The following is a 72,089-nucleotide window of genomic DNA, read 5'->3' on the forward strand; positions in this document are numbered from 1 at the left end:
CTGCAATGAAACAAATATATTTATATTTATTCTGATATTTAATAATAATAATAATAATAATAATAATAAATTAATTAATTTAGTTTTTCTGAACTTTTTTTTTTTTGCTAGTAAAATATAACTCATATTCCACTATAAGCCGTAGTTTGCTTTTTTGTCAAATAATTTTGTCAGTTAAATTTCTTAACCCTTTATTTATTTATTTATTGCAATTTGGATTTTTTTTTTCTTTTAATATAGCCACAACTTATGAGTAAAAGTCATGTTTAATATTCTCAGTACAGGCTTTCTAGTAGAACAAGGATTTATTTTTTTATTTTTTTCATTATTACATTCATTGTCAAATAAACTTAATCTAACTTTATAATTCTAATAAACTGAGTTAGACTACTATGTCTAATTCTGAAATACATATGATTATCGTTTTTGATTACGTGCGTGTGTGTGTGTGTGTGTGCGCGCGCGTGTGTCTATGACGTCCCCACAACGCTCTCTCGTAACCCCGCCCAGCGGAGAGTGACGCTGAAACTAGAATGTCGCCAGTACACCTCAGTTCTAGACATGGCAGCGTTGAGACAGGAGCATCGGTATGGACTCTCCTGCGGAAAGATTAACAAAAGCATTCCCAATAAAACCATCTTTCACGTCAAGCTAACCGACACGGCCATCCGGACGCTGGAAGCTTATAAGAATCTCAAGGTAACGCATTTAGTTTTATTACGTGTTTATTTGCTGCACTGACCTCAGTGGGACAGAAAGAAAAGTTCAGAACTCAGAACTTCAAAACATTTCCTCCCGTTAGTTGTCTGTAAAGTGTTGATTTTTTTTAACCAGAGTCCGTCGCTTTAAGTGCCATATGCTGTTTTACCACGGACAGATAGTAACAGGAGGAAATGGGACACATCCAGTTGTTACTGTTCCGATAAAGTTCGTTTTATTTAGTTTTGTTTATTTATTTTGTAAGCTGTTACAATTATTATTATTATTTTCTCTCGCTAAGTCAGTTGGAATTGACTTTACGACTTCTGTTTTCCACTTAAGGTTCAAAGTCGCCTGCTTAATTCCTTCTGACAAATGATACGAAATGTTACATGACACTGTCTTAATGCTAAACACCGCATTACTTGTTAGAATTGTGATTATTTTAATCCGAAGATGAGAATTGTTTCTTTTACTCATAACATTGACGGGGATCTTACGGTCTGAGAGGGGCTCAAGGCTCAAGCTCGATCTTATGAACTATAAACCTTGAGTACCATTTAGTAATTTAAATAGCTTTTGAGATTGCTGCCTTTTCATTTCCCTATCAAATATTTAATTTGACTCATATTCGAGATTAACCTTTCATTTTACTGCGAAGGTTTAGTGAACTATCCACAAAAATAAAATAAAAGCGCATATAACCTCGTATTGTCTCTATAGGTGGAATTTAAGTTTATAATTGCTTCTTGAATGATTAACTTAAATAGGCATATGGAAATGGCTCGACATAGTCAATTAAATCTAAATGTTGTTTTTAAATCATGTTGTTACAACCCTCTATGATATTGTTTCTTCCGCAGAACACAAAAGGAAGATGTTCTGTAGAATGACAGCCTCGGTCCTCATTCACTTTCATTGTATGAAAAAAAACCCTTCCAATGTAAGTGAATGTGGACTTGAGGCTGTCAGTCACCTACATTTCCTTCTGTACAGTAATAGAAAGAAAGTCAGCCGGGTTTTTAAACGGCATGCGGATGAGCTAACAGGATTTATTTTATGTGAACTATCCCTTTAAATGTAATTTTTGCCTCACGTAAAGATAATTCCTCGTAAACCGTCAAGTTAAACGCAGTTTAGTAATCAATACACTATTGTAACCGTCGGCTCGACAGCACAGATTCCAGTAATATCAATACCTCAGCGTTAAAACGTGTAGGCTACGCCAGCTGGACGGGTCACTTGGCCAGTCAGCCTTATCTCAAGTCAAGCGCTTCTCGTAGATGATTGGACGATAAAGGTGTATTTTTGTTGGCGTGCTCTATCCGTATTGTTGTTAGTCCTTTAAACGCTTGGACGCCGTCCCGATGTCATCGCTCATTGGTCAGTCAGGCGGTGTAGAATGTCGTTTGACCCAATCAGAATACGAGAAGACTTCCTCGCGCTTGCAACAGGAGCTCGATAATGAATGTTCTATTGTCATCAAATGTGACCTAGTAGAAGGAGTGAAAAGTAGAAGTAAATATGTTAGTCAGTCTTTTGTTAAATTTTTATAACTGCCCCATTTTGATACGCCAGAACATTTTTAATGACTTTCAATCACAATAATGCTGCTGGCATTCTGTCAGTGTAAGGAATTTGGGGCACTTGTGGTATAAATGCACTAAAATTAAAAATGAAGTGACATAAAAAATGCCCTCTGCTATGATTTAATCTGTTTCTCATTTGCGTTATACTTCATAATATTCAGTTCCAAGCCTAGTTATTCACATTATTGCATAAAATGTAAATTGAAGTTTGTTTTTGATAGGTAAGAAGTAATCAGCTATCAGCATTGGCAGTTGACAGGTCCCATTGCTTTGTGGTCAGTCTGACATATAATGACCCGGGTTTTGTTTTGCGTATTAGTATATTTATTAATTACAAATGAGGTCAACAGAAAGAAAACAACAATAACATATGATTTATCATATTAATACCAAAGACACGGTCAAATCAGGTCATTAGATACTTCACTGTCCTCCTCTGAACTGTGCTTATTATGTTCTTAGAAGCTTTCACTGCACCAGAATAAAAAAAAACAAAACAAAAACAAAGTTCAAGTTAGCTACAGCAGCACCACCACCACCCCCTTCAGTAATGTTTAGCCACTAATCCGACCACATGACAGCAGACGCAGAACCAATAAGCCTGTATTTTTTAATAAGCAACTTGAGCTGCACTGTATGTGTGGAGTGACATGACGGCCTCTCCCTGTAACATCCATAATAGATAAACATGCTTGTTGACTAAAGCTCCAGCTGTACCTTGAAGATAATAAGTGCTATCTTTTGACCTTGCTTAATGGTTTTGAGCTATGCTGGGGAAGCCTCCGTTTTTTTGCTATCCTTTTTTCTCAGCAATTTACATTAGTGATGCGAATAAGTCTTGTTTTGTATATATGCGTTAATGCCCCTGGACATTGGACCCAGCTAATTGTTTAAAGCTAAGCAGGAGATGGTTATATAAAAGGCCTATTTGTACTCACTTTGTGTGGTGGACAAACACCACAGGGTAGATAATGTCCAGGTTTGCTTGATTTTGTCTGATGCACCTTCAGAAAAAAAAAAAATGAAATGCTTTTGTAACTTACCTTTAGTCCTAATTAGTGCTAAGTACTCACTCAGTTCATAATTTGGTGGCTAAAAGCTTTTCCCATGATGTTTGCCCTGTCCCACCCCCACTTCTTCTACAAGTCTTCACACACTCAACACCCTCACACTCATCCACGCCTCACACAATAACATTTGATTGACTCATGTAAGGTCTTTCAAGTTGAGATTTATTAATCGGACGCATTCCAGTGCAGATTAGCAAAGCCAGGCCTTGATCTCTAGGCTCGCACAAGCAGAACCATGACACTGCCGAGAGGCCAGTGACAGCCAGCCTTTCATTCTCTCAGAAACCACCCCCCTCACTCACAGTCTGCATGAATTAATACAGGAGAGAACTGTGCCTCTGTCAAAGGGGGCAAGCAAGTAAGAGGAGACTGTAATTACTGTGAAGGGAGGCTAATAGGTAGGCATGATATTTGACTGAAGTTAGTACCTAAACAGGGGTTGTGGAAATGCTGGCATTGTGGGTAAACAATTAAGAAAATGAAAACCCTCATGTCGTTCCAAACCTGTATGACTTACTTTTGTGGAGCAAGAAAATTGGAAAAAATGTTTTTGGCCTTACAATGAAAGTTAATTGTGTTGATTTGGGCTCCATTGACTTTTACTTCTATCACTGTAAAAAAATAAGTGTAATTTTAACTGTAAAATTTTGTTAAAATGCTAAGGGAAAAACTGTTAATAGGTAAACAGTAAATTCCATACTATATAAAGGGAAAAACGGTAAAAGATCTATGTTGACATTGCAGTTTTACAGTAAAATGCTGTTAATTGTAAAGTTTTTAGAAGTAAAAAATAACTAATCAATGTATAATTTACAGTCAAAAACTGTAAACCGATATTCCCAGAATTCCCTTTTTTATTTAAATAATTATGCTTTTTTAATAGTTTTTAGTTCTGTTCATTTGGACTTTGTTACATCTTCTGTTTAATGAAAGTTTTTTGCATTATTTAAGTATCATGTGTACCATGATGGTGTTTTGTGTTTGCATTAATGACTCTGTTAATCTTCTTTATATTAGTATATACTTCTGCTTGTGGTGAAGCTACTTGTGATGAGCTTTGATTCTTCATGTGGCTTTCTCTTTTACCAGCTGCATTATTATGGTGATTGTCAGCATGTTAAAGGTACAAAACAGATTTTAATAGCAATGTGCGTTGTTGAATTTACTTTACATTCAAATTCAAATCTTGTTTGTAAAATTTACAGTTTTTGGCTGTAAATGTGTCTACAGTTTTTCTGTATTTTTTTTACAAAATTATTGTCAACCACAGCTGCCAAAATTTAGTAAAAACGATGGATTTTTTACACGTTTCTTCAGAATGTGTAATTTTTTGTTTCATAGAAGAAAGTCACACAGGTGGAGTAAATTATTTTTCAGTTTTGCCTTTTGCTTCAATGTAAGGCTGGTACAAAACATTTGCATTGTTTTTGTTAACCCTCATAAGGCATTCAAAATCCATCTTGCATTTGCATGAACTTGGTGAAATGTGAGCTTATAAAACATTCATAACTTAAACCATATTGTATTGGATCAGTAACTTCCCATTAATTAGTGAATGCACAAAAATGTCGTATTACTGAATATTATGCTATTAATAGTATTACCATGTTATTACTGCATTACGGCCTTTTTATTCATTAAAAAAATATAGATTTTAGGAAAATTTTGCATCCTATATGAATTGATAGTCCTGGTGCACTTGATTCTCATACCAAAAAATAAAATAAAATAATAATAAATAAATAAAAATGAAAAATAATGTATGTTTTTCGAGTCATAAATGACCTAAATGCGTTATGAGGGTTCCAGCCTAGAAATTCAGCTGGAGATCATTCATTTCTAAGATTTCATCTTTGGTTTCTAATCCTTTATATAATAATAGTACCGAAGATGCTAACCAACCTCTACTACCTTTTTTTTTCTTCTGTCCCCAGGGGTCCTTACCAAATCAGCCGGCAATTTGCTTCAAGGGGAACCAGGGGGTAAGATGAATGTGTTTTTCCTCACCCCTCCTGACGCCTAAAAATTGCAATGCTTTAATTAGACCTGATTGTCGAGCAGTGCAGCAAAAAACTCATGGCACCCCTCAGCCGCCTGCATACTCCCTCAATATTTCATGAGCTTCTTAACCATCGCCTGAAATGGAGAAGGAACTTCAGTCTGAAGTGACGCCACCCTTAGGGCCTGCCCAAATAGATTGGGAGCATTTATATAATTATAGCAGCACGTATGTTCATAAGCACAATTATGGGTCGTAAATTAGGAAAGTGTCATTGTTTGGATGCGATTCCTGGGTTTCGTAACAGTTGCAGGCCAGCAGTTAGGTTTTTATGAGAGTATTGTTGTTTACAGCTAGTAAAATTGGCAGTGGCGTGCGGTCACACTGTACAACCTAGGTGGATTTTTGGTAGGGGGTGCATTCCTGTTCAATGGCTGTAAAGAAAGATGCCTGTGTCTAACTGGATTAGCACATTCAGCCGTAGCACACCTCCCCATCAGTGCCTGCTTGCCACAATCAGCCCCGTCTAAAACATATCCAGAAGCGGGACAGGAAAGGGACTCGCTCCGGACACAAACGGTGGACTGTGCTCGCGTTCGGAAGCCCGGGAGAGGCCACTCAACACCCCTGAGCTGCTCACCAGGTTACTGGGTCAGACTGACGACTGGAAAGGCTTTTTCAAGATCTCTGGGAAGAGGTGGGGGTGTTGGTTAACCCAAGGGAACCTCTTGTATCTCTATGCCTGTTGTCTCAGTGCAGACATGAAAGATCTGCTACAAGGAGGGGGATAACCATGGCCACCATGTCTCCCAAAGCATCGTTCAACCCCCATAAATTCCACAATTATAGTATGCAAAATGCTGTAACATGTAGTGAAGGAATATCTGATCTAATGAAGTTTCTTTCCCCTTTAAAATTGGAGTAGGGTAGTTGTGTCAAGGGTGTAAAACTGGAATCTGTTCTAATTGTCAAATTAGATTTAGTGATCTTTAGCCCATTACATATTCAAATTGTCTGCACTGAATTTAAGCGTTCATCCCCTCCTCCTCAGATAATGGGCTGCTGGGCATTAATGAGATGTTTCAGCCGAGTGTGTGTGTGCGTGTGCGCACGGTGTTTGCATGTGTGTCAGGGTGACAAATTAAGCTATTACAGCTGGCAGTAGGGAGTGATGTTAAGTCCACGCTACTGAAACCACGTTATCAGTCATTCTATTAGCCATAACCTCAGGATGCTTTCTCTTCACTCAGGTTTGATATAATATGGGGTATCATAGTTTTACAACAGATGGATATCTTTGAACAGCAATTGGGAGATACACGTTCCCATTTCTGCTCCTACTTAGCCAGGCAATTTTCTTCCACCTGGAGGAGGGCTGCCCCATACCAGGGAATTCCCATAAACCTTGTCCTGGCTTGTCTCCAGATCTTTAAGGTGCAACGTGGAAAAGTCAGGAAGTGCCCTGCTGAGGATGTCAGCTGCCATTTTCCCCTAACATGAAGACCTAGAACATCCAAGAACTGAAGAAAAATACTGTCATCATTTACTTCTCATGTCGCTCCAACCTCTGTATCACTTTCTTTCTGCTGTGGAATATAAAAGAATTTGAATTATTTTGAAAAATGTTGGTAACCATACTGTTTTGGGTTTCATTGACTTCTCTAGACCTGAAATTGTTTGGCATTCCTCAAAATATCTTTTGTGCTCCACAGAAGAAAGAAATGTGTACAGATTTTGAATGACACAAGGGTGAGTAAAATGCTGTCAGAATTTTCAATTTTTGGTAGACTGTCCAACTGACATTCACTTGATAATGCACGCTCATGTGGCAGTTAACAAATAATTTAGCCATCATTGGGTTTTTACAGATGGGGAGCTTCAGTTTGCTCTGTTCTCTCCATCTGTTGAGGAGGATGATGCAACTGGCGAGAAATAACACAAGAAAAGATGTTTAGAGTAGTAAAATTCCTTTCATATTGAAGGAATTGATCCCCATTTCTGGAGGATTTATGGAATCTGAATGCCTTTGATGGCATCACTAGGGATGTTCGGGTTCAGTTCGGATTCTCAAAGACTGGGATCTCACATCATGCAGTCTCATTTTCTTTTGATAATTGGATTGTTGCTGCACAAAGTTATCCAGAGGCTACAAATATAGATGTCTGTCTCAATAAACAGAAACAGTTCTCACAGAGTAAAATATGAAGGAATAACGGCAGTGTCCTGCAGTTTGACAAGCTATATCATATTTTTTTCTGTGGTTGTATTATACATATATTTTTATGATCTTATATTAATCAAAAAAACTAAAACATGGGCATTAGTGAGAGAACATATTAAATTATGAGAGCATATTGTTATGCAGAATGGTGCACTGCATGTTGCATTGCACAATTTTCATAATTCTTTTATGGGTCTGTGACAAATTAGTATGTCTGAGAATGATGGATGTCTGTGATGAAAAAGAGGAAGCTTTCGGAAATCTAGTTAAAAACACATTTGCCAAGTTCTTAAATGTGGTTTTTGTATTCATGTTGGTATGATATATTTTTTTGGAAATGTTTTGTGCTATGTTTCAAAACGAAACTTCTACATGGTTCTGCAAAATAATATTGTAAAATAATAAAAAAAGACGATAACGATGCCATTTTCAAAAACCTGCACTTTGAAACCCGTTTTCAAAAATATGTTTTTAGACCCCAAAATACCGTTGTTGTGTAAACGAACAGTCAAAACGCATAAAAAGTTTGCCATTTTTGACTGAAAACGTTGTCATGCAAACGGCCCCTTAGTTTGTAATGGGAGGTGGGGGTAAAACGTTTCCCTCTGAGATGTTCTCATAGTAAATGTGTGTGAAGGTTTAGCTTCCCCCACCCGTCTGTCCGTCTCTTCATCGCTGTGATTGTCTCAACCTGATCCTCTCTTTTCTCTCACTGGGATTCATCAGTTCTCTATCTCACACCTACGATGAGTGTGTGTACGTGAGAGTGTGATGGTGTCTCAGAGAGTGTGTATTTGAGTACATTAGTATGTATTCACAAGGTCCTCAATGGTATAACTCACTGGATACAAGGACAAGGGAGCACCCCATGCTAAAATTTGGCTTGGGACCAATGAATTTTTTTCTGTGTGGTCATTTCTGTTTGTGTGTTTTTTATGTGCTTGTCTAAGGCAGGGCCTCTGCGTGTGTGTGTGTGCGCACGTTCGAGCTTGGCTTTTTTTCCTTCATGAAAGCTAATTAGAATGACAATAAGAGGAATGAGCGTAGAACGCAGAGAGTCTCTTGCAGCAGAGGCGATGTGGGGGGAGCTGTCCCACGTGTGAATGAAAGGGCACACGCCGATTCTTTCATCCAGATGTGACGTGCTCGCCAGCGTGCACAGAGACCCGTGGGGGGCCCAGTGTTTTGACTGGCATAGCTGTTTGCTGTTTTCTGCACGCTCTTTCCAGGCCATCTTTGACAAGGTCCTTCCAAAAGCAGGGAGGATCTTCTTTTTAATGTCTTTTTTCTTTTTCTTTTTTTTTCTCTTAGCCAGGGCCCAAAACTTGCTCTGTGCCAAATGTAAAATGTAGCTTTGGCAAGTGCATAAAAGGAGTTTGTTGCCAGTTGGCTGGTTACTTACTGCAATATATATCTTGCAACCCAGGCTCATTTGACTTATGTGCCTCTAAATATATTTCTGCAACACCGTAATTACGTACCTTACTAAATGTTTCGTGGCAGTTTCAAAGTAAAGCATCCAGTGATTGCCGCTAAAATCAGTGTTCAATGCATGACCCTGGCACATGTTTGTTACGTTGATATAGGTACATTTTGCTGTGTTTGTGTTATGTTGCTTCAGGTATGTATTGTTCTTAATTCCAATATCTGAGGAGTGTCTCTAAAATTTAATGCTCTATCTATCGTGTTTGAAATATCCTCTATACCAAATCCAACCCTAAATCTACCCGATAGTGTTGCAAAAGTGCAACACTATCGGATATATATAAAAACACAGTTGATGCAGTTGTGCTATTTTAACTTCCTTATACAGATTTGAGCAGTTTTGTTGAACCGTAGATTTACGAGGTTCGTACCAGAGCTCTTCACCACTCAAGTGCAGTGCTGTATGGTGTAAGGCATTATACTTTACATAATAATAATAATAATAATAATAATTATATATACAGTACAGACCAAAAGTTTGGACACACCTTCTCATTCAAAGAGTTTTCTTTATTTTCATGACTATGAAAATTGTGGAGTCACACTGAAGGCATCAAAACTATGAATTAACACATGTAGAATTATATACATAACAAAAAAGTGTGAAACAACTGAAAATGTCATATTGTAGGTTCTTCAAAGTAGCCACCTTTTGCTTTGATTACTGCTTTGCACACTCTTGGCTAGTGTTGTCACGGTACCAAAATTTCAGTATTCGGTACCGATACCAGTGAAAATCCACGGTTCTCGGTACCAATTTCGGTACCAAAGCAAAACACAAAAATATGCTAATTAAAAAAAAATAACTTTTTAGCACTAAAAATAAAACCAATGCCATTCTTTATACTTATTTACAATTGTGTTTAAAGTTTTTCTACAAGTTATATAATTATGAAAGCAGTAAACAAGTTTCACCCAAATTTAATTTGTCTTTTAATTTATGAATTTTATTTTTGGTAAATAAAGGAGATTTGCTATTAAAATTAAAACATGGAAGAAATATTGTGATTTATTTATTGTGATTAGTTTACATATAGCGTGTCCATTCAGCATGGTAAGACTCTCGCTCTCTCTCTCTTTGCATGTGTGAGAAACAGCGCTATCAGTAAAGCGACGGTGAGTCATGCGCCTTCACAAAGAGTTTACAGAGCATCAAATACAGGTGCGCTGTGCGTCCATTGAGATGAACTGAAAAGTTCAGATCGCTTGATGGAGAGAGAACTCTGAAGCTCAGATGCTGAAATTAATGCAAGCGTCATGCGCTTCAGTCTATGTAGTAAACAAACCCGCACGTCTCTGCCATTCATTAATTCACACAGAGACGCGCAGAACACGTATTCATATTTCAAACAACTTTTGCGGCTTAACATTTACAGATACTGGTCCATATGGAGATTTGATTTGATTAATTTATGCTAAATATGACAGATTCCATGACTGTCCATATTAAAATGTAAGTTTCATTTTCATGGCTGAATTTTGAGATTCCGTCCTCGTTTTCTGCTTCGCAGAAATCATAGCGCTGAACCGGGTTTGAACGGGACCTCGGTACTACCGGTACTTAAAGAAACCTGGTACCGTCACATTTACATTTTTTTAGTACCGACTTGGTACCAAAGTACCGGGTCTTTTGACAACACTAGTGTAAGCCACCTAGCAAACTTACTGAATTAGAAAACTCATGCATATGAAGCTGGATATGTGACAACACGTTTCAAAGTATCAGTTTTCAAATCTCGCAATATGTTAGAAAGGGGTCATCCGATGCACTTTTACAAGTTGTTTGAACTGAAATGTGTGTTGGCTGTGTGTGCACAACCACCCTCTATAATGATAAGAATCAACCCAGTGTTTTTTTTAATCTACAAAAATCTTTACCCTTTTATCAAATCGAGCCAATCGCAGACTCCTGTCTGTGTGATGTCACACAGACAGGCCCCTCCCACGATAGTTTGATTGACAGTAGCGTTTCAGAACAGACTGAGGGGGCGATTTGTATGCATATGTATGTTTTTTGAGGTTTGCAGATGCACGTATTTCCAATGAGCCTATGTTGCAACCTAACAAAACTCAGCGTTCCAAATCCATATTTGATTCATCTTTGAAACACACAAAAATATATTTTAAACCTGAGAGATTTCTGTGTTCCCCTTAAATGTCCATTCCAACAAAACTTTGGCTTTTTAAAAAGTTCAAGCACATAATCCAAATGAATCAGAATTGTCTTCTGAGGAAACACAATCATTTTATATGATGGCACAATCTCTTTATATTGCTCAATATGAGAGAATCAATGAGGGCTATTTTCACATCATGCAAGCACGTTACAAGCATCAGTCAGGTTTGTTCTCACGCATTAAACAAGTATGGCTATGCATTTGTTAGGTTTCATTAAAAATGTCGTCATTTGTGCTTTGAAGGTGAATCACTTTGTGCTGTTCAAACAAAAACATGAGGAACAAATTATAAATGTTATACATTTTGATGCTTTATGACAGGTTCAGGTTTAACAAGAGCCTGCCAAAATGACCTGCGTTACATGTCAGAAACATGCAAATATTAAACTGAAACTTCATTTGTCATGGGGACAAAAATGGTTTCATAATGCAAAAACAGTAGTTTCATGCAAACTTAGGCCCTGATTTTAGCATTCTTCCCATCGAGTGCTCAGTGTTGGTTCATTTTTGTGCATACCAAGATCCCCAAGTAAAGCATTTTTGGTTTCATAAGTGTCTTCCTGTGAAGATAAAATGTGATTGATGTGGAAAGCGTGTGGTGTGTATATGAAACTCTTCCAAAAATGTTGTACTGCACATCTCAGAGCTTTTAAATGGCTGAGTGGAGCCAAGAATCGCAAGGGAAGATCACAGACACTTCAGGCCTTTCATGCACAAACACACACAGGGCACGCTCATAGTTCTGATGTGCCTGGACCAACTTCTGAAAGCTCTGTGTCTCTGTGTGTATTAACAGTCCGTACCTCTCAGACTTTGTGTAGCATCTTTCTTTGAATCCATAACACATTCCTTATTTGATGCTTAAAACGTCACAATATTGTCTTCTTTAACTTTTAATTTTTTTTTCTTAAGCTTCTCTGCATCCTGTTGTCATTGACAGGGATGGGTTATGGCATTTTTCAGTCACATGAGTAGATCCATTGATTCTGTGCCTGCAGCAGGGGGCTTTGGCTCGGCCCAGCAGGATGCACTGCTTCTAATAGTTTATAGTAGTTTTTAGTCACATGGGTTGTTTAAATCTTATTTGAAGAGCATTCATGGCCACGTCCAGCCGTCACGTGGATGTATTTAGAAAAGGAAACTTCTTTCAGGTTGTTTTTGTTCGTGTAGATTGTCTGTCATGGCCATCCGGCAGACTAGAGTGTGACTGCTTGGGGAAGTGAGCAACGGTCTTGTAAATAAACATTGGCTTGAGAGCATTCTGCATTTTAGGAACAAGTTGTTTTGACTTGTTTTTATTCTGAAGCTTTGAATGAAGCCCTTTGTACGACAAGCTTAAAAAAGAAGAACCTAAGGAAGCCTTAGAGAGGAAAAAAAGTTATAATTGCAGTTTTTTTTTCCTACAGTTGTGACTATTCACCTCGATTGCAAACCTCCGTATCTGATTATTGGAACTCAATATCGCACAATTGCATCTTGTTTCAGAATTGCAACTTTTTTCTTGTAATTGTGCCTTTAATCTTACAATTGTGACTTTTTTCTCATAATTGTGAAATTATTTTATATTTCACAATTGTTATATCATATTTCACAGATGCAACTTTAAAACTCTCAATTGCACAAATAAATAATATGGATAATACTATACAGTAAGATTTTATTTGTTTACACCGTTGAAAACAAGTTAACATGAACTAACAATGAAAAGGCATTTAATATTTTAAAATTTAAAATTATCTGTAAATATTATTTATTTAATGGACCTGAGCTAACTTCAGCTAAGGATGAACAGCATTTTAAATAATGTTTTTACTTTTTATTAATGTTAACAGAGATTAATAAATACTGTATCAATTGTCTTGTTAATATTAGTTAATGCATGAACTAATGTTATCTTGTTACATAATGTAAATGTTACCACAATATTTTAAACTTTCTCAAAGTTGTCTTTTTTTACACTGAGGCAAGGCTTCAAGAACCTGCTTTGGTAAACATTATCTGAAGAAATGATTTGTGTTTGTGTGTGTGTGTTTGTGTGCTTTAAATTTGAGTCTGTCCAGACTTGATACTTTCCTTAATTGCTAAATGCTCCATGGAAGTGTATCTGATCTCCCTGCATTTTCACACCAATTCTCTCGCAAGTGTATAAAAATACAAATACTACACATGCTGAGCGAGAAGACAGCCTTGAGCCTTTCAAAGCTGGCGTTATGTATGAATTTTTGAAATGTGCGGCATCAACCAATCAAAACATAGAGAACTGTTCCACTATTGTAATCTCAGAGGCCAGTGAGGCTGTGGACGCCCCCATAGACCTGCCTACTTAATTTGCGCAGACTCGTCACTATAGTAACTGATAGGCAAGTGGAGGATGGCTTCTGGCTGCTTTGTGAATGGGGTGCATATGAAAACAGCATGTGAGGTGCTCTCCTCCCCCATTCCCGGCACACAAACACACACACACACACACACACACACACACAGGGATGGTTATGGAGTCAGGTCGCCCAGTGCTTACTGAGCTTGACAGATTAGCCCTCAGGTGCTAGAGAGGAGAGAGAGACAGATTTTGCTTGGCATCCGAGGCAGTTCCTCAGGGGATGAAGCAGCCACCACAACCCCCTCCACCACCCCTCTTTCAGCTCCACAACTTCTCATCGCCAACCCCCTTTATCCTTAAACCAACCCCCATGCATCAACAGACATCCACAACCCCCCCCCCCCCGTTGGATTCCTCCCCATTGAAATGTAACGGACTTCAGCCTGGTACCACGACAGAGTGATTTAATGCGAAAGACAGAGGCGGACTCAAGCTCTGCATTTACAATCCGTGACTCATCGCACGCTCGTCAATGATATCACAAATAGTGTGAATGAGAGGCCCAGATTTTTAAAGAATTAAAACAGGGTTTCCCATAAGGCGGCATGCATTCTGTGTTTCCTTTTAAATGCCACTTGTTAGCACTATTATTATTTCATCTCTGGAGTCAAGCGTACACTACAAGACAAGATTCAAGATTCATGATTTTTATTCGTCACATACACAATTATATATAGCATATATAACCAGCAGTGAAATATGAGTAAGACTCATCAACCTTTCATTTTTTAAATATGGAACTAGTCTGCAACAAAAAGCCTGGTTTGCTAACTCGTAGCACATTTGCACACTTGTGACATGCTGAAGTTTATCGGTTTGAAATCTGGCTGACCACATGTCAGGTGTACATATGTTCTGACTAGTGAAACCCACAAGACCTTTGTTCATCTTCTGAACACAAATTAAGATATTTTAGATTAAATCAGAGAGCTTTCTGACTCTGCATAGACAGCAACTCAACTGACACGTTCAAGACCCAGAAAAGTAGTAAGGACATTGTTAAAATAGTCCATGTTACATCAGTGGTTGAACCGTAATTTTATGAAGCTACAAGAATACTTTTTGTGACCAAAAAAAAACAAAAAATAACAAAGTTATTCAACAATTTCTTTACATTACATTATGGATTATTTTAATGATGTATTTACTACCTAACTCGGTCAGAAAGCTCTGATTTCATCAAAGTAAATCTTAATTTGAGTTCTGAAGATGAATGAAGGTCTTATGGCAATAGAATGACATGAAGGGGAGTAATCAATGACAGAATTCTCATTTTTGGGCGAACCATCTCTTTGTCAAAAGTGACAGTAAGGAATTTATGATTTTACAAAAGATTTCTATTTCAAATAAATGCTATTCTTTTGAACTTGTTTATTCATAATCTGTAATGTTTCTTAAGCAGAAAATTATTACATTACTGGAGACTGGAGTAATAGCTGATAAAAATCAAGCTTTTCCGTCACAGGAATAACAAATAAATACAAAGAAATGCTGCCTTGGTGAGCATAAAACTGACCCTAAACATTTGAACGGTTAGATATTGTGACTGTGGATTTGAGAGCAACATTTGCCCAGTTCATAATTCACAGTTCCCATAATTCCTTTATCTTGCCCTTTATGTAGTAACCATTAGCACTGTAATCTCCAGCTGTATCTCTCTCCTCTCCCGTCACTCTCTCTCTGTTTTTCTTTCGTCCCTCTCCCCCACCCCTCTTTTTGTTTTTGTTTTTTCGGATGACTGGCTCTGTCCGTTTCGGATCAGGGGGTCATGTAGTCCCGTTTGTCCGTCCTGGGCAGGGATGCCCCAAACCCCACACTTCCCCCATCCCCTTCCAATAGGCCACACGTTTCTGCTGCTTATGAATAAAATAGGCCGAACTCCATGCCATTGCATGTGGCGGGAACAAAAGACGAGCGCCTCACAGGAGACGTAGACAAGCGTGCTGCGTGAAGAGAACAATGGCGATGAAGGCTAACTGTAGAGTAGATGGAACCAGCAGAACTAATTTAACCAGGCCAAAGAAAACTAAGCTAGAAAGTGGAAGGAGCTCATTACGTGACTGGTCAAAGTCAAAGACTCATAGCTAGAACTGTAATTGCTGTAGCAGAGATAAAAGCTGCATGATTTTGCATGGCTAGAAACTTTCCATCTTTTCTGACACATAGGGATGGTTAAACAATAAGTCATCTGGCAGAGGTTATTGTTTACTAGGTTGTAGAGCTGTAGTCAAGTCCAGCTTTGTCGAGTCCAAGTCAAGTCTAAGTCCAGGACTAGTCAAGACCGAGTCCAAAGAGGTTCGAGTCCAAGTCAAGTCCAAGTCCAAAAGTTTCGAGTCCAAATGAGAGAAAAAAGGGTCCTCTTCAAGACCACAAAATTAACTACTTACAATGTTTGTGATGCGAGAGACAGCATATCTCCTATTCTAAGAAAATAATTTTACATTATTTTTTGTAATGATCAAAAAGCATGTGCAAAGTAACAACTCTGTAGGACAGGGGTCTCCAAACTAGATCCTGGATAGCCAATGTCCTGAAAAGTTTAGCTCCAACTGGCCTTAACACACCTGGAAGATTAGTGTGTCTAGTAAGAGCTTGATTAGCTGGTTCAAGTGTGTATAATTAGGGTTGAAGCTAACAGGGGCGTTACACAAGACCCTGGGCCCTATGCATAGGCAGTCCTGATGGGCCCCCATGCCCCCCACCCATGAAAATATCCAGGTAAAATAAAATATATTTCAGATTCATACTTTCGGAGCTGTAAGGTCAAAATATTTTTATGTACTTTATTTTCATTTTATTTACTTAATAATGCTGCTTTTGCTGACATTATGTCTGTGGTCAAAAATTAAAATGACTGATGCCTTGGCATAGTGCACAGACACACGCAAAGCTCGGGATATGACAAATGCGCACAGCAAGGCTAGAAGGGATACGTTGGGCTCTACTGGGCATGCGCACATAAATACAGAGAAATTTTTGTCATACTGTACTAGTGCTGGCATAGACTACTCGCCGCTGTTGGAAACAGTCAACTACTCCAGCATGCATTAACCATAATGCATACAAAGTGTTTGCAAGTACGACGTGAATTTTAGAATTACAATATTGGGTGGAGCTGTTACTATATGACCTTATCTATGTTGCATGTAAAAATAAAATATGTAATGTAATAATTAGGGTTGTGCCTGAAGCCGAATACCTTATTCAGAATGGCAAGGATAATGGCTTAAACGAATAACGGACAAGGAATAATTCTGCCTGAATACTCGGCGGAAGCTGACACAGTCTGGTGTTTGCTAGATAACAGGTGAGCCAGGGGATCAGCGCCAGAAATAATTGAATGTAAACTTTATGAGTGAAAAGAGCGCAAATCAAACAATTTAAAATGATTTAAAGCTTAGGGTACAATATGATACGAATGAATGGAGTAAGCACAGCGCGCTCACCAATCAAACAGCAGCGTTGCGCGTCTCAGTCTCTCAAAAACCAAATCAGTTCTCTCTCAAGAGTAGGCTAATAATCAGCTTAGATACGAATACATTGTCTACTTGTCCTACATGTTTGCATCTTTACCTTTTGCTGGTTTGCACGGCGCACACACATCTGTTTAGTGAAGTTCATTAACATTAAGACTCGCTTAAAGTGTTCTGCGTAATGAAAATGTGCGCATTGAATGGATTCAGTCGTGTTCAAATGATCACTAAACGTTTGTCATGACATCTCTCTGCTTGCATGATAAATATTATTTTAGAAATTAATAATAATTTTAGTTTAACATGACATACTTGTCCAGTGATAACTACCAAAAAAATATAAAAAGTCATAACGGTTGTAGTGTAGTGATATCGCGAGAACAGAAGTGGGGGGGTGTGATCGCGAGAGTTGAGTGACTCGAGAGAATGGTCATGTAGTTGAGAATGGGTTAATAAAAAAGTAGATAACAGCCATACAGACTGGTTATTGAGACAAACGACAGAACAATGGTCTTATCAAGTACTGTACGGCGTTGTATCCGAATGCAGATAGGAAAAATTTTGTGATTGTTACAGATACAAATACTGGCTGTTACATGAAAATTTAAATATGTAATGTCATAATTATAAAGTTTTTAAAATTTACATATGTAATTGTTGCATAAGGCTATACATTAATAAGCGTTTATTGATAAAAAAAAAACTATTTAATGTGTTTTCATTTACAATAGCATGAACCACGAGTAGTCGAGTAACTCAAGCATTTTTTATTAAAAAAATCGGCTAGTAGAAATCAGTAGTCTTGCAACCCCTATACTGTACAACAATAATTAGTATTTCATTATTGTAAAGGGTAAGTTTAAGGCTATCTAGGTGTAGACGTAAATAAAACACAAGGTAGAAAATTAAATTAGAAAAACATCTAAACTTTTCAGGTCGCAGCAAGTGCACCGCTGCTCATGCACATCCTTTCCCGGAACAAAACTGAAAGCTAAGATGGAGAAACAGATGATCATAGCTGTACAAGGATAGCCATTTTTAAATGAATCTATTAGCAGAGCTACTACAAGGGATTTTTAGTGCTGGAAATCCATTTATTCTTTGCTGAAACTTCTGTGTCTTCATGGAGAGTGGGTTATGGTTGCCCAGTAACAGCAGATGCCACTGGAGCGCAAGCGCAGATTACAGAGTGCTTTGGAAATAAGGAGAGCGGCGCACCTAGCGTTTTCCCACACGTTTTCAGTCGTGACATCATGCAAATGTGGTTTTGTTTTGAAGGAGAAATTTTTTTGCTGGACTCGGTCGAGACCAACTAGAAGACTTGGCGAGTCCAATGGCCAAGTCCGAGACAAGTCCGAATACTACAGCCCTACTAGGTGGTTGTCAGTTTCAGGCCTTTGCTTTAAAAAATAATGCCAAGTGTGAGGACGAGATGTTCTGTTTCGTCTCTTACGTACACTGACCCAACACGGCTTAAGAAAGAGAAAAGAAAACACCACCTGAAACAACACACTAGCTTCTCTTCTTTCCAAACAGATGCATGCTTTGTAGGAACAAAACACAAGCATTTAAAGTCATAAAATCTCATGAGCAGAATGTTTTGAGTATTTTAATTCTGGGGTGCAGTGCATCTCTCCACCTCATAAAAACATTATAATGTTCTTAGAAAGAAGCAGGGTTGTTTTTTCCGTGGTTGCTACAAAGCACAGCCTTTGTCTCGTCCCCATTGGCCATGGCCCCCGCTAAGTCGTTCTGTTCCAGCCCAGTTCACACTTTACAGCAGACTGAAAGTATTTGACATCTCCAAACACACATGGCATCGTGCGGCAGATGTGGCAGAAGATGGGCTGCAGAGGATGGGTTTTCTGCTCCCTTGTGGCTTATTTAGGAATCCTGTCAATCTGATGCCATTTGGAGGTTATGACGTGGATGAAACCCACCTGTGTATATGTTAATATTATTGACAATGGAAAATGTTTGAACAACAGTACTGTTGCTGGGCATAGTTATTTTACTGAACTGCTTACTGATTGTAAGAACAGTCGGTCTCCTTCACTAATAATTGCGTAATTATTTTGTATTTGATGGTATCAGTATACTTCGGTTGTTCACCACCCAAACTAAAACAGTGCGGTCAGTATGATTTTTATTTTTTTAAAGAAAATACTTTTATTCAATGAATATACATTAATCAAAAGTGATGTTTTTTTTTCTATTTCAAATAAGTGCTGTTCTTTTAGTCTTTCTATTAATCAAGCAATCCTGAAAAATGTATCACAGTTTCCACAAAAATATTAAACACGCCTGTTTTCAGCACTGATAATAATAAGAAAAAAGATTTGTTAAGCACAAAATCAGCATATTAGAATGATTTCTGAAGGATCGTGTGACACTGAAGACTGGAGTAATTAATGCTGAAAATTCATCTTTGCCATCACAGGAATAAGCTGCATTATAAAATACATTAGAACAGAAACCGGATATTTTAAAATGTAATATTTAAATTAATTTTTTAAATCACTCATGAATGAAACTTTGATTTCTGCACTATAACATTTGGCCAAAAGATTTTATGTATAGTTGGTGAACGAGACCCACTGTGAGAAAACAAGGTGAATGACACAAAGAGCTTGAATCATAATCATCATAAATGCACACAGCACAGGGAGAGAGAGATAAAGTTTCAGTAGCAAACCTCAAAGCAGTCTGTATTTGCATTTTAACCTTAGTGGTATACTACCTAATGTACTGATCTAAAAGCTGATAAAGTCTCATCTGCCAAGTTGGGCGTTGGCTTTCACTGGAGGAATAAACACAGAAAGGAGCAAAAGGCAAATGTATTAACAGTCAACTTCGCAACATAGATAATGAACTTTGCGTAAAAGCCTTTATATTTTACTCTTTCAAATCATTGATTGAGATGTGAACACCAACAAGTTCACATTTTCCCCATATGTGAATTTCCTACTTTTCATTTTTCTAGAGCATCTTTTTCTTTATGGGGGTGGGGGGAAAATCGTTATTGTGTAGTGTCGCAATATTTTGCATGATGATATTGTACCGATGCACACTAAGTTTCAATCTTTTACCAGAGTTTGAATTTCAGATTGAGATTGCAGGTAGATAATACAAATAATTTTAGATGTAATGCATGAAAACCAGATCAACTTTGAAATCTTTGTAATTTCACAAACAGGGCAAATGAATCGGCGATACCGTATCGTTCTCTTTCTTTCTCTGTCTCTCTGTAAAGAAAGCTTGTTCTTGCATATATCTGATCTTGAAGCACATGTTACAGAAGGCTAAATATGTGTGATATTTCAACACAAGTATGCTGTCAAACCACTTCAAGCCAGTTGTGCACTGGGATGCAACATACTTTCAATTAAACTCGCAGTTACAATCAAAGAAGCTGTTTACATAATGACATGTCTATACTGCCAGCATGCTGCTCATTCATAAGCAAAGCTCACCTGTCACATTATTGCTAAATGTTTTATCTTTTTATTTATATATAAATGTGTTTATTTATTTATTTATTTATCACAGTTGGTCGGTGCTGATAGCCTTGTGGGCAACGCGCCGATATACAGCGCCGTTGCTCTACGGTTGTCTCAAGTTCGAATCTCAACTGAAGGACCTTACCCCCATCGCTCTTCCAATTCCCTTCCTGTCAGTTCTAATTTGTCCTATCACAATAAAAGGCGAAAATGCCCCAAAAAATAAAAATCAGTTTGAAGTCAAATTGTCTTGTCTAATTTTGTATGCTACTGTGCAACAAAAATAGACCAATCACATAATTTCGTGTCTCAATTTGTACACCTTGAAGGATTTAACATTATATATCGCAATGTATGTTGTCAAAATACTACAGAAAATGTTAAAATCGCAATAATAATGGCCTCTGTTGATTCCCATACCTATTGCTTATAGACCCTAAATCTCTCTTACTCCGATCTAAGTGGCCTGAGTGTGATCCTGCCGCCATGAAAAACCACGTTCTCCCTGGAGACAGAAGCTGGGAACCAAAGGGGTAAATGACATATGGTTATTGAAGATCGAGGAGGAAACCGGAAATGGAAAAAGAGGGCAGCCCCCAGAATGAACTGACCGGCATGACATTGATTATAATCAGAATATGAAGTGTGCATGGTGGTTGAGCCAGGGGTCGACAAGTGAATGTACCACGTGGAAGGGATGGGGGTGTGGGCAGTGCTTGTCTCCTGGAGGGAAAGGGGTGGGGGATGTGATGCTTTGAGAAAAGGGGACTTTAAGGGGGGTAAAGACTGTAAATTCATGGCTCTGTTGATGCCTCAGAGGTGACTGGCTTTTGTTCGGTCGGTGTGGCCATTTGAAACGCAAATGATTATTAATTCCTTCACAGCATTGCTGTGGCCTACATCTGGGACCTCCTTGAAATGACTTGTTGAATTTGGGCGAAGAAGACTAGCACTTTTGGCAGGGGCTTCCAGCAGCAGGTGTAGGACTAGCTGTTGGCTGACCATTATGCTTTTTTTGGTTTGTCACAGGAAAAGTTGCATTAGTCTGATCATGTCGTATACTGCCTCGTTTTTTGAAGACGAGGACATATCTGGGTCATTACCAGCATTTTCCCCAATTCAGACCCCATGAGCGTCCATCGTCGTAGCAGGCTACTGTTTGCTAGTATGTTGTGACTGCTCGTGAGTGCTTGTTTTGTCGCAAGGAAAGCTAACAGATAATGATGGGGGCAGGGTTCGTTCTGTGGGGGTTGTGAAGCTGAATGTGTGTTTGTGAGACTGGTAGCTTTTTATTGGCTCCATGTGGCCGACAGTGCTTATGGTTGTACTGCGTGACCGGGCATTTTTGACAGCCAAAACCCTTTTCTGCCGTGCCTGTACATGCTGTTTATAGATCTGTAGGACGGTAAATTGCTTGCTAGGGTATTTATGCACTTCATTAAACACAGCTGAAATGAGTCCAGTGTGCGTCTAAAAATGAAGAGGTTAGTGTTTATGTTTTATAAAACATTGAAATATGAAATATGCAGTTTCACGAAAGTTCAAATGATTAACCTGTATGTTCACAATCACAGTTAAACTTTCTTTGATGCCAGGGACCTCAAAATATAAAGATCTCTTTTTGAGCGACTCCCTTTCTAAAATATAAAGGCAACTGTATATTTTCATGTATTAAGACCCATACTATAATTAGTATAATTAGGTCCTTGTGCAAAAGCCTTTTTTATAGGTTTTGTTTTGCTTTACTTTGTCTTTTGGTTTGGTTTGGTTTGGTCATGTATTGTTATTACTAGTCCGAGTTTTAAAAAAACCTTCTATAGAGAAACATTGTTCATTTTCTGTGGACAAAGGTTGCACTACGCTTTAGAGCGCTTTCATGCCCTAGGACAGATGCATTCTTTAAACCAGTCTTTAACCAAACATGCTTACACAGCATAAACCTACATATTTGAAAAAATACCCCATGGCTCTCTTTGACAGATGGAATTAAAAGTGCCGTGTTATTCCCTGTCATTTTACTGATGGAAAACCACACACCTGAAAACAGTTTTAAACGATTTGTTAAAGTGACTTTTTGGGTCCATAGTTAGTCTTTGCCATTTTCCACCTCACTTTTGGACACGCTCAAGCACAAATGACAGACTGCTGTCTCCCGAATGAAAATAAAGTATTTAAATTATACGGACTCTACCTATCCATTTTCCTCAAATCTAGGACACTGCCTCAACTAAAACATCCATCATTTTCAGCTGGAGGCTGTTTGAAAGGAAAAGCTGTTTTTAATGACACCGCAATACCTGTTGCTTAATGAGTTTGTATTTTGGATTGCCTTTTTGTATTAGTGAAAGTAGGTTTCTAGGCCTCCCCTTAAGAATATAGCTGGTCTTTTACTATCAGAAATAGCTTGCATGAAGTTATATTTTATAGAAGCCACTGCATGAAGGAGAGTTGAGAGGGCCGCAGGGTTGATTCTACTTATGGCTCTAGCTCAGACTCCCCGCGCTCCCTCACCGTGTGTTTGGCAGTCTTGAAGCACTGCTTTTTTGGCTTTGTGCATGCAGAGCTGTCCAGCAATCTTATTGATTCCTTTTCACAGGACTTTGAACAGGTAGTGAGGTCACGCTGTCGATATTACTTGTTCAGGGTAGCATTTGTTTTGATCGCCCTCAGATGACTGCGAGAATTACGTGACTGACTCAGTTACTCTTGTGTTGCCTCAGAACACAAACTCAGAGATGCAGTCGATCTGGCACGAATCAGTCAGAACCCATCAAAGTGCAGGTTTGCTGTTCATCTAGCTGAAAAGTTTTATAGCACTGGTAGAAGTGGTTGTACCTTACTTTTATGGATAAAAGAAAATACTTTTTCCCATATTATAATTAATTATACTACATAGATAAATAGACAATAGTTTCAGTAGGTGGTCTTTTTTGTTTGTTTTTGCATTTCATTGTTTCATTGTCCAATGCTTTTGCTGTTTTAAAAGGAATTCTGCACATTCAAAAGTTTGCTTGTACTCTGAAAAGGGAAAGGTTTCTTTGGCTCACTTGCTTATTCATGCCTCCAAAAAGCTCCCATAGGGATCACAAATATTACAAAACAAGAACATATGAACAACTGTCTCAAATTAAGTTGTCAGTTTTTTTGAAGCACTTTAATTATATTCGTATATTATTTTAATACAATAAGAAGCTTTTGGAGTTCATATTTATATTTAACGTGCCAACATTTTCACTGGTAAAAATGCTACCTTTTATTTTTAGCTACATGTTTTGCGATGTGTCAGGAATGATATATTTCTGTTCTAGCAGACACCCTTTACATTGGGGGGAAAAGATATTATAGGGACTGGAATTATTATTATATCAGATTTGAATTGTTATTATATTATTATTATTAGACTGGAATTATTGTAGGGGGGAAATGTTAATAAACAGCTGGAAACTCTACAGTTATATAACACCATGAAATTCACACTTTTGCTGGAAAATGTCGGCATATGATAAAATATTTTTATGTCATTTTTTTTTTTAAACCTATTCAAACTGGTGCTTTTAAGACATTCCAACAATTTTTCAAAACCTCTTCTGTCCCTATCAATTAGAAAACTTTACCATGGGGATGAATGTTTTTGCTCGAAAGGCATAAAAACACGTATATCAATGACAAATGAAGATGTTTCTACTACAAGAAGCCTGAAAGTCTTATACGTTTAAACTCATATAATTAACAAATATGATTTTTTTTTTTTTTTTTTTAGAAATAGGCAAGTACAAAACGTTCTATCATGAAACGGGTTTTAGTACAGCAAGTGCCTTTTCTAGGGAAGTAATAACTTAATTGCTTTATGAGGACATGCTGCTTAACATTTTACATACAAACGGAGACATCTCTGGGAGGAGTCCCTTTGACTGGTTTATTGAAAGAATGTTGAAGTAAGTGCTCTTCTCGATAAACAAAAGTCTGTGTTTTAGGCAGGTAAAGGAGATACTTGACTCTTTGTATTATAATTATAATTATTTGTTTGTGCTATATAATGAATGTTAATTCTTGATGTCATTCATCTATTTTTATTTTTTTTATTTTTTTTTTACACAAGAGTTTTTCCATTGCTTAAAATAGCCATTTAATAGATCTGAAGCATGAGGGTATAAACAAACATCCGCTCTCATAATTGCACTGTTTGCGTGTGTGCATTTATAGTGGGCAGTTATGTATTTAAAAGTGTATATTTAGAATGAAATGAGACTTTATTGACACAAGTCTATCTGTTTTCATCTTCCAGTATATCAAGATTCCTGCTTCCTTGGATTCTCCTGATGCATTCCGTGTCTTCTCCTTCTACCTGTCCAGTGACAGTAAAGACAAACCTCAGGCCAGCTTCGACTGTATTCACCAGTTTGTTTCTGGGTAAGACATAAAAAATAAAAATTATTATAATTATCCAAATTGTATAAAAATGACATCCTGTTATCTTAGCACACATACAGTGACTGACTGATTTACCACAAAATTCTGACAAGCTTCTGTCCAAAAAAAAAAAAATTTTAAATAATATATTATTTAAATAATAAATTGTCTTAGTTATTATGTGTCTTGAATGTTAAATCAGTGTGTTGAGCGTAGGTTGTTGTTTGTTAGGCTCAACATTTTCTTTGACCTTTGAACCCGAGTTCCATTACAGTATTAGGCGTCATGGTCAGTTGTGAAGTTGCTGTCTCTTGATCGGGTTGGCACTGATCTGTTCGCTTTCCAGCTCAAAAGATACTTGTAGTCTCACAATACTCTGCTTGTCTCGCTGAAGAATAGCATTAGATCGGTTTGTGGGAAAGAGGATGCAAAGCAATTCCACAAAAACCGGTTAAGGCCATTAGTCATAAATTAGTCACTGACTTTCTGGCTGCTTTGTGGACAAAGGAGCAGCTGTAACACTTAGCAATGGGGAGCGAGGCGTTAAACATGTCAGTCTTTACATAGCAGGCTGATTCTCAGAGCTTTCAAGGAAATTTCTGTAGTGATGTTTACACTAATTTAGATGTAGCGTTTTATTCACATTGTGTTCTTTTAAAGGGGTCATATGATGTGGCTAAAAAGAACATTATGCTGTGTCTTTGGTGTAATGCAATGTGTTTATGATGTTTAATGTTAAAAAATCACACTATTTTCCACATAATGTACTAGACATGTGCCGGTATTCGGTAATGCGACATATCACGGCAATGAATATGCTAGGGATGGGACGGTATGAAAATTTAATATCACGATTATAGTGACTAAAATTATCACGATTATCAATATTATCACGGTTTTGTTGAAACGAGATGAAAGTGTTCAAAAATAGTTGATGCTCACACTGAAAACATTTCAGCAAGTTTTATATTTAATAATCAACAAACAACTAATAAAACAAGCAACTCTATGCACTTAATTTAAAGAAAGATTAAATTCTGTGGCATTTCCTTCCTTACAATGAAAAGTGTAGAAGCATAGAAAAGCATAGAAAAGTCACTGACTTTCGCCATTCCTTCTCGAAAAAAAACAAAAAAAACATTGTGCGCTGCGCTTGCGTCAGACTGTTGCTGGCTGGACATGATTTAATAGTGAGTTATTAAAACTGCGATAATCAAACACGGTTTTAATGATAATTCATTTTTAAACGATATTACTAACCTTCAGCACATTTTATCACGGTTATCAATAAAACCGGTTATCGTCCCATCCCTAGAATATGCACAATATTTTTATCGAGGACACTTATAAATACAGCGAATAATTATATATTACAAATTATTCAGAATTTAGAATGCATTTTAAGAATACTATTCCCATCAACTAGTCAAAATGCACAACACCGCTGTATGCTGCTTGAAAGACACGTGTGTGCTCTGATGTAAACAAGCACGCATGAGAAGCACATGTGGAACACATGAGATGCGCTGATTGAAAGCACATTCACTCTCTGACAGTAGATGGCGCTAAACTGCGGACAATGCAGTCCTTACCCTGGAAACCCCATAAATAAACCAGCTACACTACTTTCTAAAACATTTTTAAACAATTTTAAATAGCCATTCAGATTTGTGTATTTGCTATGATGTTCATCACAGTGCCAAATACTTAAGTATTAAGACTGAGGCCTGGTTTCATAGACAGGGCTTAGCCTAAACCAGGATTAGGCCATAGTTCAATTAGGACATTTAAGTAATTTTTATAAACATGCCTTAGAAAAAAACATTACTGGTGTGCATCTTGAGACAAAACAAAGGCACTGATATATTTTAAGATCAATCAGTACAAGTTTTTTTCATTTGAAACAACTCAGACTTGCATTTTAGTCTAGGACTAGGCTTAAGCCTTGTCTGTGAAACCGGGGGTTAAAATGCTATTTTAATCTGGACTACAACATGCCATAGATATAGTTTGAAAGTGTTTTGATTTATTATTGTTAATTCACACTTTACATCAGGGCTTCATTTTTAACATGAGTTCATTCATTAGTTAACAAACTGCTAATTAAAAATTTATCTGAACATTCACTAATCTTAGGTATTCCAATATTTAATAAAACGTTGTTAAAATGTAAAGTTGCAACTGTATTATTTAATGAGTTAACGTGAACTAAGACTTATATTTATTTTTAACAAAGATTAATAACTTGTGTAGCAAATGTAGCTATTGCTCATTGTGAATGTTAATGGTTAACTAATGAGATTGTAAAGTGATACTAAAGTGAAATTGGTCTTTATAGTTCTTTTGCACTTTAATCTGTGCAAAACTTTTAACTTTATATATTTTTCTGTATTGCTTTATTTAAATGTTCAGTTATTTTTCTTATTAGAAAAAAAGTTATTTAACCTATTATAGTATATTATACTGTATTTTGAGCACTTTTTAAAACTAAATTTCAATACCGTGATAAAAGCATGAGCAATTAATCGCGACATGAAATTTTGATACCGGCATATCCCTATAATGTACATTATTGTTGCTCCTATATGCCCCTCCCTTCTGAAACGCATTGATTTTTACAAAGCTCATCGATCTGAAAATCGAGGTGTGATCTGATTGGCCAGCTATCCAGTGCATTGTGATTGGCTGAATGCCTCAAGCATGTGACAGAAATGTTACTCCCCTTAACACTGTAATGCCGTCTCCCGGCAAAACAAATAAAACCCATTACAAACGAGGCATTTGTTGTATCCAGTGGGGACGTAATTATGGATTATAATGACTTATACTGTGTTTTTACATGTTGCGTATTGCACTACGTAAACATGAAACCATGTCTGCATTTGTGATCGGAGAAACTTGTGTTTGAATAATCAGTGGCAAATTTTTTTAATATAAAAAAAATTTACTTACAGGCTGTGAGTCAGTAGCACCAGACTGTCCTTGCAAAGTTGGAACTGCCCTCAGATATAAATTCATAAATACCCTTATAAATTGTCATAACGTGACACATCACTTAAATGTTTGTAATTTCCAAACAGTTCTAACTGATGCATTCAAGACTGTAAATCCATTCCCTGGAATTTCAACAAATCCACATGTTTATTTTCAAGCATGATCATTTAACTCACTGTGTGTTGCCTGTTTTTGCTTAGAGATGGCAGGGAGCATCTGGAAAGTCAGGGCAGTATTCAGGACAAAATCACGGTGTGTGCCACCGACGATTCCTACCAGATGACCCGCGAGCGCATGTCTCAAGTGGAAAAGGACATCTGGAGTCGCTCAGCCATCGAGATCAAACCTGGATCCACACGCCCAAGTAAGAATCCAGCTCATGCAGACAAAGGACCAACTCCATGTGCAAAGACACAATTAGTTCTCATTAAAACATGTCTTATATCAAATAACATGTTCATTTCTCCCAAAATCAAGGAATATGTTAGCCTGGTAGTATCATATCCTGTTAATAATGGTGGATAAACCAGGATGTTTTTGATCAAGGGATGGTTGTGTATTAGATGAGCCGTGTAAAGATGCATTTCCCTCCCCCAGTCCCTCTTTCCCAAGCATTTATCTGCAGATGACTGCCAGAAGTATGCGCTAACAAGTCTCATGCTGGGTGGATGAAGTTTAGCCTAGGATTTTAATTATCATGGCTGGGGATCAATTAGGTTTTCATCTGCAGAAATACTGAATTATACATGGGGTCTCTCTCTGAAGAGAAGTCTGCAATTCCCCAAGCGACGACTAGAGAGAAGGACACACGTCGTGCAGGCCTCTTGTGTCTAAGAAAGCTGAAAGATAGCACTTGAGTGGTTAGAGAAAATAAGGTCTGTTTGATTCAGGGCAATTAAAATCTCTGAAGCGCTTTCACTAAAGAAAGCAAATAGTTCCCTTCCAGACAGAGCTCTGCAGTATCCTCTTTTTCGTCAGTATGTCTCAGTTAGTCTTGTAATGTAAACACATTTGGGCTGCACTGCTTGCTAAGGGGTATAATTTAGAGACGGACAATATAGGAGGACTAAAGTGGAATGATTTGATGTTGCAACATTCAGATTTCATATAATAGGTGTGTTTGAGTGAGTTTATAGTATTTGCTTTAGCTTGTTATTCCGTCACAGACAAAAAAAAAAAAAAGTAATACTGTCTCCATGCGTATTTTTAACCATATGGCGGTAGAAAGTGAGCCATGTCCTTGCACAATTTAGTGCTTGGCAGATACATTTGTTTGGCTGAAAAGAAAATAAAACAGCCTCCAACTTTTTTCCCATCTCTGTAGTCGAGCGGAGAAACCTCTTGTGGTGGCACACTGTATTTCTGTGGTGAAGTAATAGTACACTTATCATGTTGGCGCTTCTAAATATTGCTTTGCCCTCATAGCTCTCATAGTTTGCAGAGGCTTTGAAATGTATGAAAGGTATTTCAGCGGACGTTTAATTATAAAGAGCAGAGGTATTTTAAGGTCAATCTAACTTTGTACACTGGTAAGGAGCAGGCAGAAGTGCATCATAAAAAATGTAGTACCGTATTTTCCGGACTATAAGTCACACTTTTTTTTCATAGTTTGGCTGGTCCTGCGACTTATAGTCAGGTGCGACTTATTTATCAAAATTAATTTGACATGAACCGAGAGAAATGAACCAAAAGAAAACATTACCGTCCCCAGCCGCGAGAGGGTGCTCTATACTGCTCAGTGCTCCTGTAGTCTACCAGTGAGCAGCATAGAACGCCCTCTCGCGGCTGTAGACGGTAATGTTTTCTCTTGGTGCTTGGTTCTAAATAAATGCGACTTATAGTCCAGTGCGACTTATATATGTTTTTTCCTCATCATGACGTAGTTTTGGACTGATGCGACTTATACTCAGGTGTGACTTATAGTCCGAAAAATACGGTATGTACTTACTGTTTGATGATTTTGGTTCTCATAAATTTAGTGATCAAGATGAGTGCAGTCGTCATTAGTGGTCAACTGATATGAATTTCTTTTTTTTTTTTTTATGGTTGATGCTGATATCTTAGTGAGCAGGGTGGCCACTTGCTGATGTTAAACCGAAGTGTAGACTTATGATATCATATGATTTAATCTAAACATAGTAAAGAACATATGCATAACAATTTCTGTGATTCAATTTACATTTATTTAACATTTTAGATTTTAGAGAAATAACTGTATTCATTATACTTAATGCTGTCTAACGATTAATCATGATTAATCGCATCCAAAATAAAAGTTTTTCTTTACATATTTATGTGTGTGTACTGTGTATATTTATTACACACATACAGTATATATTTCAAAAATATTTACATGTATGAATTTATATTCATATAATTTAATTAAGTATATGTAATATATTTAAAATATAAACATGACTTATTTTTCTTAAATATATACATGCATGAATAAATAAATATACACAGTACACACATATATATTATGTAAACAAAAACATATTTTGGGTGCAATTTAATCATTTGACAGCACTTTATTCATTATATTTAAACACATTATTTGGAAAGTAATCATTTAAAAAATCAAATTGATAAGAAAAATAAATAAATAAATCCGTAAAATAAACTTTAGGTAAAGTGGGACATTCCCCCATTTATCTGCTCACTTACCTGCATTTACAGTGTTAATTTCTTTGTTATGCGATCCAATTATAGTATCTTTTTCACAAATAAAAGTTAAAAAACAAAAATAATAAGCAAGAAAAGTTTGACTAATAAAGATGAAGAAAGGTAGCTTGCAGGGTTCTCGGCGCTGTCAAAATAAAAGTCCCTCTTCCAACACCTATCGGCCAAATAAAATAAATGAATAAATAACAATGCCAAATAACAGCAATATCTCAGTCAAACACTCATTGTGTTTATGAATATACAGATATATTGATAAATTATACAGTGTAGCATTTACTTCAAGCACAGTCATGTAAGTTCTTCTATTTTTGAGCATTCAGACATACTTAAACAAGTGATTTCTGAGAATTGTAGGGTAAAACTATTTGATTTTAGAATTTGATTTGATGAGATTGCCTGTAAGGCTAGATTTGATTAAATGTTTGATTCTTATGACATCTGTCTACAGTTCATACAGTATTATTGCCCCAAAATACAGTAAAGTGTCTCGAATGGTTTTGGAGAAAGAGAGTGTTTAATTCAGCACTTTTCGCAAAGCGCAACATGTTTAGGCGTCAAGAGGAATTCAGTACAGTTGTGTTTTTCTCGCTCTTGTTTGCCAGTGTGTAATAGTCAAACATTCCTCATAAATGGGATCATTGTTCTCACAGTTCTGCGGTTATTGCAGTATATCATGCCGTTAACGTAACTGTTGAAATATAAAGTCAGCTCTTTTAAGTATAATAAAGTGTGCCAGCATGTACGATTGCAGAACTTAGAACAGAGACATTTTTGAGAAAGGAAAACTGACCCTTGTTGTTGAGGCAAACTATATGGGTTTCTAAATGTGTCATTTATTGACAGTTATGTCATTCTAAATGACATAAGTCAAAGTTTCTGAGGAACTTCTGAATAATGTACGGGTCACTTGTTTTTTCCATACTGTAAGAATAAATGGGGTCTGAAAATGACATACATTACCACAAAAGTGCTTATATGACTCGTCTCCTATTTTTAGAGTCTTATATGATAGCTCTGTATGAGAAAATTGGCTTGTTTAATTCGAGAATGATTCTTGAATGAATCATTCTTTTGAGTCAGATGCCTTCAGTGAATTAATTGATCTGTATTACAAAACCATTTTTTTTTCTTTTCTCTCTCAAATCAACCCACTGACTCCAGTGTGAGCAGTCATTTTTGAGTTAAGTGCTGACTGGAGGAAGTTTCCAGTGAACAGCGACTTCAGATTTGTGTCTATTTCTCACACAAAGCGTTCAGTGCTTTAGAAGACTTTATATATAGTGCACAAGCCATATGTGGATTGCTTGATAGTCAGATACGATACTTTTATGAGGCCTGCTCTTAAAAAATACTTAGAAATCATAATAATTGTCACCAAAATAATAATAATAAAATTACATAATGTGTGTTTTCATAAACATTTTCCCCCCATACATTTTTATGTACCTCCAAGTCAAAACTGACCCGAATACAGCAGGAAGGTTATTCAGAGATATTCACCCGAAAAAAAGGAAAAATCTGTCATCAATTTCTCACTCTCATGTTGTTCTCATGAGTTTCTCTTCCGACAAAAGATGATATTTTGAGAAATGTCAATGGTCACCAAAACCGTTTGGCTACCAAAATCCCTCAGAATATCGTTTTTTGTCTTTCACAGAAAAAAGTCAGTCAAACAGGTTTAGAACAACATGAGGGCGGTACATTTTTTTGTGTGTGTGTTCCACAGAAGACCGTATGTCATATGAGGGTGAAAAAATGATAACAGACAGTTCATTTTTGGATGAACTTTCCTTGAGAGTTAATGTGAAGATTGCTTCAAATGCCTGAGTAATTTGATTTCACCCAATCCATTTGAATTTAACTCCCAAGACAACAGCGTAGTGTGTTTTTGCAGCAATAACAAAGCCCTAAAGCGGTCTAAATGGAAGCATGAATGTTACGTAAAACTGGATGAGCACAGGAGCGTAGCACTCGCTGTATGAACAGCTTATGCTTCACTTTGTCCTATTGCAACCTTCAAAGTACAGCTTAAACTTCTAATGAGATTAGGCATGCTTGATATATATTAGCACTCCTGTGTCCTGCTGGCTCCAGGTGAAATAGCACACTGGTGGGAAGATGGAAAACAGAAAAAACAGCTCTATTTGAGGTGCGTTCTTTTCCACGGCTGAGATATTTGCACAGGAGAGAGCAACATTTACCGCCAGCTCTTTCACACTCTCCATCCCACTCGGTGCATGCCAAATTCAGAGTGCACATCCGGAGAACGGGTCATACGAGTGCTATGGGGGCCGTCATGTTTACTCAAAGCTGTATTTCCTAAAGTGGTCCAGCGCTTGCTGTTTACACTACTGTATGTGTGACAGTCATTTGTTACAGCCCCAGCGCTCACCCCTTCTCTGTTATGTGTGTGTCTAATTTCACCTCAGGGCGGCTCGGTTTTGTTTTGCGTAACGAGAGCTTGGGGATTTGAGTGGCCCCAGAAGTTCTGTGCTATTTGCAGAGCTCTTGGTTTATTTTCAGTGATGAAGAGGCAGTCGAGTTAGGCAATAATCTTTCAGCCCATTTTATGTCACTTAGCAGATTCTGAGCTTATTTTGAAGACATTTAAATATGTTAAAATAATGTAAGGTGAATGCTTTTGTTTTACTGACCAAGTCATAAAAATCATTAGTGACTCTTATGGTGTTTTTTTTGTTTTTTTTTTTGTTTTTCTCTTCTCAGGTAAATGTGTGAAGATTCAGAAGAAACAGGGCCTGCCGACCAGCTTTGACAACACTAATAAACATTCACCCAGCAACAAGAGGAACAGTACACCTAGCTTGGTGGCCCACAGGTCCTTGAAAGAACGTGTCATTCATGTTCTGGCCTTAAAGCCCTACAGCAAGCCAGAACTACTGCTCTGGCTGGAGAGGGAGAAGGCCAGCCCCAAGGACAAAGCCGACTTAAACGCTGTGCTGGATGAGGTAAAACATAAGTGCACAGCATGCTACAGCCCAAATGCACAACAAACAAAATATTGATTATCTACATAAATGGAAAATTGTTTCCAAACCTCACTTGGAATCTTTTTTAATTCTGTTTCTTCTATTCAAAAGTTTTTTTTTTTTTTTTTTTTTTAAAGAAGTTTATTCTTATTTGTTGAAAAATAAAAACAGTAGTATTGTAAATACATTATATATATATATATATATATATAACCATGATGCATTTTGTTCAGGATTTTTGTGGAATAGAAAGTTCAGAACAGCATTCATTTGAAAGAGTAAATGCTCGTACATGGTTACAAACAAACAAACAAATCTTTTTACCAATTTAATGCATTCTAGCTAAATAAAAATATTAATAATAAAAAAATATTACTGACATCAACATTTTTATAAAGTATATTATATTATATTATATCAGTCACAAGCAAGGTAAAGATTGTTTAATGAGTTGTTTTGACTGACTCAATAAAAAGAAGCAGTTCATAAGAGTCATTTTTATGTGAATCAGCGTCATGACTCGCTTTAACTATGACTGTTGCTCATGGAGGCTAGAGTTTAAATTGTTGCACATTTTTTTTGTGACTGTTCTAGTCATAGTCTGGAGCCCTGTAAAATATGTTGTTGATTAAAACTCTCAGTCAGCATTTCATTCTGCATCAGTGCCAAGGTTTTTTTTATTTATTTTTTTTTATCTCTCCCATCAGCCCTACTTAAGAAAACACAGTTCAGTACTCAGCCTGTCCAGATAATGTAGTTTATGTCCAGAGCTGCTTCTCTATTGCATTTGAGCAGACGAGATGGTTCTGGCTGATTTTGTCAGTAGGTTTATTTGCTGAATGTTTCCTGCTGCGTTTATATTCAGGAGTTCCTGCACAGTCAACAAGGGGAGGTTGCGGTGCTAGCACTAGCAATTAGTCTTCTGCCGTAATGATATTTGGAGAATGGATCGTGATTTGACAGAGGGAGGGTTGTGCTGAGTTCAATTCCCATTTGTAAAGTGCTCTACAAAACGTTGTGTGCTGCAACACATTTATGCTTTCTGTTTTTCATTTGCAAGGTCTGAATTGAATTATTGCCCTCTGGATGTATTTAAGCATGTCCTTAAAAGGCCTGTCGTACATTATTTCTCTCTCTCATAAAACATTCTAAAGTGTCATATTTCTTCAAAAAAGATGCTGACTCCAGTAATGCTCGATGGTTCAAGTCACTGTTGAAATGTTGTTTACTTAAGCGCTTTTGTGAATGGAGGGCAGTTTCTCATTAGGAGAATAATTCTACTGTTCTGTATGTTTCCTTTCAGGTGGCTAAACTCAATCCCAAAGACCACAGCTTTACTTTAAAGGATGATTTCTACAGACATGTGCGGAGGGACTGGCCCGGTTATGTCGAGGAAGAGCGGCAACTCATTCAAAGGGTGTTGGCAAGGTACATAAAATATCCTCAATGCTCACAACATCACTTGTATCTCCTCATAAATATGGATTGCTGTTTTAGTGTGTCAGACCATAATCTTCTATACTTTGCCTTACAATACTTCACTTTGCTCTGCTTTGCTTCCAACCTTTTTTTGTCTTGCACAGGCCCATTTGTAAGGTTCAAGTACCCCTTTATCAAAACCAAACCAAAAATATGCTCCTTTTTACATTTTCAAATATTATACAGGCTAAATTTTTTGAAGTAATTAAAGTCATTATTACAGTATTATTAGTGTTATTTTAGTATTATTTACATAGTGATATAGTTCTAAATGGAAAATTATAAAATAAAAGTTAATTGAAAGTATTAATAAAAAGTGTATTGTATTTATATTTTAAGTAGTCATTTATTTTCAATAAAATTGTTTGTCGTTTTTAGTAGTTTTTTTTTTTTTTTATATTGCTATTAATATTTTATTTAACTGTACAGTAATAACCCTACTTTGAGACATGCTAAACTTTCATAACCGTATTATTTCCCAACTTCATTTGACTGAGAAGGGCTGGTGACGTTTGGTACAGTATTGTCATCCAGGCCTTGCCCCCACAGTCTGCTGAGATGATGTGTTTTGGAGGCCTTAAGTACGCATTTTAGCACAGATGATGTGGTTAATAGGCCTGTCTGAGCAGGAAGCCGTGCGATTCACTGTGCTGTTGAGTGGAATTATGCTGAAAGCTTCTGTGCAGCCACATTCAAGCCCGGAACAATAGGAGAATAAACGGCAGCCATCCTGCCAAATACGCTCTTGGCAGCCCTGTCTTTGGGAGGTTTTCCACACTCCGCCTAACTGACTGCGTGCTTGAGTTTCTTCTCTGCCTTCACCTCTGCCTCTCAATTTTTATGTGCACTGCCAGTCTAAAGTATCCTAATGGGACAGATTGAAATGATCTCGCAATAAACCCCAGAACGGGACTTACACAACACAGCATGTTTGCAGAATGATCCATGAACTGCTACCATTCATACTTTTGGGGCCAGAAAGAAATAATAATTTTTTAAAGTGTCTCATGCTCACCAAGGCTGCATTTATTTTAATTAAAAATACAGCAAACAAATTAATATTGTGAAACTTTGATGTAAAATAACTGTGCCAATTTATGAGATGGCGAAGCTGAATTATTCCAGTATTCAATGTTGCATGATCCTTCAGAAATTATTCTAATCAGTTACATTTCACATTATAATCAATGTTGAAAACTGTTCTAATATTTTTGTTGAAATCATAATGCATTTTAATGACTCTTTGAATAGAAAGTTTAAAAGAGCAGAATTTCTTTTAGCTAGAAGTATTTTGTAACAATGTAAGTGTCACTCCTGATCAATTTAATGGATATTTGCTGAATAAAAAATATCTTGCTCAAATAAAAGTTTTTTTTTTTAAGTAAAAAAATCGAACTTTTCAATGGTAGTTTTTCATTTAGTGAGTTCATTGTCAACAACAAAACATTTTTAAATTATCATTTCATTATTACTTGTTCGTTATGTAATATTTAGATATTTAATAAATATTTGTAATATTTATATTTAGATTCTTTATTTATAAATAAATATATATTGTATGTAGATGTTATTCTGTATTTTATATTAGTTTTACTTTTTACTACAGTATATAGTGTAGAATAGTTTAGTTCATCAGGTTTATGAGGGGATCGATGCAGACGCTTATGAAGCCGCTCTTTGAGAGGAAAGAGCTGTAGGAAGCAGATTGCCAGAGGAAAGTTCCAGCAGAGTAGGAATGTCTCTGGCACCATTGTTCTCGTCACTGGACATGAGCAAGGCTTTTGCCAGTCCCACTGCAGATGTTATCAGCTACCCGGAAATGCTAAAGTAGACTAACATCCCCGGCGCTCTGACCGAACGAATGCTGTGCAAGAGTATGTTTTTACACTCCGTTCGGGAACAGCCAAACCTGATTAACACTCGTGCAAATCCTAGATCTTGATCCTGAGCTTTAAATTTCTTCCTGTTTAGCTCCTCCATTTCCTGTAAGCACAACAGCTTTCAGGAACTGGGAAGTTGATCTCCACTTTGGATAGTTCACAGATTTGTTTCAAAGGTTGCCTGATGGCAGGCATGAATGGAGTGACATTTGACGGTGTCTCGCTCTCTGATATTCCAGAAAACTCCAGCCTCTCAGCAGCAGCAGCAGCAGTAGCCAGTTGAAAAGCCTCCAGTCCAGCCATTCATTCCACAAACCCTCAGAGGATTCTCCATCCCAACTCAGCCCAGTCAAGAATCTCTCCATGGTAAATATGTACCTATAAAAAGAAGTGCTAGTTTTCCTTCGTCTCATTATCGAGCTGTTGCATGCTGTAGTATCTGTGGAATGGACTACCAGTTTCTTGTGTGCACTGAAGCAGGTTTGTGATTGAATGTATGATTGATCTACCTCAGATGAGAATAAGAAGAGCGCCGTCTGCTCTTTATTTATGGAGGCGCTTCAGTCACTGCTGTTTGCAGGAGCCAATGTTTTCCAAAGTTTGTGAAATCTCCTTCTTTCTTTCCTCCCAGAAACGCCCAGTGCCTTCCGACCATCCAGAAAGTCAGATGCCGAAAAAGCAACGTTTATTAGACCAGAACATGCCCTTGCCTCTCAGCTCCTCTATGAGCCGTAGCTCTTCCGCTCATGGAAACTCAAGTTTGCAGAGGGGTAGCAGTATGGCTCAGGAGAGCCCTGATGCTCATTACCAGCGGCACAAGCTCGGCGAGTCCAACAGCGTGCCCAAATCTGAACAGCCAGAACCAGCACAGCAGCCATCATCCAGCCCCAAACGCCCAAGAAGAGAACCAGAAATCTGCACTGACCAGCAGCTAGCAAACGGCCAGCACAAAAAGAAGTCCAAGAAGCATAAAGAAAAAGAGAGGGAGCGCTTAAAACCTGAGTGGGTCGAGACCAGCCCGGACCTTAAACAGAACCAGGAAAATATCAGTGGTGGGTTAAAAGGTATAAAAAAGGTGAAATTTTGATGTAGAGGTGCAATATGTAACCCTGGGCCACAAACCAGTCATAAGTCACACTGTATATTTGTAACAATAGCCAAAGATAAATTTAATGGGTCAAAATTTTGGTTATTTTCTTTATGCATATGTTATCCATGAAGATATTTTGTAAAATTCCTACCGTTAATATATCAAAACTTAATTTTTTATTAGTAATATGCATTGCTAAGAACTTAATTTGGACAACTTTAAAGGCAAATTTCTCAATATTTTGATTTTTTTGCACCCTCAGATTCCAGATTTTCAAATAGTTGTATCTCGGACAGATATTGTCCTATCCTAACAAACCATACATCAATGGAAAGCTTATTTATTCAGCTTTTAGATTTTTTTTATGGACCTTTTATGACTGGTTTTGTGGTCCAGGGTCACATATATTTGTGGCCAATAAATTATTTGCAAAGGAAAGTAATATACAGACTACTGTTTAAAAGTTTGTAAGTTTACTGTTTAAAAGTAGTTTAAGTCAGTAAGTTTTTTTTCTTTTCTTTCTTTTTATTTTAAGTAATATATTAATTCATGATCTATAGTTTATTAGGGTTTTTTTTATTGCAAACAACCATCTGAATGAGGCATAAACATTCTCAACTTTTAAACAACATTGAAAAGTAAAACAATAAAAATAAAGAAATAAACAACACGCAGCCGTTAACACCATTTGTTTCTAAAATTAATACTTTTATTCAGCAAGAATGCATAAAACATTTATAAAAAGGAATTGTAAAGACATTTTTTTTTAAATGTTGCAAAAGACAAAACATTTATTTTAAATTGAACTACTATTTCAGTTTTTAATTACTGTAAATAAATGTAGCATTGGTCAGCATATAAGCATTTTTTTTTCTTTTAATTCCAAACAATTAAAAAAAAACAAAAAAACTTTTGAACAGTAGTGTATATAACTGGGAATGTTAAATGATTATCATTACTAATTGTGTGATTACAGCAGAATACATTTTAATTGATAATTTGTTACATTATTTTTGCTTGTGACAATAAAAAAAAACATTCTAATTGTTGGCCTATTTACATATTTAAAATATAAATAAATACATAAATAAAATTTCACTAGATGTTTTTGATGCTGAATAACTGTTGTTCTGTTAAAAAAATTATAATTAAATATATATATATATATATATATATAATATTATTATTATTTTCTTTTCTTTTTAAACAAAACATCCTGTTTCAGCTCTGCCGCTGTAATTCATCTCAGAAGTGGCTCACCGTGAGACACTTTCATTTCAAGTGAAATGATGGCAGAACAGGTTTGGACTTGCCCCAGCTAGTCAGGAAATATTCCTGTGTTTGTGTGCGAGTTCACAGACATGTGCGTGCGAGGTGACTGCTCGTCTGCGCCCTTCCCTAGCGCCAGGGTGGATGATTAACTTAACTAACAGCTGGGTGACCCACTGTAAAACGTGCAGAGCCCACTTTGACCATCGCCTCAAGCTTGACATCTTGTCAGGCATCCTTTGTCAGCGACCACTGCCCTCCACGTTCCCTTATCACAAGATTTGATAAATGACTCCAACCCAGGCAGCATGGGGCTTTGATATGTTTGCGTAGTGAGATTACATAAACCACTTTATTATTCTTGTCTGTGTTTGTGTAGACCATGAACGACCCAACACACCTGTCTCTCGTGCCTCTCCCGATGAGCTGCCTGACTATTTATTGTAAGTAAGACCAGATTTCGGTTTATTTTACTGCTTTGTTCTTCTGTAATTATAGGGTGGAGATTGTCTGCCGGTGATTAAGGAATAGATATTTAACTGAGTTGCACATTTAAAGCAGAATGTACAGAACAAAATGTAAGAATTCAAATTAAAATATAGAAAATTTTTCTCTATTTGAGCTTTTAAAGGAACTGGTAGTTTCAGAAAAAACAACCCAAGAAAGAGAATACACATTTATTTGAATATATAGTGCCACCTACTGGTTTCTCTTTGGATTCTGCCTAGAGACATGGTTTAGTTCACTCAAGGAACTTTTCTTTCCAGAAAATACAACACTATCACAGACTCTGAGCAGCGGCAGAGGTACAAAGAGGATTTCTGTGCGGAATATGACGAGTACAGAGACCTTCATGAACGTATAGGTAAAGTCACAGAGATGTTTGTTCAGCTGGGATCCAAGATAAAGACGCTGTCTCCCGGGACACACAAGTATAAGGTATTGATAAAGACAAACACTATTGTTCAAATGTTTGGAGTGAGTAAGATTGTTCATTTTTCTTTTTAAGAAAAAATAATAATTTTATTTAAGAATGATGCATTAAATTTGATCAAAGGTGACATTTTTACATTTATGACGTTACAAAAAAAAAAAAAAAAAAAATCCCATTACAAAATGCTGTTGCATTAAATAGTACAAAAAAAGTGCATCGCTGTTGGTTGGTTGACAGACAGACAGACAGACAGACAGACAGACAGATAGATAGATAGATAGATAGATAGAGATCTCATTGAGCATCAAATTACAGTGATTTCTGAAGGGTCATGTGACACTGAAGACTGGCGTAATGGCTTTAAGATTACATGTGGAACAATGCGTCTTTGTTTTACAAGATAAAGCTTTAGCACACCTTATATAACAGTTACATAATACATGATGTCAGAGGTTCTTTTAGATTAATAGGTTTGATTTTTTTTTAATCATTATTTTGATTATGCTAGGTAATGGAGGATCAAATAATGGAGAAGTACAGAAAGTATAAGAAGGTAAGAGAATTGTATTGTTGCTAATTGTATTATGTTAATAGTGTTTTAACTCAATGAACTGAGGGGCTGGGTAAAAATATCACCTTTCTGCATAACCATGAACCTTATTTAAATAATCTGATATAAATTTGTAAAACCCCATGAACTTTTCAGTGTTATTTAAGTTTTATCTTTTATAGTATTTATATTTTTTTATTAGCTTTTATTTCATATTTGAATGTTAAAATATGTTAATATATAAGAAAGCATGAAAGCTATTTTAATAATTCTTAATCATTTTAGTTAACAATAACAACACTGAACCTTTCATGCCTCATATTCTCCGACTATGTGAATACTAAACATGATTTGTAGTAAACCTTCCATCCAGCAGATGTCGCCATTTTTGACAACTAGTAAAATTTCAGTTACAGATAAAAAACTGCACCTTAAGTGAGAAATCAGAACTTATACCCACCTCTAATGTGCAGATTTTGGTTTTGTCCCCGCAGAAGTTTCCAGGCTACAGGGAAGAAAAGAAGCGCTGCGAGTATCTCCACCAGAAACTATCACACATCAAAGGCCTGATTCTGGACTATGACCGCACACAAGCGCCCTCCTAGTGCCAGCCGTTCCACTCTCCTCCTCCTTCCCAGTCTGCTCGCACGGACCAAACGACTCCTCAGTGGAAATAAACCAAGCCCAAAGTCTCTCTTGAGCACGACGAGGCATTTCCACGTCTTTCCTCCACACAAACTGTGGGTAACAATGTGGAGGCTGAGGATCTAAGCCCAAACTATCAAACAAAGGCCAAGACCTCCGACTAGTGACTTAAGCCCTTTAAAGTTCTTTTTTTGTGTGTGTGTATAAAAAGTGTTGTATGGAAGAATTGGTTAGATGTGAGACACAACCGAAGCCAAAATAGTTGTTTTTTTCCCCTTCCCAAATGCAGCATACGTGTAACCGTTCCCCTTGATCTTGTAACTTCGGCTCTGAGCTCTGACTTCCAGGGCCGTGGGCTGCTTTTATGGTACAATCATAAAGCCTGGATGAGAGATGATTATCTGTACTGTTCAGTCTGTCAGTGATTTATCAGAGAACTTAAGCACAGTTTCTATTTTGATATTTTACTGAATGTATATTTGTACACTTGTAAGATCTCGACATCTATAAGAGAGTGTTTAATCACTGGATAGAATAAGGGAAACCTGGAATTTTCTCAACTCTGAGGTGATCCTACCAAACTCTGAGGGTGCAATCTGTCATATGAACGTCAGACTCTTATTAATTAGATGAGACCTTCCTCTTTTGTGTGTAGCTACATGATGAGCTCTGGGATGCAAATTGAATCTTGATTTCCTGTAGCCAATCATGGAATGAGAGGAAAGGTGCTTAACCTATCTTCAAAATCTATAAAGTGATAATTTTCTCATGATTTTTGTGTCCAGTGCTCAAACCACTACAGCACACTGTGTCCTTAAAATAATGATGTTTATAACATTATTATTATTATTATTATTATTATTATTTGGACACTAAACAGCAGAAACAATCATGTTTTAAAGCAAATTTAATTTCTTGTATCCTTTTTTAAAATTAAAATGTATTGATTAATGAAAAAAAATTCTTTAGCTGATCTTTTGGAAATGTTACAGGAAATATGACATTTGTTTTATTGAGATTTAATTTCTTGACATTTGATTGAACTCTGCATTCTTTCCCTTAAACCCATGAAGGAGACCTTCGTAGACTGTGTCAGGCATTCTCTGAATCCTGATTTACATTTGGGTCATGTTTTCTGTGAATGAAAGTATACAGTATGTCTGTTTTCCCAGAATGTAGTACTTGATGATCACAGATTGAGGATCTCAATAGTGTTCTGTTATAAATTACGGCCTGATGCAAACACCAAACGCTATAGAAGCAGAGTCTTTCCAATGTCTTTTCAAAGTCCCTCTATGTCCATGTCATTCCTGTTCATGCCCATAGCCTCATGTATATTATGGAAGTATTTTTGTGTCACTTTTGCGCTTTGACATTTCTCTCGTGGAGACTGCTGATCTGTTATTTATGTCACTACAGTGTTAGTTCCTCTAATCCTTGATCCTGATATGTTATCTGGCTGGAAAAACTGATAGATTTGCCAAAATAGCATTTCTCTTTATATTGTTAACAGTTTGTTTCATCCTTTCATTTGGCAACTTCATGTATTGATGTAGATGCCTTAAATAAACTGGACCACATTAACTAAAAAGGAAATGTCTTCTGATTTGACTTTAATTTCACAGTTTGTTTAGCAAATTATTAACTAGAACTATATATATAAAAAAGAAAAAAAAAGTAAATTTTTACAATAGGTTACTTGCATAACCCGGTTCTCTGATTGTATTTAGTGAGGTGTCTCACTATGGGATACGCCCCTTCCGCATATTCCTCAAAAGCCCAATTCCATTACGCCAGCCCCAATTGGCTGGCAGACATGACGTTGCGTCAGGGAGTGTCTCCCTCCTCTCTGTATAAAGTGAGTGACACAATGTCATTACGACATTCAAAACAAGCACACCTCTTCCTCGCTTCGCACAGCAAGGAGGGTGTTCTGGTAAGACACCTCACTTAATGCTATCAGAGAACCGGGGTAACGCAAGTAACCTATTGTAATCTTTAAAGCATACTGTAACAGTGGTGGCCGCCCTAGCTTAAACTTTTAAAGAAAATGTTTGGGCGCCAGACAAGATAAATCCTGTCAAATTATAAGTTAACCAAGGATAGCAAAAACTAAGAAACCACCTGTTACAATAATAATAATAAACAGTCCAAGGAATAATTCACAAGAGAAATTTATTCCATAAGTCCATAAAAAAAAAACACATGACAAAAGGTCATATAAAAAAACTAAGTTCACAGCTTTTCACTTGACATGTGAAATTTGCGATTAACGTGCAAAAAACCGCATCATTCTATTTTTTCCGCAGTGGCAGATTCATGTCCACGTTTATTCATATAATGACCATATTTGGGAATTTAACGTGCATGGGTATGTGTGAAGTAATGTATGAAATGGGGTGGCGTACAAGTAGGCTACTGAGCAGGTTTGCAAATATGAAGGAAATTAAAGTAGCACGTCGTCGTCAGACACTAGGACAGGAGGATAAACAGGCAGCTTTTTGTTGGATATTTGTGTCTCACTATGGGATATCCTAACTCCCGTATTGTCAGATAACCTGTCTCGAAGTCTCCTGCCAACCAAAGAAACTATTATTTGGCTGGTTAACACTTAAGATTCAACGCACAAAAGGTATGTGCAAATGTTTGAGCTATAACAACCAGTTTATAGAACCTCGCAAATGTGTGCGGTGTGAAAAGAAACATCGTTCCCTTTCCGAAATTCGGCCTGGCATTTCGTAAATTGTATTATTTTTTCCTCTGACAGTCGCGCTCTGAATGAGTCCAGTAACAACCCCAGATACATTATTGACTGTCTGGGAACTAAAACACTTTTCGATGTTTAACTTTATTCCCAGTTTTTGTAGATGTTCTAGGAGCATGGCTGTGTGATCTCTAGCTTTGTGCTCTGATTGAGCTGTCACCACCCAGTCATCTATGTAAGTAGCGAGACGAAAGCCTTTCTCTTTGAGCGGAGCTAGGGCCGCTTCTGTACATTTCACAAATACTCTCGGACTGAGAGATAGGCCAAAGGGAAGGACTTGATACTCGTACGGCATGCCAAGGAATGCAAACCTCAGAAATTTCCTGTGGGGTGGATATATTTTTATCTGAAAATATGCATCCTTCAGGTCGATTCGCTCAGGAAGACCCCCTCAAATGGCCGCCTTCTTCCTCATCACCTGGGTAGGGTGAGGGGGCGGCTGGTCCGTCTGAGTGGTCGCGGGCGGATATTTTTTCCTGGACCAGGCGGGTTTCTGCTCTGGTGCGCAGTTCTGAACTGTTGTTGCATTCACATTCACTCTGCCTCTTAGGAATGCGAAAGCTGGGGGGTGGGCGAGCTGTAGCCTGCGCAAAAGTCTGCCGAGGAGGTGGCGGGGGCGCAGTCTGCGTCTTTCTTGGCATGCACAGCTGCAATGCCCTCCACGTCGAGTGCAAACCCCCCTTGCACGGCATTTTACCAGTAAATGGTTTGTCCTTCCAGGTGACAGAAACCTCTTCCAGAAGCTCTGGAAAGATTGGAAGGAGTTGTCGTTGTTGAAAAGGGGAATTCTCAAAATCTTCCTCCTCTTCAGAGAGAAGGAAATTCGATTGCTCCTCTTCCTCAAATTCACACACGCCCTCCTCCTCCTCGTCCGTGCTGAGGACACCGGCCAGAGGGGCGCATACATCCAGTTGTTCACCCCACGATTGAGTTGCCGTGGTGGGCAGCTCTACAGGAATTGGTACCTGAGGGGAGGAAACCGGAGCGGGACTAGCTGGCATGAGGGGATCATGGCCAGACAAGCTAGCTTGGCATGCTAACCTGCGACGGAGGCTCTTCATGGTGAAACGCGCGCATTGCTAACAGGATCCGGGACTATTGACCGCCATTTGAGCATGTTTAAGCCCAAGACATGCAGAGCAAACCTGGTGTGTGTCTTTGCATGAGATCTTGTTCCCGCATGAGCAAAGCCGCGGATCTCCCTCACTAGCTACAGTAGTCTGCATTGCTGTAGCCATAGTTGTGGTACTGAATGACCCTAACAATGAGCCGGAATGCCGATTGAGGGGTAGATGAAAGCGGCGTGGTGGCCAACACTATATTATAAGCACAGTACCAGAATGATAAGCCAGCAACCAGGGTGGAAACTAGTTGATAGCAATCAGAGTTGGGTAGGCTTCTGGTGTGAAGCAAGAAGAGGTTTTTGAATGTCGTAATGACACTGCGTTGCTCACTTTATACCAAGAGGAGGGAGACACTCACTGATGCAACGTCATGTCTGCCAGCCAATTGGGGCTGGCGTAATGGAATTGGGCTTCTGAGGAATACGCGGAAGGGGCGTATCCCATAGTGAGACACCAAAACATATGCTTAAAGGAGAAGGATGGCCCTGGCAGTGTTTCCTCTATGTTGATTAGTTAATGGCGGCCGCCACGGTAACGTTAGGGCTCTACAGTGCAACCATTTCACTCGCATTTGCGCCTAAAATATGTCTGTGTGCGACCATGAAAAGATATTTAGGCGCACTTGTGCGACTGACCCGATCGAAGATTTTTTTTGGCGGCCGCCAAAGCGAATTTTTGTCCCGCCAAAGTCTTATTTGACCGGTGTGTAATGTAGATAAACTGCTGCGCTTGTGACAGCTGGGCGCATGTTTAAAAGAACAAGAGAGAGCGAGCGCGAGCACTCTCTTTGCGAAGCAAGGTTCCACTCGACGGGAGAGAAAGAGAGAAAAAAAGAGACTGCAGCGTTCTGGAGAATAAATAACTTGAGATCGGTGTACACGTCCTTGAGAACGGTAAGTCGTATAACTTATGTTGTTCATTTAAGCCTGTTATTGTATTAGTCATAGTTCTTGCTAATTTGAATTAAGTCAGGGCTGCCAACTTACACAATTGACACTTTTCACATGCTATCATGCCACACATCCATTTTCTCATGCACAGAAAAATCGCGAAGCAAAGTGAAGACCGACAGACAATACAGAGCAGGTTACTTATGATATATAAACAAAGTCTCAACTCTCAGAATCAGTCAATTTTATTACAAAATTCAAACAATAAATACAGTTTTGGTGTAAATGTGACGGGTCACGTGACAGATCCCTAGCCTCAGTGAACCGATCATCTCGCTGCCAACTTGCACTTAAGGTTTTGGTTGTTTAAGGTTACAGTTCAATCGCAACTGAAAATCTGCCTCATTATGTGTGAATAAATATACTTGTTTGTGTTGCAGCGAGGGGGGGGGGGGGTGTTGGGGGTTGGACAGACCTGCCCCCACTGCTAAAAAAAATCCTAAAGGAAACACTGCCTGGAGACTAAATTGTTTCACACCTAATTTATCACCTTAACGCAACACTATGTACATTTTGTCGCTCTAGAGAACTGCACGCATCCTGCGGAAGAACATTCTAGCCGGAACTACTTCTCCAAGTTTATGTCTATGGCGATTCACGCAGGTATGTGTTACTCTAAATCTAGTTTAGGCCTGTGGGATAGTGATTTTAAAACTAAACCATCACAAATCCATGTAGTGGATCCATAAGGAGTGTTTGTGTCAATAAATGATGCCAATTTGAATGTGTTATGTGAGGACAAACTGTTGAAATTCTATCTTAGAAGACAAGTGAGAAACAAACCAAACCTTTTCAACTGTTAAAATTAATTTATTAAAGTTCACAGTTTGTTCTTAAAGGGTTAGTTCACCCAGATAGCAAAATTATGTAATTAATAACTTACTCTCATGTTGTTTCAAACCCGTAAGACCTCCGTTTATCTTTGGAACACAGTTTACGATATTTTAGATTTAGTCCCGAGAGCTCTCAGTCCCTCCATTGAAGCTGTGTGTATGGTCTACTGTCCATGTCCAGAAAGGTAAGAAAAACATCATCAAAGTAGTCCATGTGACATCAGAGGGTCAGTTAGAATTTTTTGAAGCATCGAAAATACATTTTGGTCCAAAAATAGCAAAAACTACGACTTTATTCAGCATTGTCTTCTCTTCCGTGTCTGTTGTGAGAGAGAGTTCACAACAAAGCAGTCTGGATATCCGGTTCTTGAACGAATCATTCAGTTCACCAAATCGAACTGAATCGTTTTAAACGGTTCGCATCTCTAATACGCATTAATCCACAAATGACTTAAGCTGTTAACTTTTTTTAATGTTGCTGACACTCCCTCTGAGTTCAAACAAACCAATATCCCGGAGTAATTCATGTACTCAAACAGTACACTGACTGAACTGCTGTGAAGAGAGAACTGAAGATGAACACCGAGCCGAGCCAGATAACGAACAAAACATTGACTCATTCATGAGACAAGAACCGTTTCTGTCAGACGCGTCCGATTCGAGAACCGAGGAGCTGATGATACTGCGCATGTGTGATTCAGCGTGAAGCAAACTGACACACAGAGCGCCTGAACCGAACTGATTCTTTTGGTGATTGATTCTGAACTGATTCTGTGCTAGTGTTATGAGCGTGGGTAAACCAAAGGCTCGAATCAAGGGCAATCATCGCAAATGACGCCATTACGTCGAGCGCAAAAGAATCGGTGAACCGTTTTCTTCAACCGGTTTATTGAATCGAACTGTCCGAAAGAACTACTGGTGATCCGAAAACTGATGCAACCGGTTCTTGACTCGTGAACGAGTCATTATCTGGCTCGGCTCGGCGTTCATCTTCAGTTCTCTCTTCACAGCAGTTCAGTCAGTGTACTGTTTGAGTGCATGCATTACTCCGGGATATTGGTTTGTTTGAACTCAGAGGGAGTGTCAGCCACATTAAAAAAGTTAACAGCTTAAGTCATTTGTGGATTATTGCGTATTAGAGATGCGAACCGTTTAAAACGATTCAGTTCGATTTGGTGAACTGAATGATTCGTTCGCGAATTGGATATCCAGACTGCTTTGTTTTGAACTCTCTCTCACAACAGACACGGAAGACAAGACAATGCTGAATAAAGTCGTCGTTTTTGCTATTTTTGGACCAAAATGTATTTTCGATGCTTGAAAAAATTCTAACCGACCCTCTGATGTCACATGGACTACTTTGATGATGTTTTTCTTACCTTTCTGGACATGAACAGTATACCGTACACACAGCTTCAATGGAGGGACTGAGAGCTCTCGGACTAAATCTAAAATATCTTAAACTGTGTTCCAAAGGTAAACGGAGGTTTTACGGGTTTGAAACAACATGAGGGTAAGTTATTAAAGTGTAACTAAAGCCCTGGTCAGAGCCTGACTCCACCCACTGACAATATTTGAAAAATGCTGAAAAGTGGGCAGATCACAGCGGAGATAGAGGGGACGAACCGAGGGCGGGGCTGAGCGAGAGCGGCGTGAACATGAGACCCGCAGTGACGGATTGATTGACAGCTGCTGTCAGAGATGCTAAAATGGAGAGTGACTGTAATGACGCAAGTAGCTTTGCAACAGAGCGATCATTTGAAGTAGAGAACTTTTCTCACCTACCTTCACCTGAAGTGGAGGATGTCGAGGTGTCTGTTCATATCAATTCGAGCAACTGGCTCAAACTGCGGTCTTAACTCCCGCATCACGTCGCTTTTCAGCGCGAGCTGTGTGGAGAAGCCCATCTCCACCTCCATTGCGTTGGAGAAGCAACCCCGTGTAAAATGCAGTTTGCACACTCCAGCTCTAGGCGGGAACTCACAGTCTTCCAGGCCAAGTGCATGCAACCACTGGCGCCTAATTTTAAAGTCTGCTGGAAAACTATGCAATCCAGCAGTGCTGTCACAACCAGCAACACACCTACGTACCATCCTGACCACTGTACTAAATACAGATAAATCTACGCTAACTTGAAGATCTAAATAACTATATAATTGATATGCTAAATAGATGCTATAATAGTCTATCCTGATCGTTTCAATACTCGCAATTCCAACTCCTGACTCACTACAGTGATTTTCTTCTTCTTCTTCATTGGATTTTTATGGCAGTTGACATCCAAAGCGTTGCATTACTGCCATCTGTTGTCTCACTCTAGCTTACTCAATTTTATTTAAACTCGTCTTTCCAGTCCAGTTCTCCTTGGAAAATTAAACAAATATCTCCGTCCTTGATCATTATTTCCTACAGTGATTTTGACGGAACAAGATGGTTTTATACTGCCAAGGGCGTGGTAGCTCGTACCAGGGGGCGTGGTGAGCTGGAAACTGCTTACGTCACTTGCCACCGCAACATCCAATAGGAAAAATCAACTGCAGTAGCCACCGTTCAACCTGAAGAGGGCAGCACTCAGACGTTTTTACACCATATATTATAGAATTAAAACACTTTATACTCAAATGTCAAAAAAGTTACCTGAAACAATAAACAGCACTAATAAAGCCCCATTCTTATAGATCATTAACTAAAAAAAGTTGGTTTAGGGTTTAGTTACTCTTTAATTACATAATTTTGCTATCTGGGTGAACTACCCCTTTAAAGCACTTTGTACTGACAACCAATTATGTGGAATCAGAATCTTATAAGTTATTTTGTCATGCTAAACCAAAATTGGAAATAACAACTGACAAAACTCTGTCTGGCAACTAAAATAAAATAACTATGGGATCTGTCAGAATGAGGTAGATAGAATATCTAATTTCACAGATGGTTTTCCGTGTAGAAGAGACTGAATATTAAGCACATATTTCAGAAAGTTGAGCATCTGCCATCACAGAGAGCATCCTTTTGTTAGAAAGTTCCAAAATGTGTTTGTGTACCCTCATCTCAATATCGTCAGTACCAAAGTGATATAATCCCTATTAAAACTACTAAATACTGCATAATATACAGGTGTACTATTTCACCAGGGCTGCCATAATACAACAACAGATACAGCAAGGCACTCTATTTAATGAAAGCGTGAACACAGCATGTGATCAAACCCACAATGCAAAATCTTATCTAAATGATGCTATTACTTAATAATAATAATAATATTATGTTGTGCAGAAAAGCCCTGCAGGTGCACTGCTGCATTATGGTTATGTGCTGTTCTCCTCTCTACTTTATACAATTAAGTTGATAACTTTACAAAAGTAAGCTTAATAGTAGCCTAATTCCACACTAAAATGAAATCGAAACATTTGTTAGAAATTTTCTAGATATTTTGGATGTTCCTCATTCCCTAAATCATGGCTTGATTTTGAGGCTGGGCCTCAAAACTGACAATATACCTAAAAGAGAAGAAACGAGGCCACAGAAGCCCACCACCCCTGCATTTGTTTGGTAAATGCCCAGTTTAGAAGTTTTGGCAGTGGCATAGATTTTGTGTTTTGCAGAGTTTGCTGCTTTTGTGTTGTTTATTCACATTGTTTCTAGATTATTGTGCAGTGATCAGGTGCATTTTAAATAATTGCTAAAAGTTTCATTGGCCATAATAAAGAACTTTTCACACACACACACACACAAAGAAGTCACTGTTTTTTTTTATCCTGAGACAAAATAACCAGCTAACACATTAATTGACTAATCATACCAGCAGCACATGTGAAAGTGTGAAGGAGTACTAGTCAGGTGAAAACATTATCATACTAAACAGATTATAAGAGCAGAGTGATGGAGGGAAGAAGAGCTTCCAATCACTGTGTTCTTGTTAGCAATGGTTACCTCCAGAGAAACACATCCAACCATCATCTCTTTGCATCAAAATGGCCTCATATGCAAGGAAAGTGCTAAAAAGAATATTGCACCTGAAAGCATTGTTAGCCAATCATAGCATTCAGCACGCCTATTGAAACAGAGCGTTCTAATGAGGGTGGGGGGGACTGAGCGGGTCAAGACAGAAAATAGCTTATTACTTCTAAAATGACTTATGTTAAAATCTTGATAACATAAGTGGACCTCAGAGAACAGTCAAAATTAAAAATCTAATCAGTTCATGACCCATTAAAATCAAGTTTAGGCCTGTGGTGTAGTAAGTTTGCCAGTTACCGAATCATCAAGAACTTCAAGGAGAGAGTTTCGACTGCAGTGAAGAGGTCTTCCGGACATCCCAGAGTGTCCAGCAAAAACCAGGACCATCTCCTCCTGTGGAGTCAGCTACGGAGTCGTGTCTCCAGCAGTGCAGAGCTTGTTCAGGAATGGCAGCAGGTTGGTGTGAGAGCATCTGCATGCACAGTGAGGCCAAGACTTTTGGACAACAACCTGGTGTCAAGAAGAACACCAAAGAAGCCACTTCTCTCCAAGAAAAACTTCAAGGACAGACTGAAATTCTGCAGGAAGTACAAGGATTGGACAGCAGAAGACTGGTGCAAAGTTATTTTCTCTGATGAAGCTCTCTTCTGACTGTTTGGGACATCTGGAAAATTGATTGTTCGGAGGAGAAAAGATGAATGCTACCATGAGTCCTGTGACATAACAACAGTGAAGCATCTTGAGACAATCCATGTGTGGGGTTGCTTTTCAACCAAGGGAGTGGGCTCTCTCATAATTCTGCCCAAAAACACTGCCATGAATAAAGAATGATAAAAAACCACCTGCAAGAGTGACTTCTCCCAACGATCCATGAGCAATTTGGTGATGATCCGTGCATTTTCCAGCATGATGGAGCTCTGTGTCACAAAGCAAGACTGATAAAGTGCCTTGAAGATCATTAGATTGAAATTAGACTGAACTCTCTAAAGCTAATATTCAGCATGCCAGAGTGCATTGCAGAGGTTATGAAGAACAAGGGTCAACACTGTAAATATTGGCTCATTAAATTGGTTGCCAATAAAACCCTTTAAAGGGGTCATATGACGTTGCTAAAAAGAACAGCATATTGTGTATTTGGTGTAATGCAATGTGTTTATGTGGTTTAGGGTTCAAAAAACACATTATTTTCTACATAATGTACATTATTGTTCCTCCTCTATGCCCCACCTTTATGAAATGTGTCAAACGGATATCATCCTTTTTTGGAAGGCCAAACAAAGTAGTTTTGCTTTCACAATGAAACGCAAAGCATCTCCACAACATGGTGGCGGCGGCAACAACAATACTACAGTGAGAATAAAAGTTATGCCTTCTTTCTTTGCGTGAACATTTGGCCGGTGTTATGCAAATCTTCCCACACAGTTACGTAGAGATGTGGGGCGTTTAAACGAGGTGTTTTAGGAAGGTGTGGATGAGTCTCAACTTTTATAAAGAATATCGCTTTGGATTTTAGACTTCAGTCGTTGCAACTTTACAGATCTTATTTATGCACCAAGAGTTTGAAACACCCCAAAGAGAAAGGAAAAATCACATCATAGGACCCCTTTAAAACTTATGATTATCATTGTTTTTCAGTATAGCCTAGAAACAAATACAGAAGCAGTAAACTTTGCAAAACACAACATTTATGTCACTGCCAAAACTTTTGGCCATGACTGTAGATATTGTTTTATGTGTGTGTATAATGTAGTGTGTATAACATAGCATATGTGGATAAAGATATACTTATATGTTCTTTTTATGTAACTTTTTATGTAGAGGTGTGCGATAATATTTTTTTTATATTTTGCGACAAAACCCCATTTGATGTTAAACAATGGACAGAAGAAAAAGAAGAAATAAAAATAGCAAGACAACACAAGGGGTAGCTAATACTCTAATATCTCTAACTAAGTGTTTCTACATTGATTGAACCGTATAACTAAGTTACTAGAGAAATAAGAAATGTCACAATCTGAGATAAACTCTACTTATGCTGTCAAAGAAATGAACGAACTTTTGTTTTGTACTGTTTTGTTATGTAACATTAAATGTTAATTCTTACGCTTCCGCCCAGAACTCATATTAGACTCCAGAAATTGCAGCTTTTTCACCAGCTCTTTTCTCTTCGCTTCATTTCTCTGAAGGTATTTCGCCAAAGCACATGCATATTGGGTTGCTCTAAATCAAGCAAGCAAAAAAACAAACAAAATGTTCAGACATTGTCTAGCTCGTAATTTTCTTAATCATTTCAAATTGCTGTAGATTTGACGAATGATAAGCTTTGATAAGAGACACTGACCTGAATATTCGATCCCTTCCTTGACTTTGGTTAGTGAAGATGATATAAGTTTCCATAAGGCTGCAACAGATGGTGTGCAACAAACACTGTGCAAAACGCGATTCGTTGAGGAATAAATGCCTAAAAGCTCAAAAGTCGATGCATACTCAAGGTTAAAGATCGTGTTAGTGTTGTCACTGTCCTGTAAAAAACAACACGAAAATGCGTGGCTATGGGAATTGAGGTGAAAGTTCACGCAACATGTAAAAAAAGTTGGAACCAAAGAACAAACTTCACATCCCTTTAATAAATCATTATTGTGTCTCGCTTATAAATATTATCCAATTTAGAACTTTTAAACTTCGTTTAAAAAAACATTTTTTTTCATGACGTAACGTCATTACACGATTCCTGCATTCAAGTCTGATAATAGTTCTCCAGACGTTACAAGTTGTAAACATATTTTCAGTACTTTTTTATTTGTTATATTTCTTCTATCGCCCCAAAAGCAAAAGTATTGCCTTCTTGCTTTGAACAATTCGTAATGGATGGATTAGAGTAGACTGGCTTGGCTTTATGAACATGTTTCATTGAAAAGATCCGACTCAAATGAACGATTCATTCATTTTCACGTTTGTACTGATTAGTTTGTCCATATTCCCAGCACTTATCTACATTTTAAGATTAATATTTTAACTTGTATTACTATAATAAATCTGTTTTAGTATTTAAAAAAAAGTGTTTATGTTAATTGTCGTGAAATGTGGAGCTCGTGTTTTAAATCGGATGTTTTTGGATGACGAACAAGTTACAGTGTTTACTTCCGGATTTAACTGACCAATGGCGGGCTCGGAATTGGAGAATGGAACTACAGGTTAGTAACTGTTCCTTATCAAACTGCTATTACATGTAAATTCACTATTGTCTTATTTGTAATTATTTATTACAAATTAGTCTATAAGAAATCAATGAAGAATCATCAGGGACTGGAAGTGACTTTAAAATCTCTTTAGTAACTGTGCGTGTCATAAAAAGGAAGTTCTTTACAATGAAACACATCATAAAAGCAGGGCCTTGATAGTCCAACTAAGTGACTTGGATGAGATTATCAGGCATAGCCTGCTTTCTATTTTTAAGCAGGATACATGACGATCTGAACTGCTCCAGTGTGATTACCAAATTAGTTTTCCTGCCTTTTGGAAGACTATGTCCAGACAATTATTTGTACTTGTTAGTATTCAATAGCATCTGCCTATTATTGTTTACAGAGAAAAAAAATAAAATAAATATATATAACATTTATTATCATTTATTATATGGAAAAGGAAAAAAAGCCTTGCTTTCCTATCAGTAGCATATAAAGAATCATAGGTCTAAGAAGTGTGATGTCAGACAGTGAAATATAATTTTAGTATAATGCAGACTCATTTTTCACATAAAGATGATACAGACTGTGAGCAAGATTGTACATCTACAATTCGTTTTTTGTTGTCGTTGTTATTATTTCTGATGTGCAGAACGAAAAGAGTATATTTGAAATTGGGAAGGTTATTTTTTATTAATGTAGTAGTTGTGTTTGATTGATGACCGTAGGGCCAAAATCATATGATTAAAGCCAGAGTTCATTAGAGGAATAGTAAATTTAGCATTGTATCACTTGCTCTGCAGCAAGTTTTTCCTCTGCAGTGAATGGGTACCATCAGTTAGATTGAGAGTCCAAACATCTGATAAAAACATCACAGTAATTTACAAAAAAATCTACATTACTCCATCATTTACCATCTTATGTTGGGGAAAACTGCTTGCTTATAAGAAACATTCATCATTAAGATGTTTTTTTCTAACTTAACCCCGTTGCTTCCGGCTATAGCTTCTCTATCCATAATATTGCGTAAAAACACTACAAAACAGTTCTAAAAATATGTTTTAGGAATTTGGTGTGAGAGGACAACAGGAGATGAACTTTTCAATAGAAGATGTATTAATGACCTTTTTTTACGCCTTAATAATGGATGTGTTTCTTGCAACTTTTCACTTCACAAGACATTGATTAGTGGACTGGAATTGTGCTGATTTCTTGTGAATTATTCTGATGTTTTTATCAGATGTATGACTCTTGAGCACCCATTCACCGCAGAGGATCTATTGGTGAGTAAAGTATTAATTTTCTCCAAATCTATCCTGATGAATAAATTAAATCATCTATATTTTGGATGGCCTAGGCTAGGGTGAGTAAATCTTCAGCAATTATTGGGTGAACTACTCCTTTTCAAACATCGCTAAAATCACCAGCTTCTTTCTTTCTTTCTTTCTTTCTTTCTTTCAGCTGGAATGTTATACACACATAATTATTTTTACTTCATAAGATCGTGTGAAAGTCAGATCAGTTTAACACATACACCTGCAGGGGGCAGTGTTTGATCAAGACTTACGCTCAATGTCAGTCTCACACAATATTTAGTGGCTCCTCCAAAAATGTCTTTGCACACACCGGCCAAACATACCTCAATCATAAATTCAACCACCTCAAGGCTGCAATACGGCATTTAGAAAGGCAGTTCAATCAAATATGCAGTGACATTTTTATCTTATTATGAAGTTGTTTCAGGCTATATTGATGTAATGAAATGGCAAATAAAATTAGTATAGATATCAAATTTGCATGCAAGAAATTACTTCAGTTATTACTGAGGTACTCCCAAGGAAACTGTGTTCTTGAAGAAGCATATTAATGTAGTTTATTGAAAAACAATACATTTAACCAATGCATTTCCAGCTGGAGCTGTGTAGAGCATTACACTAATTCATGGTTATTGAAGACCAGACTGCTGTGTTGATGTGTTTTAAACTGTCACAGATGTTTAACGCCACACATTTTGAGTTGTGACTAAGATCAAGATGTTTGCATGGAGTTTAATATTTACAGTGACACACATTACATTCGCTGTATGAAACGAGTTATACTAGAAGAATTTTTTTTGTGTGTGTGTGAACAAATATGAATACAGAAATGAATTCCAAGGAAACAAAGAATCTCACTTTGTTATTGGAATTATTGATTGAAGCATGGGCTATTTTAAAGACGCCTGGAGGCGAGTGAAACTAAATTGTATTTTTCTCTTTTGCCCTCCATCCAGCGGGAGGTTATTTTGAGATATTTTCAAAAGGGTTGCCAGGTGCAGTACATCATTCTCTCTTGTGTAAGACTGGAGATAATAAGTGTTGTGAAAGCACTCAAATCTTTTAAGGTTTCACACGAAGCTGTTTTAGCTAGGTTGTAATACACTTGTTCTGTAGATGTACTGGTTATTTTCAACCAGGAAATTATTAATTAAATTTATGGACATTTCTGTTGATTCTGAAACACAATTCAGTGCAGTGCAAAATTCGAGAGCTAAAAAACCTATAAAAAAACACAACACATCAATAAGGAAAATTGCTTCATATTAATACATTTAAATGGTGTTTTTCTGTTAAATTGTTCTTCCTTTGAAAATTGGGTATGAGGGTTACTTTTTATATTTTATAGTATTTTGCTGCTGCATATAATCAGCTGCATTTAAACCTTATTTTATCATTTAATAATCCTTGGTAACGAGCAAAGTGCATATTTGTTTGATCCTCTGCCTTTATTTGTGGAAGGACGGCTATAGTATATCAGATATAATACAAATGGGTATACAGTCAGTGGTTATGAAATTAAAGTTATTATATCAAGATACAGGTGTTGGTTTTCCTGCTGGACATCACTGCCTAACTCACCTCCTCCAGTGCCTTTTGTACTGGTGTGCCGTGACACCTCACTGAACACTTCTGTGAGCCTGAGCGGGTCGTCAGCTGGGGACCACCACTCATCGACGTTTCGCTCCTTTAACCCCAGTACGTCTCGTGGTGGCGGAGCGATGGCAGGGATCTCTCCCTGCCACCCCCTGCTGATGCCCTAGGTGTTTACCCCCCAACCCTTCTCCTTCCTCCTTAGCCACAGCCAGAAGCTGCCTTTCTCTGCCTCCTCTGCCAGCTCTTTCATGGCTTTCCGATGCCTCGCTCCTGTGCATCCCATGTCGCGGAGTAGGCGAGCGGTTGAGGAACCTACGAAGCCCCTACACCCCGCTTCCACAGGGCATATAACGGCTTTCCAGCCCGCCTCCCTGCACTCTGCCGCCAGATCAGAGTACTTGGCTCGCTTCCGCTCATACGCAGCCTCCACCCCTCCCTCCCATGGTACAGTGAGTTCCACAAGGAGGATGTTTCCACTATCTCCCTGGGGAACTGGAGCTGCTTTCCCAAGTCGACCCTCATGGTCCACTCACTTCCCGGTGAGAGGAGCCTTGCTGTATCTCTCTGGCGGGAGGGTCTGACACTCTCTCCAGCCCTCGCGAACTGGATGGAATGTCGTCCTCGAGCGGAAGGTCTACTGTTCGCCTCCTTTCTGCATGACTCTGACACCTCTGCCAGCTTTTTCAGTACTTGGTCATGTCGCCACCTGTAGCGGCCTTGGGACAATGCCGTCGTGCAGCCCGACAGGATGTGCTGGAGGCTTGTGTTGCTGGTGTTGCAAAGGGAACAGGTCTCTTCGGCACCAAACCATTGGTGGGGGTTTCGGGGACAAGGCAAGGTGTCATAGGTTGCTCTGATCAGGAAGCTGAGCCTAGCTTGGGGGATCTTCCATAGGTCGGACCATGACATGGACCTGTTTGTGAGACCTTCCCATGACGTCCAATGTCCTTGCTGGCCCTGGGACACCGCTTTGATGTTAAGGCGTTCGTGCTCAGTTCTTGCCACTTCCGCCACCACCATGGCTTTCTGGTCTTCTTTGGAAGCCTTTGACCAGAACAAGGGAATATCGCCCCTCCCAAGACCTGCTCGACCCTCCTGGACTCTGCCGACCACCTCGCGGTGCTTCAGCCTGCCGATTGCCATGTTGACCTCTTCTTGGGCTTTCCACTTTCTTCCCGTTCTTATCTGGGTGCCCGCTGCTCTCACCAGCTGGTCAGTGGTTTCCCTCAGCTCCAGCACCAGCCGAGCCTTCTCTTGCTTGTATCCCACGCTGATGGATCGCAGTGGTAGTTGTAGCATGTTCCTCCCGAAGAGGCCTACCTCCGAGAAGCATCTTGGTAGACCCAGCCACTTCCTGATGAACGAGTTTGCCAGCCCGTCCATCTTGTTTACCACTGATGAGGGGATTTCGCTCATCTTCAGTGGCCACATCACCCTTTGGTACAGTATGGCCTGGTAACACCAAACTTTGTACTTTCCGGGGAGTTGGCTTTGGTTGATCTTGGCCAGGCCATCTGCGAGCTGCTTCCTCACCGTCTCCCCCATCTGCCTGTCTGAGAGCTCTGCTGTGTAGGTACGACCCAGGCTACGGACAGGTTGATCTTTCAGCAACGGGATATTCTCACCGCCTGCGACAAAGATGGTGTTGTCATTTCTGACTCCGTTCTTGATCGACAAACTGCGTGGAGGGTTTGATCTTCATCCTCGCCCAGCCCACAAGCTTGTCGATCCTCTTCAGCAGCCTTGTTGTGCATGCTGCTGTCCGGAGTATGGTGGTAATATCGTCCATGTAACCTCTAACTGCTGGTAGCCTTTGTCCTGACGGCAGTTTCACTCCTCCGACCATCTTCCTAGCCCCTATGAGGATGATCTCAAAGGCTGCGATGAACAGGATGGGCGAGATTGAGCATCCCATGGCAATGCCTACTTCCAGCTGTTGCCAGCCTGTTGTGAAGTCCTGGTGGGTGCAGCACATCTGGAGGTCTCCAAAGTACTTGGCCACCAGGGCTCTTATACCGACTGGGATGTGGAAGAAGTCCAAGGCGAACTCGATGAGTTGGTGGGGGACTGACCCGTATGCGTTAGCAAGATCGAGCCACACTACATGCAGGTCACCTCTCTCTCTTTTTGCCCTTTGGATCTGCTCCCATATTACTGCTGAGTGTTCCACACACCCTGGGAAGCCTGGCACACCTGCCTTCTGGCAGCTGGTGTCAATGTACCCGTTTCCTGTGAGGTAGCTGGTCAACCTCTTGGCCAGGATGGAGAAGAAGATCTTCCCTTCGACATTCAGGAGGGCAATACTCCTAAACTGGCCGATCGTACTGGAGTTTTGCTCCTTTGGGATGAAAACTGTGACAGCTCTCTGCCACTCTGACGGGATGACTTGGTTTTTCCAAGCCACTCTCAGCAGATTCCAGAGGTGTCTCAAGACCCCTGGGCAGTAATTGTACAGCTTGTATGGTATCCCGTTAGGGCCTGGGGCTGAGGCTGTTCTTGCCTTCCGGACCACCTCTGTTACCTCGCTGACTTTGGGGAGGGCAGCATCAAAGAGGGAGGTTGGGGGAGCTGGGCGAGGAACATACCCAGGGGATCCCAGCGGAGTTGACTTCGCTGGGTCACTGTACTGCTCCTTTATGTAGTACTCCAGCTCAGACTTGGTAATCTCCAGCTTTCCGCTTCTCTTATCCTCTAGCAGCTGTCTGGCATGCTTGAAGGGATTTCTGAAGAAGTTACTCCTCTCTTTCTCCTTCCGCCTTCTGCGCTTACGGATGCCCTCTGCCCTCCATAGGCCGGCAAGCTCTTTTCTCACCTCGTCCCACAGTGGTTTCAGGCCCTCCTTCTCCTCTCTGCTTGCCTTCCTCCACTGTTTTCGGAGTTGACGTCGCCTCTTCACCAACTGTTCGATCTCCCTCTCCCTCCTCCCTTCTGCACTGGGCAAGCTCTCCGCTTTCCAGCAGTTACTCCGAATCTGCCTATGCATTCATCATACAGGATGTCTCCGATACGGTTCAGCTTGGTTTCCACCTGGCCATGCAATGAGTGCTCCAGGATAAGGCTGAGGTCTTTGTCCAGCTTCTGCCAGACCGCTACTTCGTTGGCTTTTGGCCACTTGACCATCTGCCTCCTTCCGGGTTCTTTACTTTCTGTCCTATGGCTTTGTACGCGGTTGTTGGGGTTGCTTTGTGCTCTGTGTGTGTCTTCGTCAGTACCACTCTCAGAGGCATTGGCATCCATCACGGGCCCTCCTGTGTCCTCCACCTGCCTTTCTACAGCAACGGTGGATCCCTCAGCGCTGTGGTTTGCGACCTGGCCTTGGGTTCCTCTTGTCTGACCTGCGGTTGCAGAGCAATGTTGCTGTTGGCCTCCCTCTACACACTTCTTCCTTCCCTGGTGGATCCGCAACCCTCTGAAGGTGGTCTCTTTCTCCCACCCACACCTGCATCTTCTCCTGATCCTAGAATCTTTGTCTGTATCCGTTCCAGTCGTTACTGGGAAATCCGTCTGTCTTGGCCCTTCTTCCACCCCGCCTCTCGGAGGGCCATCGGGTTGTTTTTCCTTATTCATTTTTGTAGTGAGAGTAGGGTGTCCCTTTTATGGGACTAGTGGGTTAGGTAACTAGCCTTCCACTCCCGGTGCAGACTTTCCTGCAGTCATCCAGTCTTTCCTGGTTGTCCTCCAGACTTCCCTGGATGCCAGCTGCCCTTTCACAGTAGTCACTGGATTCCTCCAGATTGTGCATATCAAGATACAGGTGTTGGTTTTCCTGCTGGACATCACTGCCTCCTCCAGTGCCTTTTGTACTGGTGTGCCGTGACACCTCACTGAACACTTCTGTTTAATACAATTTTAAATAAAATAGTTAAATTTTGGATCAAAATGTATAAAGTTGCTATTTGGAAATAAAAATCCTTGAATTCTTGTGTTATGCCCATAGGATTTTAATATACATATTTGTTAGATTTGTGGGGAATAACAGATATTTTAATTTATTTATATTTCATTTTATATTTTTTTTTATTTGTTTGTTTGTTTCTTATACATATATTTGTTTCCAATACACTCAGATTCATATCACATGTACAGTCATTATTCCAGCCTCAAAAGACATCATTTACAAAAGCAAGCCTTTCATGTTTATATTGAGGCCACCCAAAGCCCTCTAAAGAAACAACTGTTGAACAAGTTGCATCAAACAGAAATGCATTCAAGCTGTGTGTTCAAATGAAAGAGACAAAGCCATTTCATGGAGCTTTGTTTTGGTCAAAAGATAATAAGTTTACAAAATCTGTATTTTCTTGTTTTTGGTTTTTGTTTTTCTTCAGTTCAGAGGCTTTCTGGGTTTGCATATACACACTGTTGTTTTATGTGACTACAAATAACACTATAAAATAAATATTTCATGAAATGAACCATTTGATGTTTACTAAAGAATGGATTTAAAGATCTGAGCACACATATTATGTGTATAATAGCAAATCATTGACATGAACTGATTCTGGGCTGAGAGTGACTTGATTTCAAAGGTGACATGCATCATTCAGAAATCTTTGCCATTCAATTTGTATTCATTTCTCTTAATTTGGAGTTATCAGTGTTGAATAATGTATTTTGCCCCTCTCTCCAAGAAGTCTACAGTACGTCAATGTGTCAAGTGTGAGACTAGATCCCAGCAAAGCTTTTGAAAAAATAAAAATAAAATAACAGCTGTGCTGTCAATTTCAATCACACAAATATACCCGAAGCTTGTGTCTTTCTAGTTTTACATTGTTCAGATATACAGTATGAATGTAAAACTGACTTCTATAGGCTGGACATTTTGTGAAGATGTCAGGTGATATTGACCATATACTTTTCCAGGACTGGCTATTATGCAAATAAAGGCCCAGAATATATGTTCCTCATAAATAATAGCTTTGATACGTCAGTACTTTTTTTTATCAAATATTCAGCCAATTTTGGCATGAGCCAGAGAATGCTTAAGCCTTGCAGACTTCCAAGGTGATTAGCCTCTTATTTAGCAATGTCCCTTTGCCAGTTTAAAGTCCCAGACACATGAGTCCCTGTTAATACCAGAAATTAGAAGCCAGTAAGCATATAATCAATACAAAAACACTCGATTAAAAAATTATTATATTCTAGAAACTATATACTTGTGAGATAGATAAATTGATGAACCTGCCAGCATCCCAGCAAAGGACAAGAGATATACAAAAAACAATGAATAGATAAAAAAAAAAAAAAAAAATTACTACACATTAGTATTAGGCCATATAAGGTAGTAGATTGATTGAAACACAAACACAAGAATAGAAATGTATTATAAAACTACTGAGCTTTAACATCCAGATGACACTGTTTCACAAAAAAATATATATATATTTTATATCTTGTTTTAAAACAGCTTTAAAAACAGCTTTAAAACAGACATCTGCAGTTATTTGTGTTTGACTTTGTATTTCTCCTGGTTATGACGGGTGGCAGGTATTGATCTATTCTGGAAGCTTATTACTGCATCTGAATGTTCACTTTAGCTACCGTGTCAAAAGATGGCCATTGATTTCTAGTCATTGGAAAACATTTGTGTTGTTTGAGCTTTTAGACTCAAAGGTCTGAATTCATAATGAGCCTTATGATATATCATGAATAGTGGTATGAAGAACATGTCATCTGAAATTGTGTTGAATAATTGATGAAATATCTGGTGATATATAATATCAAACTGTCACGGTTGGTAAACGGTGATCTCAGGGTTTTGCACTTGCACTGTGTGTTATGCGTCAGCACTGATTAGTTTGTGGGCGTCTCCGCTAATTGTCATCAGCAACAGCTGTCACTCATTACTCATCCCTATATATTGGCTTGTCTATCGTCTTTTGTTTGTGAGAGCGTTGTTTCATGTTTGTGACCTATGCTTTGCTTTCTTGTGTGTTTCTGCGTTGGATGTCCGTGTCTCCCCGGAACCCCGTCCACTCTACGCAACCCACCACCAAGCAACACCACTTACCTTCGGCTCGCTTCCCCGCAGTTCTTGTTTCACCCTCTCCTGCTGCCAACTCACCTCAGCCTTCCGGATACTTCGCCCAACACCACCATCCTGGACTGTGTATTCCTCCCAGCGTCATATTTGTGTCTCAGTAGTGTCTTGTATCATTTTCTCAATTAAATTGTGTTAACCTCGCACTTGCTTCCTGCCACTCCTTCACCCAGTCGTTACAGAACGCTCTCACCCAACATGGAAGCAGCGAGCACCACTTCACTTTCCGAATTCATTCATCACAGCGTCAACCGTATGGATCAGCAGCAGGAGAGCATCGTGAACACTGGACGCGCGATCCAAGCGCTGTTGACACAGGTGTCCGAGCTCACCCAGCAGATCCATCAACTCACCTCTCCCACTGCGCCCACAGCACCGCCTGCACCGCCCGTCCCCCGGGAGACCTTCCAGGACCACTTCCGGCCAGAGCCGCGACTTCTGGCACCAGAGTGCTACTCCGGTGAACTTTTGCAAAGACTTTCCTTAACAAATGTTCCATGCATTTCGCATTGCAGCCCCGCACTTTCGCGACAGAAGAGTCCAAGGTTGCGTTTGCTCTTACCCTACCCTCTGGCAGGGCCGCCTTATACGGGACGGCGGTGATGGAAAATCAACATCCGTGTTGCGCCTCATTCCACGCCCTCTCCGAAGAGATGAAACGGGTGTTCGATCGAGCCGTGAAACCATATCCTTTTATCTCATGGACTCCCCTGTCGCTACCATTGTTTTAGGTCACCCCTGGTTAACCAAACATAATCCACGAGTGGATTTGGGGTTCCAACACAGTCACCTTGTGGAGTGAAAGTTGTCATGAGTCTTGTCTGGTTTCTGCTTGTCCTGTTGTGCCTGTTTCTGTCTTTCAGAAGGAGACCATGGTGTTATCAAACGTGCCCGCAGAGTACTTGGACCTGAAGGAGGTGTTTAGTAAGTCCCGTGCTGCTTCTCTTCCTCTGCATCGTCCCTATGACTGTGCTATAGATTTAGTTCCAGGTAAGTCTCCGCCTAAAGGCAAGCTTTACTCTCTTTCTATTCTGGAGAGGGAGGCCATGGAGAAATACATTTCTGATTCCTTGGCATCGAGGTTCATCCGCCCTTCCTCTTCGCCAGCGGGGGCAGGATTCTTTTTTGTGGGTAAGAAGGATGGTTCTCTGCGACCTTGTATTGACTACTGAGAGCTGAACAACATCACGATAAAGAGCACCTATCCGTTGCCGTTGATGTCTTCAGCTTTCGAGAGGTTACAGGGAGCATCCGTATTCACAAAATTGTATTTACGTAACGCTTATCATTTGGTCCGCATCAGGAAGGGGGATGAATGGAAAACCGCCTTTAACACCCCTAGAGGGCACTTTGAATATTTGGTGATGCCGTTCGGGCTCTCCAACTCGCCAGGGGTTTTCCAAGCACTTGTTAATGACGTGTTGAGAGATATGGTAGATCAGTTTATATATGTTTACCTGGATGACATACTGATTTTTTTCTTCATCTCTCCAGGAACATGTGCAACACGTCAGACCAGTGCTCCAGAGATTACTCGAGAATGGGCTTTTTGTCAAGGCGGAGAAATGCGTATTCCATGCACAGTCTGTCCCCTTCCTAGGGTATATCGTCTCGTCCAAGGGAATACGTATGGATCCTGACAAGGTTAAGGCTGTGATAGATTAGCCATCTCCAGATTCCCGTAAGGCCCTACAGCGGTTTCTGGGGTTCGCCAATTTTTATCGACGTTTTATTCGTAATTTCAGCCAACTAGTCTCACCTCTGACGGCCTTGACCTCCCCCAGTTCTACGTTCAGGTGGTCGGATGCAGCCGAGACTGCATTTACCAACCTCAAGAGCCGCTTCGTTTCGGCTCCCATCCTCGTAGCCCCTGAACCCACACGGCAGTTCGTGGTGGAGGTCGATGCATCAGAGGTGGGGGTAGGAGCAGTTCTTTCCCAACGAGCTGCCTCGGACGATAAGATGCATCCTTGCACGTTTTTCTCACACCGTTTATCTCCTGCTGAACGCAATTATGACATTGGTAACAGAGAATTGTTGGCTGTCAAATTAGCTTTAGAGGAGTGGCGTCACTGGTTGGAAGGGTCAGGGGTACCTTTCATTGTTTGGACCGATCACAAGAATTTAGAGTACATTAGAACTGCCAAAAGACTAAATTCCAGGCAGGCTCGGTGTGCACTTTTTTCGGTCGTTTTGATTTTACCACCGTAGTGGACCGGTTCTCGAAGGCGGCACATTTCATTCCCTTGCCCAAATTACCTACAGCCAAGGAGACAGCGGTCACTGTCCTAGATCACGTCTTTCGGTTACATGGCCTCCCGGTAGACGTGGTTTCTGACAGGGGATCCCAATTCATATCCAAATTTTGGAAGGAATTTTGTAAATTGTTAGGAGCGACAGTTAGCCTGTCTTCGGGTTATCTTCCCCAGAGTAACGGGCAGTCTGAGCGAGCCAACCAAGATTTAGAGAGAACGTTGCGATGTTTAGTCTCCAAGAATCCTTCTTCCTGGAGCCAACAACTCTCTATGGTGGAGTACGTTCACAATTCGTTATCAGTGTCAGCCACGGGCTTCTCCCCGTTTCAGTGCAGCTTAGGTTACCAGCCACCAGTTTTTCCTAGTCTGGAATCTGAAGTCGCGTCCCCTCCACTCACGCATTTGTCCAGAGGTGCCACCGCACCTGGACCAGAGCCCGCGAAGACCCTAAGGCCAAGGCTGATCGCCACTGGTCAAAGCCTCCCGTTTACGTCGTGGGTCAAAAGGTGTGGCTTTCTACTTCCAATATTCCTCTCCGTTCCGTTTCTAACAACTTAGCCCCCAAATTTATTGCCCCGTTTACTATCACCAAGATCATTAGTCCGGTGACAGTCCGCCTCAAACTACCACGAGCCTACAGGAGAATACATCCCGCCTTCCATGTGTCCAAAATTAAACCTGTGTTTTATTCACGTATTAATCCGCCTACCCCGGTTCCCCCACCGCCGCGTCTCGTAGATGGGGAACCAACTTATTTGGTGAATCGTATTCTGGACTCGAGACGGAGGGGACGAGGATTCCAGTACTTGGTGGACTGGGAAGGTTACGGTCTGGATGAAAGGAGTTGGGTACCTGCTAGGGATATACTGGATCACTCCCTTATTGATGATTACAATCAGCAGGTAGGCCCTTCTGGGAACTCCAGGAGGCGTTCTTAGGGGGGTACTGTCACGGTTGGTCTGTGTGTAAAGCTTCAGCACTGATTAGTTTGTGGGCGTCTCCGCTAATTGTCATCAGCAACAGCTGTCACTCATTACTCATCCCTATATATTGGCTTGTCTAGCGTCTTGTGTTTGTGAGAGCGTTGTTTCATGTTTGTGACCGATGCTTTGCTTTCTTGTGTGTTTCTGCATTGGATGTCCGTGTCTCCCCGGAACCCCGTCCACTCTACGCAACCCACCACCAAGCAACACCACTTACCTTCGGCTTGCTTCCCCGCAGTTCCTGTGTCACCCTCTCCTGCTGCCAACTCACCTCCGCCTTCCGGATACTTCACCCATCGCCACCATCCTGGACTGTGTATTCCTCCCAGCGTCATATTTGTGTCTCAGTGGTGTCTTGTATCATTGTCTCCATTAAATTGTGTTAACTTGCACTTGCTTCCTGCCACTCCTTTACCCAGTCGTTACACAAACTAGCACTTTTTCCATAACTATTCCTCATTTAATGTTTTCAGCCTACTAACTGCCAATATATTTCAATAATTTTAATGATTCTTTTTTTTAACACTTATTTGGGAGTTCAGCTTTTCTTTGTTCACCAGATGTCATGATAAATGTGTGAAAATGCATTCAGAAAATGTGCTGTGTTGAATGTGTTTTGAATATTTATGCCACTTGTACAAAACTGGATGATATGCTTCAAGTTTACTCTTAATGCCATTCTCAGCACAGAAAATCCAAAACGAGTTTGTAAATTTGCCAAAAGACTACATTTTAAAAGGCGCAAAAAGCAGTTGTACTCTGAAAGTTTTAATTTTAATTTGTCTTTAAAGCAATAAACTGACAAAAGAACAGACAAAGTACTGCTTTTGAATAGCTGGATTAGTTAAAATATTATGAAATGATTTGAATCCAACTTCATTCTAGTGCTATTAAGATCCATACAGCAGGTACAGAAGGTACAGTCACTATGTAATACGTTATATATATCAGATTAACAGGCATTGTAAAGTGAAAGAATCAGTAAAGTTTTAGTATGCAGCAGTGTTTTCTAGATAACTCGCTGAGTGTTTCTTCATTTTCTTTAGAAAGTGTAAAGGCTTAGCTGCTGGCTTAGCAAAGTTTTTTTTTCTTCTTTTCTGTATTCATGAATCATTGTTTAAACTAATATGTGCACATGTTATTAAGCATGTGGATGTAATTATTAGTTGTGTAAACAACTGTTAGACCCATAAGATCCACACAGCTGAACTGGTATATTTTAACAGTGATGCTAAGGTCATGGACGGGTTTTCATTGTGTTGTGTTTGTGGTTAGGAAGAATAAACAACTCATTTTACCTACACCAGGGCTGCTATATAGAGGGTCACAGTGTCATGTGAAAAGACATGTTTCCTTTGAGCTGCATCTGGATCAGTCAGGTCCTACCACACCATTACATGTTTTTCAGATTGATCTTTATTTGAGTGGAAATGTCAATCTTTGCAGTTTATAACACAATTATTGTAAAAGATGACCCATGGAAATCCATGGAGATCCTCTCTGTCAATAAATATAAGTTCTATGGAAGAATCTTCTAAAAGCAGCACAACTATTTGCAATATTTCTGTTCTGTAGTTTATATTTGAATGGAATTTAGTGAATTGTGGTTGTTTTTTCTTTAGTTGTTGTTTTTTGGGTGGGTTTATTTGTCATTTATTTTTGGCCATTGAAGACTCTAAATCACAATTCACTGAAAGCTGTTAGGCAATAGACCTAGATTGCATGATTGACTAATTTTTTTATGCAGAATCAGTCCAAGATTGAGAATTAATGCACACTATGTCTGTTAGCAGATAAGATGTATTGGTTCACTCAGTTAATCAGTTTGTGATAATATTACATGTTGCAATCACATTTATATGTTTTTTGTAAGAAGTTGATACAGTCCAGATTAGATTCACCTTAAACCGATCAAAACTACTAAATTATTCACATGACAACATTTTAATTCAATTCCAGTAGTTGTTGCTCTAGGCTACTGAGAAAACATTTAAAGGAACAGATCACCCAAAAATGAAATATTGCTTAAAATCTACTCACCCGCATGCCACCCAAAATGTAGATGAGTTTGTTTCTTTATCAGAACAGATTTAGAGAAATGTAGCACTACATTTGCTTACCAGTGGAAATCCTCTGCAGTGAATGGGTGCCATCAGAATGACAACCTTCTAAAAAAAAGCATAATTTATACACAAGTAATCCACACAGCTCCAGTCCATCAATTATTGTCTTGTGAAGAGTTGTTTCCATACTAAAATGCTATCTTACAGACATTTCTTTAACCCTAAAATAATCAATGCAATGCATAATTCAAAATACAGGTAAAAGTCACAATACAAGTGTATCACATCAGGGCCGGCGCTAGCCATTTGGGTGCCCTAAGCAACAGATGTCACCCTTGGCCGAACCTCTTGAAAATGACCGCATGCCATAGTACAACAACGAAAAATCTTTATCTAAGCGGTCTAATTTGGCAAAATCACATCACGTTCAGTTGCAGGGTTTTTCTAAAGTTCAGACTGAGGCAGATAGACATTGTATTGAAGCGAAGAAATTACAATAGGGAACGTTCTGCACTAATAGCTATTTGCACACGTGACACATCTGTAACGTATGGGGAAAATTAGCTTTATTTGTCATTCAAATATGACGATGAGGACCCCAACGATTGGCCTTCCTTTCCTTCTCAAACAAACTGCATCTTTAACAGCCCAATTTCCCCGGACCCCGTTAAAATAAAAGACTCAACATGCAGGGCTAAAAGCCCCGGATCTTTTGCACTACTAGCGACGCGGACACCCCTGGACATGCATACTACACGCAAGGGCTACAAAACTAGCATTTTTATTTAAAACATTGTCTTACCTGCAAGCGACGCGCGAGCATCATCCCGCTGTCTCTTTTTTTTTCTTTTTTCCACCCCCGACTCTTGGTGCCTTTTCGAGGCCATGTCTGAGGTCGGTGTTTGCCAAATTTGACATTGATTGAGGCATAATCGAACATACCACTGGGAGGTGGGGAAGGGGGGGCACCAGAGGGAGACTGGCACAGAGATTCACCTTTTTCTCGACTAATTTGGTCTAGGCCTATATTACTTTTGTATTGCTTTTGTATATTAACATGCTTTTAGAAATATTTTATCTGTTATTTATACTAGTAGCCTATTGTGATGATTTTTTCACGACCCAGATTTTTTGGTGCCCCTCCCCAAGCACTTGGTGCCCTACGCGCAGAGCGTGATGTGCGTGTGCGGAGCGCCGGCCCTGTTTCACATGTTACAGTACATGTACACTGTCTACACTTGCATTTTTAAAGTCCAGTTTTGGTATCGGAAATTATCAAAAACAAACATCTTTCACTATAAACCCTGTCTGTACTTCTTTTGAGAGATGAAAGCTGTTTCACGCAGTACTGTACATTACGATCTTGAAAGAGGAGAGCAAACCAGGAGAGAGCGAGAAGTGAATGGGCCAGATGCACAGTAAGAAAGGAACATATTGCACATTAGAGTCTCTGGTTTGAGAAATAAACCCCTCACTACTGTTCATTGAACAGAGAAGAGAAGAGAACACTGAGATTCAACTGGCCTTTCAAAGACACATCTGAAACTGACAAATAAAAAAAAAAGGGCGTGAAGCTTGTATCAGTGTATGAAGTTTGAAGCTTAATTTGAATATTTTAATAAAGAATGCTTGAAGTTTGTACAGCTGTTGTTTTGACATTTATTCACAATATAAATTCTACATTATACATATTGACTGTAATTTGCATTCAATGCATCCTCGAGTAGGGTGTAGATGAGTTTGTTTCTTCATCAGAACAGATTTGGAGAAATGTAGCATTAAAGGGTTAGTTCACCCAGATAGCAAAATTATGTAATTAATAACTTTCCCTCATGTTGTTCCAAACCCGTGAGACCTCCGTTTATCTTTGGAACACAGTTTAAGATATTTTTGATTTAGTCCGAGAGCTCTCAGTCCCTCCATTGAAGCTGTGTACGGTATACTGTCCATGTCCAGAAAGGTAAGAAAAACATCACCAAAGTAGTCCATGTGACATCAGAGGGTCAGTTAGAATTTTTTGAAGCATCGAAAATACATTTTGGTCCAAAAATAGCAAAAACAACGACTTTATTCAGCATTGTCTTCTCTTCCGTGTCTGTTGTGTGAGAGAGTTCAAAACAAAGCAGTCTGGATATCCGGTTCGTGAACGAATCATTCAGTTCACCAAATTGAACTGAATCGTTTTAAACGGTCCGCATCTCTAATACGCATTAATCCACAAATGACTTAAGCTGTTAACTTTTTTAATGTGGCTGACACTCCCTCTGAGTTCAAACAAACCAATATCCCGGAGTAATGCATGCACTCAAACAGTACACTGACTGAACTGCTGTGAAGAGAGAACTGAAGATGAACACCGAGCCGAGCCAGATAACGAACAAAAGACTGACTCGTTCACAAGTCAAGAACCGGTTGCATCGGTTTTCGGATCACCAGTAGTTCTTTCGGACAGTTCGATTCAATAAACCGGTTGAAGAAAACGGTTCTCCTGTTCTTTTGCACTCGACGTAATGGCGTCATTTGCAATGATTGCCCTTGATTCAAGCCTTCGGTTTACCCGCGCTCATAACACTAGCACAGAATCAGTTCAGAATCAATCACCAAAAGAATCAGTTCGGTTCAGGCGCTCTGTGTGTCAGTCTGCTTCACGCTGAATCACACATGCGCAGTATCATCAGCTCCTCGATTCTTCTTATCTGGCTCGGCTCAGTGTTCATCTTCAGTTCTCTCTTCACAGCAGTTCAGTCAGTGTACTGTTTGAGTAAATGAATTACTCCGGGATATTGTTTTGTTTGAACTCAGAGGGAGTGTCAGCCACATTAAAAAGTTAACAGCTTAAGTCATTTGTGGATTAATGCGTATTAGAGATGCGAACCGTTTAAAACGATTCAGTTCGATTTGGTGAACTGAATGATTCGTTCGCGAACCGGATATCCAGACTGCTTTGATTTGAACTCTCTCTCACAAAAGACACGGAAGAGAAGACAATGCTGAATAAAGTCGTCGTTTTTGCTATTTTTGGACCAAAATGTATTTTCGATGCTTCAAAAAATTCTAACTGACCCTCTGATGTCACATGGACTACTTTGATGATGTTTTTCTTACCTTTCTGGACATGGACAGTAGACCGTACACACAGCTTCAATGAAGGGACTGAGAGCTCTCGGACTAAATCTAAAATATCTTAAACTGTGTTCCAAAGATAAATGGAGGTCTTACGGGTTTGAAACAACATGAGGGTAAGTTATTAATTACCTAATTTTGCTATCTGGGTGAACTAACCCTTTAAGGCCTTTGCACACTGAGTCCGAAATTCGCATGCGCATGCAATCACCTTTTAAACTACTTCCAATGGATCCTCTGCAGTAGGGCTGCACAATTAATCAAAATCAAAACGCAAAGGCAATAAATCACGATTAGGCAGAAGCTGGATTGTCATGCGTATCTTTCAGTGAAGCACAGTTCTGTGATCAGCAGTAAATATCCATCCAAAGGCCAGAGGGCGCTCTT

At 39.0% G+C, this 72,089-nt stretch overlaps 2 protein-coding genes across 3 annotated transcripts; one reads left to right on the forward strand and one right to left on the reverse strand.

The window, feature by feature from the left end:
* Nucleotides 1-500: 500 nt before the first annotated feature.
* Nucleotides 501-43,112, forward strand: LOC132101437 (RNA polymerase II elongation factor ELL2). Of its 2 annotated transcripts, none has more exons than XM_059506394.1 (12): nucleotides 501-699; nucleotides 5,293-5,340; nucleotides 24,879-25,003; nucleotides 28,198-28,361; nucleotides 33,407-33,648; nucleotides 34,973-35,097; nucleotides 37,268-37,394; nucleotides 37,660-38,080; nucleotides 39,767-39,830; nucleotides 40,155-40,326; nucleotides 40,830-40,874; nucleotides 41,366-43,112. In XM_059506394.1, the coding sequence occupies exons 1-12, from the start codon at nucleotides 562-564 to the stop codon at nucleotides 41,474-41,476; spliced, it is 1,782 nt and encodes a 593-aa protein (XP_059362377.1). In that variant the 5' UTR covers nucleotides 501-561; the 3' UTR covers nucleotides 41,477-43,112. The 2 variants fall into 2 exon arrangements, with proteins under 2 accessions (XP_059362377.1, XP_059362376.1); XM_059506393.1 differs by having other exon boundaries at nucleotides 502-699; nucleotides 37,660-38,092.
* Nucleotides 43,113-50,447: 7,335 nt separating this feature from the next.
* Nucleotides 50,448-53,722, reverse strand: LOC132101811 (peroxisomal membrane protein 11A-like). The gene is made up of 3 exons (XM_059507031.1): nucleotides 53,486-53,722; nucleotides 53,240-53,364; nucleotides 50,448-50,795 (listed from the first exon to the last, which is right to left on the reverse strand). The coding sequence occupies exons 1-3, from the start codon at nucleotides 53,539-53,541 to the stop codon at nucleotides 50,641-50,643; spliced, it is 336 nt and encodes a 111-aa protein (XP_059363014.1). The 5' UTR covers nucleotides 53,542-53,722; the 3' UTR covers nucleotides 50,448-50,640.
* Between the last annotated feature and the right edge of the window lie 18,367 nt (nucleotides 53,723-72,089).

The sequence above is a fragment of the Carassius carassius genome, chromosome 23, assembly GCF_963082965.1.
Source record: "Carassius carassius chromosome 23, fCarCar2.1, whole genome shotgun sequence".
NCBI lineage: Eukaryota > Metazoa > Chordata > Actinopteri > Cypriniformes > Cyprinidae > Carassius > Carassius carassius.

What these genes read in the sequence shown, in the direction of transcription:
- LOC132101437 (XM_059506393.1), top strand. Translation starts at nt 562, where the DNA reads ATGGCAGCGTTGAGACAGGAGCATCGGTATGGACTCTCCTGCGGAAAG. An exon ending in ATTCACCAGTTTGTTTCTGG is followed by an intron (nt 25,004 to 28,197) that starts GTAAGACATAAA and finishes GTTTTTGCTTAG; the next exon opens with AGATGGCAGGGAGCATCTGG. An exon ending in GAGCTGCCTGACTATTTATT is followed by an intron (nt 39,831 to 40,154) that starts GTAAGTAAGACC and finishes TTTTCTTTCCAG; the next exon opens with AAAATACAACACTATCACAG.
- LOC132101811 (XM_059507031.1), bottom strand. Translation starts at nt 53,541, where the DNA reads ATGGAAACTTATATCATCTTCACTAACCAAAGTCAAGGAAGGGATCGA. An exon ending in GGAAGGGATCGAATATTCAG is followed by an intron (nt 53,365 to 53,485) that starts GTCAGTGTCTCT and finishes TGCTTGATTTAG; the next exon opens with AGCAACCCAATATGCATGTG. An exon ending in TGGGCGGAAGCGTAAGAATT is followed by an intron (nt 50,796 to 53,239) that starts AACATTTAATGT and finishes ACACAAAAGCAG; the next exon opens with CAAACTCTGCAAAACACAAA.